At 41.4% G+C, this 72,089-nt stretch overlaps 3 protein-coding genes across 4 annotated transcripts in view; 1 reads left to right on the top strand and 2 right to left on the bottom strand.

Moving 5' to 3' along the window:
• Positions 1 to 7,288, bottom strand: part of NPC1 (NPC intracellular cholesterol transporter 1) — a 27,232-nt gene extending 19,944 nt beyond the window's left edge. Inside the window, exons 1-2 of the mRNA XM_027675184.1 lie at positions 7,108 to 7,288; positions 192 to 314 (exon numbers count right to left, since the gene is read on the bottom strand). Coding sequence (XP_027530985.1) covers positions 192 to 314; positions 7,108 to 7,188 — 204 coding nt within the window. The 5' untranslated portion in view covers positions 7,189 to 7,288. The remainder of the gene's footprint in view (positions 1 to 191; positions 315 to 7,107) is intronic.
• Positions 7,289 to 17,177: 9,889 nt separating this feature from the next.
• ANKRD29 (ankyrin repeat domain 29) lies at positions 17,178 to 46,646 on the bottom strand. Its single transcript, XM_027675177.1, has 10 exons — positions 46,579 to 46,646; positions 40,744 to 40,854; positions 38,782 to 38,880; positions 36,839 to 36,937; positions 30,762 to 30,860; positions 27,969 to 28,067; positions 22,123 to 22,221; positions 21,559 to 21,654; positions 19,933 to 20,031; positions 17,178 to 18,325 (listed from the first exon to the last, which is right to left on the bottom strand). Exons 1-10 carry the CDS (start codon positions 46,597 to 46,599, stop codon positions 18,242 to 18,244), a joined length of 906 nt encoding a protein of 301 aa, XP_027530978.1. The 5' UTR covers positions 46,600 to 46,646; the 3' UTR covers positions 17,178 to 18,241.
• A 20,617-nt stretch (positions 46,647 to 67,263) lies between these two features.
• The window catches only part of LAMA3 (laminin subunit alpha 3), a 108,587-nt gene continuing 103,761 nt past the window's right edge, over positions 67,264 to 72,089 (top strand). For both annotated transcript variants that reach the window (XM_027675155.1, XM_027675165.1), the window contains exon 1: positions 67,264 to 67,400. In XM_027675155.1, the coding sequence (XP_027530956.1) occupies positions 67,353 to 67,400 (48 nt within the window). In that variant the 5' untranslated portion in view covers positions 67,264 to 67,352. The remainder of the gene's footprint in view (positions 67,401 to 72,089) is intronic.

Raw genomic sequence — 72,089 nt, 5'->3', positions numbered from 1 at the left:
AGGTACCTTACCTTCACCCAATTGGAACTATGAGCTACCTGAGAAATCAGAGAAAATCTGTTCGCTTTGTCATCAAGTCAGGATGAGAAAGCTAAAGGGCACAGTGCAGGTCCAACAGAACCTAATACAGAATTGTCAAGGGTAGGAGAACTATTCTTTTATTAAGCAGCAGACCTCCAAAAGAAGCTCACCTGCATTAAGTCATAGCCATCTTCTGGTAGTGCTATTGGTGGTCCATCATAAGCACAGTTGTATCTCTTGTCTCCGGAAGCAACTCCACATTCTCCATACCAGATACACATTTGTGGACGTACCTAATTAACATGAGATAACTGATTAACTGCAAGGAATAGTTGCCAAATTCCTCCGCTATTACAGAGTTTATGTGCTACTATTCCAAAAGCCACTTACAATCCAGATTGGATAACTTCCCAACAGCACGTACTACATAAAATGCCCATTAACAAAAACATGCGTTTTTTGACATGGTGCATATCACCACTGATCTTCAGCTCACCTCCCCACCCTTCCCTGCCCAATATAGAAACAGGAAGTGCATTGTCTATAGTTAAGAACAAGTATAAGAGTTCCTTAAGAAAAATCTAATTCAATACCTGAAAAGCATCTTCAAGTATAAGATGATTTAGAAAATATTTCTTTTCCACACAAAACAACGAAATGATTACTGGGTAAACTGTCATGTGAGGGCACACAGGTCAGCACACATGGAGAGAAACGTATTGCTTATGTGCAATTTCAGTTCCTCCTGCCACCTTCTGATCCTTCTTGCAAACTCATGAGTGACAGAATGAGGAAGTAGCAGTATAAAGAGGATTCTGAAACAGAACTTCATAGCTCTACACTTGCCATATATGTATTGTCACAATCTCAAAGGATACTCTCCATCATCACTTTCAAGCCTAAGCATGCAATATTTAAAAGGGCTTACAGTGTTAAGTAAAAGGAAAAAGCATCAACTCTCATATTTTGATTTAAGAGACCATTGAAAAATTCAGAAATCTGTTATTATGTGCACACAATAAAGGAAATTGAAAAAGGACAGTGGCACCTTGAAAGCCTTGTATTTTTTGTCAGTGGTACTGACACTGAGACATCTGAAATATTAAGCCAAAATATTTATTCTGAAAATTAAAACACTTAATGCAATAACAAGTTATTTACAGCAAAAGCTTTAAGACAGCTTCAAGGTTTTCCTATGCATGTGGGCCACAAGCAGATTGCACAAACATTTACTACACTTCTGCCAGCTCTGATCAGAAGTTTGGCTAGTACAGTTTGAGAGATAACTGACCTATTTTTATCTCCTGAGCAACCTTGACCTAGCATTTGTAGAGACACCATATGCTTACACTGCAAGGACAGACTGCTGTGCATTGTGCTTGACCATGAATAATATTGTTTACTGACCAGAGAGGCCCCTGAAAGGCTGTATTCATAATACCCAAGAGCTACCCAGAATTACGATGCCTTCACAACAACCATTTTTGTGCTGAACAACACTGACAGTTCTCAAAAAAAAACATCAGTAACTGGTTGTTTATCAGGGACAATACCCACCACCAATTTACCCAACCCTCTTAGACTTTTTTCCCCTTTAACTTAACCAGGGCAACATGGTTTGCTTCAAAGTCACTCACTACAAGCCAGGTCTAAAAGTGAGTTTACATACCACTCTAGATCACTATTTCATTTGTCTACTCCAGCACTTATAGCTAAACCCACAACCAGCTGCTAAGATACAACATGGAAAACACCACCTTCAGATTGCACTTATAAACACTGAATGTTTAACACCAGTATGAATCAAAAACATTAGATTTCCATAACTTGGAGAACATTTATCAAAACTAGACCATAATTTATTTGAGGCATGAACAAATTTAACACTTTTTTGATGCAAAGTCACCATCTTCAATTCTACTTCCTCACATCCGTTTATCTCAGTTTTAATAGCAAACAGTCTACTAGTGGGGAAAGATTGTTTAGTGTTTCTATGTACCAGTGTCACAACTGAATTATCTCTTCAAGAGAAAGCACAGATTCATTACTATTCTTACAAAATGCCAAAGAATTTGGAGCTGCTTACTACCACCCATGAGAAAAGAATTAGGTATTTCTTCAGTATCAGACTGGCTTTGATGTTTAGTCTAGAATGGTTTGTAATCATCCTTTCTAAAACACACTTTCTATGCTTCATTAAGTCTTATCTAACACTTCTTATGTTTTAAATCCCACAAATTCATCAACCCACTCTTTACAGAAAGACTTTGTTTCTTCCAGAGTAGAAAGTGTGGGAAACCTGGCAATGCAGTTACAAAAACCTTATCAGCACACTTCTTGCAAAGAAAAACTTCAGTAAATTTCAGCTACCACATCAGTCTGACTGATAGTTCTATTGTTTTAAAAATGTTGTCTGTATTTCAAGGCAACAATTCCTTGGTTATAACTACAGAGATACAAAATAAAATACAATCTGTATTATGTCTATAAATTTACCTGCAAGGCTTTCTGCCATCATTTGCAGGACAGAACATAAAGCATCTTACTTGCACATGACATTTGATCACACACCAAAAAGCATTCAGCTAAACATGCAAGAAAAATAAAGCAAGATGAGGTTCGGCCTAGCATTAGTTTACATTTGAACTTGGATAAAGACTCATATCATATTACTGATGTTCCACAGCAATAACATCTACAGCGGAAAATCCAATGTTTGCCACTCAAGCTTTCAGCCTGTTCAAGAAAAGCTGAATGTATCAGTGACTTTAAACTACTTAGAAGAGCACCTAGACCTAGAACTGCAAGTCTGAATAGTCTATTTCAATATTAACACCAAGAATGTAATTTCAGAGACAGTCTAAGGTTTTACATTTATGCCATAACCTAGCAGGATTTAACTAATAAAAGTATAAATTTGTTCCCTGAACCAGTTAGTTTTGGTGATCCTTGATTTACAGTGGTTGAACCAGGTCAGTAAGCCTAAAAAACATCAAATCATCATAAAGTCAACAGCCTAAAGTCACCAACATAGCTCTTGAACACTAACAAGACAATAGCCTGCTCATCATTGAGTCAGCCACAAAATATGGGAGAGGGCTGGTCTCCTAGGGTTGAGACAGTATTCAGGGTTACAAGAAGTAACTAAATAACTACTCCATTACCACAGATAAGATATAGCTGGAAGTTCTCCCCCCCAAAACCCTTTAGTAAAAGCTAGATTAAGTTACACACAAGCACTTTGCTCTTTCCATTCTCTCAGAAGAACACTTCTATACTGGTAGGATGAGATAGGGATGAGTAAGTGCGGTTGTAAATAAGTCATAGTTAACAAAGCTGCTGCTTGCAGAGTCAGACTTTCAAGTCACTTAATACTCAGGCGAGCAATCATCTTTCTTAAATGGGTGAAAGCCTAGTCCCAAAATTAGCAGCTGTTGAAACCAACTGCCTTCTAAAAAAGGCAAAATATCCATAAGTCTAACACAGGGCTCAGTTCATAGGTTCGAGTTTTTTATGTGTGTGGGTTTGGGTTTTTTTGGGGGGGTTCTTTAGTTTGGTTTTTCTTTGTTTTTGTTTTTTTTTTTATTTTTAAGATCACATAACTAAGCACTCTGTATATTAAAATGAGACTTTCCTAAGTACTTCATAAAGCAACAGTAACATAACCTTAGATTAAGTTTGTTCCCTCCTGCCTCCAGCATATCTTAGAAACCATTTGGCAGTACACTAACACTAACCCTCAGTACCTCCCCAGAGTTCAGAAAACTGTATTCCTATTTTTGGTAGACTTGGTCTGTTTGAAAAGAAATTTCACCTCAGGTCAAAGCTTTGGGAGCCCTAATAAAGAATCTGCACATGAGCAAGTATGGGCATTCTACAAAGGTTCTGTTAGAGTTTTCTGGTTCCCAGGCATTATCATTTATTTGTAATAAAACTAGTGTTCCAACAGATCATAAACACATTTACTTCAGCCTGTGTTTCTTCAACTGCAAGTTGAAACAAACTGATAATCTTCAATGCTTCCAGCAACATTTGCCATCACCAACAATGAATACATAGCTGTTAAGCGGACAAAGAACAATGATGATGTTATATGCAGAAACAGCAGTTATTTGTAGTCTTGCAAATACCAAATGACAAGCGAACACTGTTTGGCTCTTCAAATTAAGATTACTAATGTATGGAAAAGGCAACAGCCTCAGATACAGCTGTTTCCCCTCCTTTCATCTAGGATGATGCATCTGGAATCCTGCAGGGCAAAGAGATCAATCCAGGAAGGAGCATATTCTTGCCCTCCACTCCCTTAATATCTGCTATTGCCCACTAGGTTGAGAGTTCTAGGGAACTACACCACCACCCTTAATAAATGGCAAGTCTGGTTTATGGAAACCGGTCACCAGGTCAAGTTCAAAGATCTGCCCTAGAAGTTGCACATGACCTGACAGCCCTCCCTATATAGGAAGGAGGTCCATGAACTAAAGGAAACTTTACAGGTTTAATTCTTACTCTTACTTTATCTCTTTCAGTAACTTATTCAGAGGCAGCCAATTCAGAGACACACTTTATCTGCCAAACACCTCTTGTTCCTTTGCGCCTAAGTAAGGCACTGTTCCCTTTCAGACAGAAAAATTATTAGCTACTCCTAAGTAGGCAAAGCAAGCCACAGTTATGGGATTACCCAAGCATATTTCAGATGTCACAGTAAAATCAAGGTCAAGTAGCAAAAGAAAGTTGCAATAGTTCAATATCTGTGGGAATGAGCTGGTGTTAACTGACAAGGAGTTATTGGGAAAACACACACTGCATGCATGATCAGAAATTGCAGGGCCCCTAACTAGCAGTTGTCTGCATCTAAGTACATCTACACCAAAATACCTCTGATGTCCTGCAGGGAAATAATAATACTGCACAACACTTGGATTATTTTGTCTACTGCCCAGTAAAGCACTAGTAAGTTCCACCAGTCACTCCCTTCAGTCATCTCTCCCCTTCTAAGAGAGCATCCTCACTTTCCATCCAGAAAGACTGAAAAAGTCATTCCTGATTTTCCAGGAAGTAATTTAGGTAAAGTTGCTACTGCCTTGCTCTGAAGCTACACTGTCATCCCTGCCAAGGAAACTACTCCACACAGACATTCAGAATTTCATGTCCAAGGTCAGGTAACACCACACTGCAGGTCACTTGGCAAGAGCAGCACCTGCCATTAACATTTTCCCATAGGATTTCAGAAACTCAAATACATCATACAGTTTGGAATCCCAGTTGCTGGTAGGAAACCTGTGTCCAACTTTGATTAGCCATAACTGAACAGCTTGTCTTTTAGTATAATTACACAAAGATCAATTGCAACAGCAGCCATTAAGTACATAAATGTCATCCAGTACCTTAGGATGTTTGTAAGATAACACAAACTAGTAATGGGATGGTTGGCACAAATCTTGTACCATGCACTGTTCAGAGTGAAAGATGCACCTTTACAGGCTGAACACTTCAAGTCCATTGTGAATGTGTATGTAATGGATGACGAAGGATTGCAAACGGAAGTGCCACTCTAGTCCACTGGTTTCTTTAAAAAAGAAGAAATGTGACATACAGCACTTCAATTTATATGCACCGCAATTGAAAGCGCAAACCCATTACACTACCAGTACACTTGAGGGAGAAAACAGGTTCGCCTTCACAAAGCTTTTCTCCTGCAAGCATCTAACACTATATGGGCTCAGTCTAACTGAAGGACCAGCTTGTTCTTGAAAAGTATTGAGGTCCTCTTTGTGGAGTGTTAGTCATAAATAAGAGTTAATGGAAAAAAAACCCAAAATACCCGATTCTGCCTTCTTACAGTACAAAACCGAAACCTGCATGGCTAAAGCCATTCTGCAATGTTTACTTCTAGGGACCACAAAGCCACATCCTCTACAAGGATTCCCCTAAATCTTAGCAGAACTTGTTTCAAGCTCCTCTAGCTCAGTATCCTTCTGATACATAAATGAAAGTATATTGTAATATCTTTACCAGCCTAGGACACACCTCATTGCCATAGGATGATATCTTCCTCCAAAAAACACTACATAAAAGGCACATTGGTTAGGAGTGAAGTACATTACTTACCCACCTGGAGATCATGAGTCATTACTAACAATCACCTTCTCCAGTGGTAATAGAAGAATGAATTCCTAGTTTTATGTTTAAGCTCTTCAAGAGGTTTTTTGAAGACGATATGAGAACAGGAGAACCTCAGCACACACACAAGGTGACAAACTCGTGGGTTTAAAAAGAGCTAGTCATAAAACTTGACCTAGAAAGTAAGTTTCCAACTTAGGTAGAGAGGGAAAAAAAACAACACAACCACTAAGGCTTAGAGGACACTCCTTGTTTCTCCAGAGGAATGTGGAGTATCCCGCTCCTATCTTGCGCCACAGCATAACAAAACATGACTGGGAAGAGAGGAGTGAAGGTTTTAAAGTATTTTTTCCTAAAGTATCAAGAAATCCAACTTATTTTAGCCCTTAATTTTGAGGAAACATGCAGTCTTAATACTGGCACATCAATAGATAGCAGCTCGCTCCGCACAGACTATCACTCTCAGGAAGCTGTCACCCAGCATAAGCAACACCCCGAGCAAAACAAACCAGACACCCAGGACATCTGCAAGCCTCTCCGGAGCATGTGACTGCGCGGCCACTCACATGCACCGGGCATTGCATAACCAGGGCACGCCACGGGAGCGCGGCACCCCGGGGGCAGCCGCCGGGTGCGATGGCGGGGCACGGGGACCGGGCAGGAGCTGAAGTTCGCCGGTGCTCCCCGGCGGGCCTGCCGCGCCACCGGCTGTCACCTCGCCTGCCACCCGGAGAGCACGGGGGGACGAGGAGGGGACACCTCGGTACCACGCTTCAGCTTGGCTGCGCCCCGAGCCCATCGGCCTAACCCAGGACACCGCCGCCCTCACCCAGCCCCACCGTCCGAGAGAGCCCTGGCTCCCCCCGCGCCAGGCACCACCCGCGGGGTCCCGCTCCCTCTCCTCCCCACGGTGCCAGGAGGCCCCGCATGCCCTACCCCACGGCGACCTCCCCGTGAGGGACTCACCCGCACGGGCAACAGCAGCAGCAGGAGGAGGAGGAGCAGGCCGAGGCCGCCCCGCCCGGGGCTGCCTTGCGAGGTCCCCATGGTTGGAGCGCAGGGGGCCGGTGGGGGCTCTCGGCAGCAGCACCGAGCGGCGGCGAAGGGGAGGCGGCAGGAGGAGGTGGACAGGCAGCCGCGCCAGCGCAGGTCCGGAAGGGCCGCTCTCGCCTGCCCGGGCGGTGCCACCAGCCCCTTCGAGGAGCGGCGGGGGGGCCACGCCCGAGAGCCGCCGCCAACCGCGGCCGCCGCCCCGCCCCCGGTACCGCCTCCCTCGGCACCGCCTCCCCCGGCACCGCCCGCCCCGGCACCGCCCGCCCCGGCACCGCCTTCCCCGGCACGGCCTCCGTCGGCACCGCCTCCCCTGGGACGTCCTTCTCCGGCGCGGTCTCCCTCGGCACCGTCCTCCCCAGCACCGCCCGCCCCGGCACCGCCTCCCCCGGCGGCGGCGGGCGGGGCCTCGCATCACGCCACAGCTGCATTGGGGGGGTGGGTAATCCTCTCTGAGGCTGTGGCGGGATGTTCATCCCGGTGTCGGAGCGAAACTGTGCCTCTCTGGGGTGGACAATCCCGCCCAGGCTGTACCGGCAGCCGGGCAGCGGCTTCGTGTGGGCGCGTAGTTTGTGAATCTGCAAAAGTCGCTTTAAAACCCCCCTGGTTTTAGCAAAAGCGCCTTAATTTGGCTTCAGAGTCACTGCTTCGTGATTTTCAAGCACTGGTCTCGCAGCCCCGTGTACTCTCGCTGTGCAGCTGCGATGCACCCCGGGCACGCCGTCCGGGGGCTGTTCCCCGCTCCCGCCGCGCTGACACCGGGGGCCCGGCCGTGTTGCAATCAGAGGTTCTGGGAGTGCTGGCTGCGCTCTGCCAAAGCAATCCGTTTGTTTGTGCTCTGTTTACTTCGGCTCTGCTTGTTTCGACTCCTGTTTTGGTTCAATTTGGGACCTGGCTGGGAGGAGGCACACTGAAAGCGGGGTGGGGCATTCTCTCTCTGATTTCCCCACCTCTTTACTGCTTTCTCAGACACTTTATTGCCTTCCCAGTTAATGCACATTGCGCTGCTGGAATAAAGCATGTAATTTAGCTGACATTGCCATCTGCTGACAAAAATGCAGACTAGTCTGCATTATCTGGGTGTCATAGCCTCGCGGGCCGACGTGTTGGCCGCGGGCCTCCTGAGGGTCACGTAATCCGACTTTCCGCTGAGAACAGAATCCTGTTAAAGCAAGCGGCTCAGGGAATTGTCTGGTTGTGTTATGAATAGCTTCAGGGATGGAGATTTCACAGCCTCTTTGGACAAACTGTTCCACTGATTGACCACACTTGCAGCAAAAGGTTTTTCCTGCATCTGAAGAGATTTTCCCATGTTTCAGCTTGAGGCTGTTACCTCTTGTGCTGTCATGGTGCCTGCCTGAGAGGAGTGTGGCTATCCCTTCTCCTGTTTGGTAACTGCGGAGAGCAGTAAGATGTCCCCAGAGCCAGCTTTCTGCTTAGGGCTGAGCAAACAAAGCTCATGTGCTCCAGCAGCCCTAGCTATTGTGAGGCAGTAAAGTGGATTTGCTCCAGTATGTCAGGGTCTTTTTTTTGTTTTGTTCTGGGAAGCCCAATCTAGGGCACAGTACTCCAGTCTCAAAGAAAGAGGAATAAGCCCAACCCTTGACCTACTGGCTGCCCCCTTGCTGATGATACAGCCTGCTGACTCACATTCAGCATCTCGCCCAGCCCAACCACCCCAGTCTTTTCTGCTAAATTATTTTCCTTCTAGCTGCTGTCCAGCTTGTACTTTTCTGTGTAATTATTTGATCCCAGGTGAAGGATTTGGCATGCAAATTGCTTTGAAACAAAGCTAGAGTAGTTAAAGTCACATTGTATTTTAATTTTTATGTAATTAAAAAAAATTATTCAGGACTAAGCAGTGTGATCCTAGAAGCAGGGGAAAAAGTTGCCACATTTTCTAGGCACTCTACATAGGCAGAGGATGCAGTCAGCACAGCTTGCATAGCTAAAAGTTAAAAAATTGCAAAAACCTTTCTTCAATGCTTGTGAAAAAGGTGAAGGATAGCAAAACTGACTGAACAGAAATGGCATTTTCTTTCTGAATGCATTGCATAGTGAATAAGAGATTTAAGAATCATAGGTGAGAGAGAACCAATCTATAATGAAAAACAAGCAAAAGGGGAGCTATTGCAATGACAATTTCCACAGTAAAATAATTAAGTCCATAACATCACACTTGTCTACCACCTACAGCATAAACAGAGAAAAGAGATAGTATTTTAATATTTCTCTAACTCTCATATGGATATCTCTATATGGCTGTCTAAATTTACTCATTCTGGTGCAATTTCTCAGAGTTCTGCCTTTTTGCACTCACAAGCTGAAGTTAAGTGCTGTAGGTTTGAAGACTGATTAACAAACACTGAAATCTTGCGTAATGGCAGATGCAGAAACTCAAACATGTATCTGTTTTTATGTAGCCTCTGTACCCTGGTAGCCAAGTGACCAGAGCAGGATATGTCCTCAGTCCTGTTGCAGCCATTGGTCTTGGTGGCAGCTCTGTGCCATATTTGGGGGATGAGGATGCAGAGCTGTCTCTAGCAGCTTGTGGGAATTTAAGTATAGTTGCATGAGTGTTATCGATGACAAAGCTGGCTGTGCCATCTTAAGGGTATCTCGTTCATCATGGGCAGGGAAAAAGCAGCCCTGAAGAGTTAACCCAGGTCAACGCTGCCAGCAGCTCATTGTCTTGTCTGTGATACACATAGCCCAAAAGAGACCATTCCCAGGGCTGGCTGCTCTTTTAGAAGGACATTTATCAAGTTATGTTTTACAAGGTTCCCTCTTAAACCGAGGATTATGCATAGGTGCTAGGGAATGTGCACTTGGAAAGTTAATGGGGAATACTTATTCTGGTTCTCAGCAGCATGTACAAAACTAAGTTTTCCTGCCTGGAAGAAGAGGCCAATACTAATTCATTGAACAAGTCCTTTAATTGTCCGTTAAGGTTAAATTGGTTCTTTCCCTCACTGGGCACCCTGAACAGTGTAAAGTTGCCTGTCAGGAAGCTCATATAAAATAACTGCCAGCTTTGCTCTGTTCTGTGTCTTTGACTGGAAGTCCTGAGCATTGCCTTCAGAGGTGGAGGCTTTACTGTGTATCCATCCCTTCACTCAATACAGAAACTTGTGTTACTGCTTCCACGAGAAACTGAAACACCTAATAGTAATGACATTGCAATTTCTAGGTGGCAATCTGTCTGAAGAATTACTTGTGTAAACCAATGGAAACACAATATGTGATCACTTTGCAGCAAAATCAATTAAAATGTCTATCTCTGTTTATTCCCCATAATTTTTTATGAGCCTTTATTATTTCTATTGCAATAGCACCCAGAGGCACTTGCAAGAATTTGGAGCTATAATAAGGAACACCTTGCATATGGGAAAGCATGATATTCTTCTTGGATGTCTTGCAATCTTGCAAGCTGCAACAGGTGAGTGAGAAGTTTCACCCAGTTTCTCACACCTCCATTTTTACATAGACCCAGATGAAACCACTGTAGCTTGTTTCAAGACTGTTCTTCCAGCTAAACCAGAATAATGCTAGTACTAAACAAACCTGGTGTTTCCCACTTGGTATTGTAAGTGAATCATACTCTTTTCATCAGCCCTCATTTTTCCGCCTTCCCCACCTGTGGAGGCCTGCTTGGCTTTTTATTATGCATGACTCAGTGTACCTATTCTTTGGTTAGATGCTCTTGGATTCACCATGTGGGATCAAATCAGAGCCTGATGCTGCCACTACCCAATTAAACATACAAGTAGTATGTCAGGTGATGCTTAATCAAGTCTTTTCCTCTTTCTGTGTGCCCTAGTGTATTTTGCTCTACCAACCCCATGCCAGTGTGTCCCTATCTAACCTTAAAAAGTCCTATAGTCACTCTTTAAGATCACATCCTTTCTGCATTTATCACAGGAGTAATTGAAACTTTTTTCATTTTTATTACGATCAGGTAAAGTTATTTATTGCCTTGTAGCAAAAGCAGGGGGCTTGATTCAATCAATTCAATGTTTGTTCCAGTTTTGCTACAAACTTGCTGGATGTTCTTGGCAGTGCAATTCCTCTTCTGTAAAGGGGTGCCAATTGCACGACAACATGTAGCTCAAAGGCTTCAAAACCAGGTGTCAGCCACTGAGCTGTTGAAGGAAAATACTGTAGAAACACAGCTTATGATTACAGCAGTCTGGAGACACTGCACTTGTTGCTGTGAGCAAATATGTGCAGTATGTACTTGTGCCAGACACTGTGTGTATGCTGATAAATTCAAAGTTTGACCTACTAACAGCTGTGTATGGTTTGTATTAACATCAATTTACTGAGCCCCTATAGTACCATGCTGCCACTTGGTGAGGAACTCAGGATTTGCTGTCGAAGCGGAGAATAAGGGCTGAACTGTCACAGAGGAGTCCATAAGGGCACTACCAAAATCTGACTTGGCAGGAGGAACAGGAGATGGCTTTATTAGCTACAATTCACCTGAGGAAAAGTCTGATTACGGTTAGACTTGAAGACATTTTGTCAGTTTTACAACACTTTGTCCCAGTGCGTAGGGTCTGATGCAGCAGCATGGCCAAGGCAGCACATGCAGAAACTGTTCTTGGAGTTTTCAGAAAGTGGAATAATTCTTCTACCTCTTCTTCACACAATATAGTCCAGGCAAGCAAATCACGAGGTTCTGGTATCACTGTTCCAAGGGGGTTATAGGAACCTATATCCATTTGCTGGATACAAAGTATGTGTATACACCCCACAAGAACACACTTGTGGACTATATATGAAATTGCAGACTGTTTCAAATCTGCATTGAAGGTTAGTGTCATGCTTCATCTGTGCAACCAAGCCAGTGAAACAGCTCCATAGAAAAAAGTTGCATCCCTTGTTCCTGATTTAGCTGTGTTCTCCACCAGCACACCCCAGATGGCTCTACTGATCCCTGCTCCCTGGCAAGGTGCAGCACTATGCAGCCTTTGTGCCAGTTCTGAACCAACTGACTTGACATTAAAAGTAGGACATTAAAACATTAGTCCAGCTAAAATGCCTTGTCAACATTGTGAGAGCTAAATGGATTATTTAGAGACAACTTAGGTATGTGTCTCAGATTTCATTTTGCTGTGCAGCTACAGCCAGAGTTGCTAGGCATATGGTCTTGTTATTGATCTCATGAGAGCTAGCATCTCTCTGTCACTGAGGAGATGAAGCAAAAAGTATATTGATTCATATATTTTAAGATCAAGGGGACTATTATGATCACATAATGTTACTTCCAGCATATCATATAATTTCACCCAGTAATTCCTGCATCAAACAAAAAATGTTTCAGGTGAAACATGTCTTACGTCTTTCAGAATGAAAAGGATTTGTTTGTTGTTTTTTTTTTAAACTCAAATTATGAAGGAATCATCTCAACAATTTGTTTCTTAAATAATTATCCTCACTCCTGAAAATCCACAGCTTGAAGTTTGAATTTGTCTGGTTTCAGCCTCTTGATATTGTTTTGATACGCTTTCATGTGCAAAATTAAGGAGCTTCCCACTCCCAGAAATCATCCTTTGCAGTGATTTAGGCCATAAACAAGTCACAGCACTTTTCTTTGATATTCTCAGAATAGATGAAGATGCTTTACTGAGTTGTGGCTGTAGGAATTTTTGATAATGACTTAAAATGTAGCTCAATTCAATAGAAGGTTGTAGGAATAAGGCAAAAAGCCTGGGATGTCAAAGACAAGATGAAAAATATGGTTTTCAGTGTAAACTCTTTTCCCCTTTTATAAAGCGCATAATCCATTGCACACCATAATAAGCATGTCAACAGGGTGTTGACTTTTTTTTTTAAACTGAAGTACATCAGATCAGTGTAAGGGCCAGTTTTACATTTAGGAATAATAACAGAACCACCAAGACACATTTGACTACAAGTACAGTGTTATTCCTTTGATTCCTATGTTGCTTTTTATAATCTTCCCTTCAGACAGATCTGACCTAATGGATATTAATGTCATGGGGAGTTTGTCAGTGACATCTGGATCTTTGAAGCAAACCTTCTTATGTCATGCTAAATTAAGTTTTCCTGTTTCTCAAGCCAAGGCACCTGTTTTGGTTTTTTGGGTTTGTTTTTTTTTCTTTCCCATGAATGCCATCTTATCTGTGAGGACCTGGAAAACAATAAAAGTCTAATCAATCAAGTGAAATATAGCAAAGTGGTCTTTGCATAAATAGGAAACTAATTCTGGTATTGTACAAGGAGAAAGAGTAGAATACAGAAGAAAGGAAAGAAACACTAAATATGCAGAACAAGATAATCCAAATAGTATATTTTTATTGAAATGATGGTATGCAAAGCAACATTCCTGTTGCAGAATATTAGTCTTATATGGCATTACATACATTTATATATGTTTTATCAAATTCATAAAAGGTCAGGTCAAAACAAACTGTGGAATTCAGAAAAGTATGAAAAATCATGACATTCCGGAGGGCCAAAAGCAGAGCTGCTGTAAGAAGGCACAACTCCATTTAGTCCCAGGTGTGCAGTACAATATTCTGTTGCTGGAAAAAGGAGCCTTGTGTATTATCTTTGGTTAGGCTCGCAGCAAACATTAACATTTTAACACCAATGACTCAAGGGTTCCAGGCAATAGCTGTATTTTATGTCCATTCAGTGTTCATATCAAATTAAGTACAAATGGACTGGGGTTTGTGCTACCTCATTTTCTGTACAACAGTTCTGAAATTTCTGAGACACTGGATTTGGTTAGCTTATGGATTTTCCAATAGTCACCAAGACTGGCTGAATAAAGAAGTGTGAATTATTCTTGCAATTAGCTCTGACTCTGAGGCAGATAATCATCGTTGTTAAAGTGCATTAAATATGACCTGCAGCTATTTGATCTTGTGCTCTAATCCTCTCAGCTCTTCTAAACTAAACAAAGGTGGGTGGATCAATAGTGAGATGGTTTTGTTCCAGAAGAAGAGCATGTGCAAGTCAAGAGGTACAACACTGCCATTTGTATCATTACTAAATAGATGTTCCTTCCACACTGCACTGCAGTGATCATCTAAATGAAGAACTCCATGTATTTGACACATCTGAGGCTACACCACTACCATGTCACTCATGTTATGCCACTTCTCCCTATACCCCATGAGCTTTTCCTTGTGCTCTTCCCCATCCTACAATGGCTTGACACTAGTGAAATAAAAGAAAGATGCTGTATGCTTTTCCTTGACTCACTGGTGTAGCCTGTTGTTTGGTTGCACATTCTTTCTACTCATTTGCAGCTGATGGGAAGCCACCAAGCTAATAGCACCTGCCTAAATCCCATACGAATAGGACAACAGGCTAGGCCCCTGGATCTGAATGTGCAGAGAAGCAAGCCTAATAGCAGTATGCTAGTGGAGCTGATTCTTTTGGGGTGTAAGATGGGTATGTATATGGCACTTTCTGGTGAAAAAAAAAAAACAAACCTAACTCAAAAACCAATTTGGCCTGTTAAACTGTCCCAGTTCTATTTCACAACATTATGTTGTACCAGGATTCATCCTGCCATCTATGAAATAAATTTGGTGCCCCTTAATTTCTAGTCTAAATTTACTCATCTATTGACATGAACTGATGAAGAGCTGCTTCATTTCACTGGCATGTGAATGAAATCATCTATTTCCTTGCTTCCCTCCACAATGCATTTAGGAACTTACAAAGGTAAGAGTGTCCACAGAGCACTTTGAAAGCCTTACACAAAAGGCACCACGACTATGCAAAGGATTACTGTCAATATTAGTGAATCACTTCAGCCACCACGGGAAAGCAGGTTTCTGTTTTAGAACAACAAAGAAACCACAGTGGTATTTACTGAGCACTTTAAAGATAACAACAGCTACATAAATACTAAGAATTATTAAGGTTTCTTTGTGAAAAGGTTAATTGCATGGTGATAAACAGTATTGCAACTTTCAAGCCCATCTACAGGCAGAAAAAGCACCTTTTGGTTACAGGAAACCCAGAACTAAAACCAGCTCTCTCTCCAAAGGCTCCAAGATGAAACAGATGCTCCCAACAGGAAGGTTTCCACTAAAAGTCCTGTTTTGGTTGAATAGTGTCTTTGATGAAACTAGATTGAACTTCAGCCTGAGCGGGGCAGAGAAAGACTTGACAGGCAGTTCTCCACTGTGCAGCTCCCCCTCACCCCCAACCTGTGTGGTCTATAAGCCAACACTAAGAAGAGCAATGAAAGAGCAACAAGCCTCTCCCTTCAACCTGTGCTAGCCCTACATTTCAAATTTTATTTAGAAATAAGAAAAGCCAGCTATAGCCCAATATCACTGTCTCAAAAAAAAAAACCAACCAAACAAGAGGACCAGGTAACTGCATTCTCTTGGAAGAATGTCAGCAGATGCTCTGTACAGGACACAGCACCCCAGGTGTTCTTCACACGTCTCTTAAGAGCCCTGGCTGTGGTGACCTTTCAAGGAGGCAGCTGGACACAGGACTTGGAAAGTCGTACTCTAAATGGTGGGGAGCAGACATGCATCTTCCCATGGACAGGCATAGCTGAGGAAGCTCTTTGCTGAGTAGCTACCCCCTTTGGGGTGAGATGACTCTCCAAAGAAAATAAACCTGGCCACCAGCAGATACTGGACACCTGCATATTGTTTTCTCAGCTTGCTTACTTCAGCAGTTGCAGGACCAGTGTTGGCTTGCCTTGTTCTCTTTTCCATGCTCTGCTATCAGGAAAAATTTGGAGACCCTCACCAACAGTGGATGCTTCCACATTTTTTAGAAAGACTACTTGATCACTACAGCCCATGTGATATTCAGAGTATTTACTGCATGGCTACTGAAGACCTTCTAATGATTATTCACCTCCTTTACCAATATGAAAGAGCTTTTCATCTTGAGTGTGTGGTTGTTCCCAATTGTTGATCTGAAGAAAATTCAGGGAGAAAGTTCAATATTGAGACCACGCTGCCCTAGAGTTCTTCTAGTTTTCTTCAAAACAATATGTTCATATTCAGCCCACTGGAGGCTCTAAATAAACCTGTCCTCTCCAGTGCTGCTTGTTAAAGAAGTCAGAGTGCAGTCCCATCTAATGCTGTGCAACTTAAGTTCCCAATAAAGCTCTTGAGATTTCTGCATGCTCAGTATTTTTTAGTCTTTGCAGAACTTAACCCTGGATACAGCCATCCTCTAAGCATCTTGCATAATTCTTTGATTCTGTACCAGTTCATATGCAAGTTTCTCTTAGGCACAACATTATTTTAATTTAAAAGCAGCATAAATTACCTAAACAAATAGACTTTTCTGGTATCCTATTACATTGTTGGAAAACTTAAGAGCTTTCCTCTTTAATGCTGAATAGAAATTGAATAGCAATTCCAGCATGCAAGCAAAGGTACAACCACTTCTGTTCTCTTCATCAGAGCATTGACTTCTTACCTAACTTACAGATAGAATAACTTTATGATTTGGTAATATATATGGCTAATTTTCACTACACAAATTACATTCATTTGTGCTAGCTCACTAAAAGATTTCCTTTTAACTCACTAAAGCAAAAGTGCAACAGTTCAGCTGAATCCTAGGCAGACATTTTTTAAGCAAGTAACATATCATTTCCTTACAGTCTTTGAAGGCAGGTGAAGTGCCTGTGTTTATGTACTGAATTAACTTTTTACCTCAACTCATTGTAAATTAATCTCTAATGTTTTTGTGGCCAACAGGACGTGGTATATACTGTTTATGTGGCAAAAATGACTGGATTTTAATGGGGTGTCTTACAGTAACATGGTTAAAACATAGCTCTTTACAAACCACCTGCAATTTGCACTGCCTTCCCCACACAGGCACTAGTAGCATGTCTAAGTGTCTTAACCACAACAAAGGCCAAAACTGCTGTTGAGAGTTCATTTTCCATGCCTGCATTAATTAGTGGGCCTGTTCAGTATGACTACGTGTTACCCTAACCAGCTGTTGAAATACCTGTCACAGACCTGTGGAACAAGTGTGTTGCATAGTAGCTGTGGGTACTAAACCATAGTGTCACATATCTGTGGGTGCAGAACATATGTATACCACCTGTATAGTGTCTGTACTGTTTGTTGTGCCCAACAGCTAAATTTCTGATGTACTTGTGCCAGTGGATTTATGTCCTTGTTGGTTTGCTCAATAACTGGTCCTCCCCTACCCAGAAAAATGCACATATGCAGACTGTAAGGTTGGGGATGGATCCCCACAGCACTGCATAGGCATTGCAAAATCAACTGCTCCACCGTGTTTCTGTTGCTGGACAGACTGACAGATCAAGATGCTACGGCTGAGAGGACATTTCCTTGCTTTTTGTTTGGTTGATAGCTTTCGGCATCATTCGTAATGCTCTTGATCATTTTTATGGAGTTTCATGTAGTAGCAAAAATGTTACCAAAACCCTGGGCTGGCAGGAGGACTTTTCCTGTTTTGATATTGCAGGCAGGATCTCACCTCTAGCCTCACGTGGCACTTGGAGGTAGAGAGGAATGATCTGAGCTAGCACTGTTAGCAAAGGGAGGGCAGCAGCACCGTGGGGCCGTGCCAGGACCATCTGAATCCAAAGAGCTGCAAGGTCTGGGCATCCTTCTGGCACAAGGGCCGAGTGCTCCCAACCCACACATGCACCCCCAGGCACCTGTTACAGGTATGTGGCCATGGGGATGCGTGTCTGAAACAGCAGGAATGCTCGCCTGTGTGGGGATGTGTATGCTGGAGGCGTGGAGGAGCAAACATTGGTGCTGGGAGTGGTGGGATCCTGGACTACGGGCAGGGCTGCAGTGCAAATGCAGCTCCTGGACTGACCCTGCTCTTGTCATAGTCCTGCGTCTAGTGATGCCAGGCGGAGGCCTTAGCCTGTGGTGACCCTATGGCAAGGGCATCGTGCATTCAGGGAGCATGTACCGGAGAGGCTAATCAGTTCTGAAACTGTTCCAACAAGCCCTTCTCAGGTAGCCTAGGTTTACTGTCATGCTGCTGTGGTCAGGGCACATCTCTGTCAAATTGCATTTGCTACAGGGCTGCATTAGCTTTTCCTTTGCTTTTCCTTTGCACGGAGGAGTCGGAGGATGCGTTCATTTTTTGTTAGTTCTGCTGGCAGTTCATTTGCCTGGAACAAAAAATACTTTGAGGTTAGCAGAAAAGAAGGAATATTTCCCAAATGTGGTTTAAAAGCATTAAACTCTAAAGAAGATGGAACTGGGTATTATAATGATGTGATGCTTTCCAGTGTTGTCTCCACCACTGTTGAAGGTACCTTAAGAAATTGTCTTTCATGTGCAAGTCTCACTTAAGTCTTCAAAATAATCCCAGCATGGAATTTGAGTGATCAGCTTATTTTGTGCTGACTATCCAGGCTAAATGGTATCCCTTGGCCTCCCTATGCTTCTGCCACAGAAATAACAGAGAGCATAGCTGCTGATTTTTTGGGGGAGATGAGGCAGGTCTTTATGTACTAAAGTCCATAAAAATCCAAGGGAAGACTTTAATGGCTATGAAATAGTGGTGCTATGCTGTAAGATTGGTAATAGAATATGAGTTTGGGTGGGTTTTCTTCTTAATTAATTGAATATAATTTTGGTAAGATAAAGCATTTATAATGAAGCTACTTCTGAAAATCAGTAATTATGTCCTGCAGATATACTCTGTCGTGCCAAATTGAATGTTATTTAAAAAAAAAATTAAAAAGTCAGTAGGAGAGGTTACAGCCACGGACTTTTTCATACTAAAAACCCTGCTGCTGCAAATCACTATCAGTAACAGAAAAATGTCATACATCGTTTGGATTACAGTATCAAACCAAAGTGCATACTAATGAAGACTACTGTGTGAATGCTGTTAACTCTGCTGCCATCAAGTGGAATAATACAGAAATTAACAGCCACAGATATATTAAAAGCGCAAAATATTTAGAAGGTATGTGCCTGATTACTTGTATTATAAGCTTTCATTCACTCAGTCATAAACCAGAAGTTAACACTAGACCATCCATTCACAGCTTAACAAACCCAGCTATATATCAAACACTCTCAGCAAACAGTTCAGAAACACACGTCAGAGGAAAGAAAACATTTTCATTGAAATTATCAAAGATGTAAAGTTAAAGTTAAAACACTTTACAGAATAAAATCAAGACAAGTATTGTACAGATACGTTGCCATTATAAAAAGAATGCAAAACTAATTAAATAAACTAACAGCTTTACAGTAAGATATGGGAAAGATGCATGTAATTTTGGAGGGGTTTTTTTTGTATTAGCAATGCCCTGAATTCTAACCAAGTTTTCTCATCAAAGGTACCTAGATACACATTTTTCTTTCTGCAGAAATATCCTCCTTATACATCATTATGGAGATACGAATATAACTTACAATTTATCAAAACAGTAACAGATTACTGTTTCCCTAAAATGCAACCTAGCTAGCGCATGACTAGTTATAGTTAACAATTTAATCTGTGGTGCTCTAGTGAGTGCTTTGGTTTATTCTCAGATTGATGTAAATTTTCAAGAACCAGCATCACTAGTGGCACTGCCTATCACCCTTATACTCATATACAGAAATGAATGGACTAAATGGTGGTGCTTCAGGACAGGGTCAAGAGGCAACCACAGAGCAACACGGAAACATGGGCTGCCCACACCTCCAAGGCACACACGGCTCCACTGTTCAGTGATCCCCACTTGCTCCTCACCTAGGATGGTGTGCCAGGACATACCTTGTTCCTCAGGCATGGGTCCGCTCCTGCCTCAAGGAGCAGTGCCACTGTCCTCACGTTGCCGCTCAGGACAGCTGCGTGGAGAGCAGAGGTCCCATTCTAGAAATACCAATGGAGGTGTTTGTACCAGACATGGGAAGAAAGTAAAAGGCATTAAAACACAAATGTTTGTAAAGAACAAACCTATGAATGAGAGAGCAGTAACATAGAAGAGATTGGGCCATCAAAGGCCTAGTGTCTGGTTTAGACAGGGTGCTGGCAGCTAAGGGGGCTATGAAGGAGGTGATTTTACATGCTTTAATAAAAACGAGAACACAGCTGCGCTGGGCAGGGCACATCTCCAGGATGAAGGACCACCGCCTCCCTAAGATCCTGCTTTATGGTGAACTTGCCACTGGCTGCCGCAAGAGAGGAGCCCTGAAGAAAAGATACAAGGAGTCCCTGAAACAACATCTCAGCCTTGGCCATATTGAACATCATAACTGGTCTACTCTGGCCTCCAATCGGGAGGCCTGGAGACACACCATCTATAACGCTGCTGATGCCTTTGAGAAAGCATGCAGGATCACCCTTGAGGAGAAAAGACAACGCAGAAAGAATCGAGCCTTGCAGAATATACCATCTAAGGAGTCTTTCTGCTGTGCCTTTTGCAATCGGACATGCCTCTCTCGTATTGGCCTTTTTAGCCACCAACGCACTTGCAACAAACGTGGGTAGAGCCCTTCCCAAATCTTCGTTCGTGAAGCCTAGCCATGACATGACATGACAATAAAAACGAGAGTCAAGTTCACTTTACCACAGCAATAATTCCTTTTAAAAATTACCCTTGTCAATAGATTAGAGGTGAAATGAACATAGCACTTGCTTCTACCTGGCAAAATCAGTCATTAGCAAGTGAAACAGAAGCGCAAGCAGTAATGGAAACCATCTGTGCATTTTATCTTCTTTTTCTGATGATTAATGGCCTCACTGTCAGACAGCTGAATGGTGGGGTTTTTTATGGCTGGCCTTTTCTTTGTGGTTGCAAACTGACAGTTCAAAAAAGTGTGGAAGCTATTTCATACTTGTAATTAACATCTACATTATCAAGTACATCAAAATTGCCAATCTGTTGAATGCACAGAGGCTATCAAAGTATGTGACTTATAGACATATAAAATTAGGTCAGCCATTAAAAAGTAGCTTCCAAATATCTGTTATTTTTCAAGCGACTTTAAAAATTCAGAGAAAAACAAAATCAAGTAGAGAATCTGCTTGCAACGTATTTCTTAGGACACTATTTTGCTGACTAAATGCAAAAGAGGGCTGAGTATAATGCTAAAAATTGCACTGTCAAGAGCAATTAATTTAGAGTAGAAATAAAATCAGGTGACAAAAAGCAGGAGAATTCCTTCTATGACATGATGTGCTTCCTCATTCCAGAAATTAAATTCCCACATTTGTTTGAAAAGATTCTTTTATGTGTGGCATTAAAAGTTAAATAAGATAATTTCATTTTTCTCTTGACTTTTTTTGGGCTCAAGCTCCTATAGTATTCCACTAGCACAATCATAAATTCCAGGTCTTTCACCAGACCCTTTGCCTTTTTGAGATTTTGTCTAAAAATCTGTGTGTTTAACTACTAACCTTAAGCAGGCCAAGCGTGGGAGAGAATTTCAGCAACTCTTCTATTACATTGTTGTATCCTTTAATGGCAGCCTTCAGTAAAGCAGTTGTACCATCCTTTAAAAGAGAGAGGAGGTCAGTTCTGCTGTTACAGATGCTTTACCTGTATTCCCCTTGGCTGGAGAGAAACACCAGCTCTCGCCCATGCCTCTGAGAGGAGGATCTCCTCTGCTCATCGTCTTTGAGGAGGCACCTCCCACAGCATGTGCTGCTGGTTTTAGGGCACCTGGAGGATTGTTCCTCTGGCATGTGAAAACTTCAGGGAAAAATGAACCAGTGGCACCATATACCCATCGCCTTTGTCTCTCATCTATGTGGACATTTCCATTCCCCTATTCCAGAAGGTACCTCCAGGAAGCTGTCCCAGACACAGCAGGAAAAACGAAACCCAAGGTGGGACTTTTCAACCTGGCAAACAGGGAGGACTCTGGGGACACCAGGCCTTCAGACAGTCCGACTTATAGTCCCTGAAAAAGCTAGGAGGCATTAAGCTGCAGACAGAGTGCAGGAAGAAGTGCTACTCACATCCCTCGCAGCATCTCGCTCAGCACCACGGAGCAGCATGACTCGCACCACTTCACTGTGACCCATCTGTGAGGCGATCCACAAGGGAGCTGTCCCATCCTGCAAGCAAAATAAGACTGCTAATGGTTTCACCTCGATGTCCTGGGCTCTCTGATATTTTACTGCCCAAGCCTACTGGAATGGATGTACTTCAATTACTCAATGAAATCCTGCATCGCAGGGAGACATATGCAGAGCTGTGTCCAAAAACACTTGGGAAGTTGGTGTGTCAAGTTAGAACTGCTTCAGTTTGTGGAGTAGAGCCATCCTTACCTGCTTTCTTTTGCATAGTTGGACAGAAATGCGCATTGTTGTGCAAACAGTTAAAGCCCAGTCAGGTACCAGTTGTGCTTAAAATACATGGGTAAGTTTGAAACACAAAGACTAAGGGTATCCTGTGTACTTTGAACTCTAGGTGGTTAAATGTGACAGAAGATACAGACAAACCTCAGCATGCACAGGCAGATTCTGCAGCTGGGTGTCTGTAAATAGGGAGTGAAAGTTGTTTAAAGAAGCTAGGGAGCAAGATGATCATCAACTTTCAATATAAGGTTACATTATACACCCTCAGGGAATCTGGTAAAAATGTCCTGCCTTACAGTGATGGTGAGTATTTTACAAATTTTATCTTCAAGAACTCCACTAGCAAACAAAGCAATTACCAAGGAATCCAGCATGAAGCAATCTGGTTTGGAAAAATTGTCCTATGCAGGCATTATTTGGGCATAAACCCCTAGAAAATGAAATGCACTTTCAGAATAAGCTAAACTTTGTGATGGATTTCCATCTCAAAGGCAAAAGTGAATTGAAGCACTACAAGTATTTTTCACTGTAATCAGAATTCAGTTTTGTGTCTTCTTCTCCTTTTGCTTCTAAATGGCCTGATTCTCGAGATTGCAGGAGGACTCCAACAGTTATGTGCCAAACTGATTCTTGTGGGCCTTTAACAAAAGGCTTTGGCTGTTTGGACTTCAACAAAAAAGTGAGGCCTCACATTGCAGGGTGTCTGCTTCTGCCTTCAGCACTTGCCAGTTCCCCTCACCACCCTTAGCAGCCTGAAGACTTGGCCCAAAAGTGGAAGACAAAATATACTGAGGCTTCCAAAAGAGTTTTAATGAGAAGCTTCAGAAGAAATCGACTTTTTACTTTAAATAAAATATTTCCACCTTGATCAAAGAAGTAATCTCTCTTCTCAGTGCCAATTGACTTGGCTCATGCAATCCAAAAAGCCATTGTTGTACCAGTTTTCTGCTTTTTATGGGCTAGACTTAATCCTTTCGAGGAAACAGAAAAGTTATTTCTTCCTTTGATATAATGTTCTGGGCTTTTCTTTTTCTGATTCCGAGAAAGAGCAAATGCACATCCTGAGATCTTTAGTATTCAGAAATAGCAAGGAACAGGATCTTTGCCCAAATTTCTCTATAAATTAACTCTTTGAAATTAGTGACTGATCTCATTCTAATATATATCCTGTTATTGCTATGAGTGTTCTTTGTGATTCAAAAATAACAAGGCTGTCTTGTGATGTTATTGTGATGGCAAAAACTGTCCCTCTTCAATTTATAGTGTTTTCCCTACCAGTAAGCTGACGCTTCATATTTTTCTAATTTCCCCCCACCAGAGGGCTCTAGAAAATAGCAATAAGGACACTGGAAAAGCCTTCAAAATTTGTAAAATATCTGAGAGCCGCCTACAATTTAATCTATGTGAAGAACCAGTGTTGTGTAAATCCACACGTGTATTTACACAAGAAATACAAACAGAAGCTTGGGGAACATAGTAGCTTTTTTTCACTCACAGTGAAGTCTGTGAGAACAACTCTTATTTTCAGGTATAAATGAAAAGGAGCAGAAGGAAATACAAGTGTTGTGTAACATCACTGCTACCATTAACTTTCCTTAAATAATATTGCTGTTAGACATCATCCTTGGTGTCTCAGTTATAGGCTAGAGGCAAAAATACATAATGAGAAAGACTGGCTGTCTTGAAGGACTTAGCCTGAAGAGAAGAAAGATGCTAAAATTGATGGTGAGCTCACATTGATTGTGGTCATCTTCTTTCTCTTGAGCAAACAGCATCTAACAGGCAGGTTTATGCAAATATGTAAAATATTTATACAGAGTAGATGAGCTTCTGTCCATTTTCATGTTGGTGAATGGCACAAAAGAGATATTAAATTTTACTAAGAGATCACATGAGAATTCATGTGTAAACAGATAATAAAGATTGGAGATGAGTCAGGACGAAAGTCCAAAAACTACTTTCCTTTCCTTGTCCCTCTGCCCACTCGGCAGACTCCAGACTATTACATTCCAAGAACAATGTTAAACACCCAATATGTTTGTAAATTGTTCTTTTTTCCCACATTTGATTACAAGCTAGTATATATGGACTACACCTTATTACATCCAGCAGCCAGCAGTTCCAAAGATACTCTGACTGAAATTTCTGATCCTCTTTCTCTTACCCATTAACTAATGACTTTGCTTTGAAGCTTTAAATGTCAACTTTTGCTTATGGCTTGAAGTTTTAGAAAAGGCCGGAGTAGGGTGGGAGGTGAAAGACCCCTTGAACTACCAGTAGGGGATTCCAGAGGCACAGACCCCCTACTCTCAGGCTACTCAGTGTTATCTTCTCCACTGCTGCGCCCATTAGTCCACTTGCACCACTACACCTAATTTGCTAATAGCAAATTGCTTTTTTGCCTGAAGTCCACTCTATATAGGTTTACTGGCTTACATGTAAGTGTAATTGCATATCAGTGGTAAGAAAAAAAATATTATTTTTCAAATTATTTTGAATCTGCTTAGCCAAACAGACTAAAGCCTGCTGGGACACAGGCTGCCAAAACAGCATGAAATTCATTGGCAAAGAATCTTATAACTTTGTTTTTGAGTTGGAGAAGCATAGAAACCACTCCTGCACCAGGCTTCAGACACTGCGCCCAGCTCTGTCTAGACAAAAAGATGACAATAGAATTTCTGCCCTGCTTCTCAATATTGGAAAGAACAGAAGGCAAACAAAACCCAAGAGAATTCACATTGCCAGGAAAGATTCACTATTTGGTCTTCTGAGAGCTGAGCTAAAGAGCCTGCACACAGACAGCCAGCACCATCTGAAATGCTCTCTGGTGTCATGAACAACGCTGTAGGATGCAGGAGGTGGGACACCAAACTGAAGGGGAACTGGTACCACTGCAGCAGCAGGAGACATACAAGGCAGATGCATGTGCTCAGGTACATGAATTAGGCTTCCAAATTCACAAGGTAGAGAGAAAAAGCTCAATACCATGAGGAAAGAGAAGCATAAACTCACACCTGGCACTCTGCAGTCCTGTATTTGAGGTAATGTTGCCTGGAAGTTTCCTACCACAGTGAGACCAATGTAACTTGTAACTGACAGTGAGAGGCATCTGGCATCAAAACTGCCCCATCTAGAGCTACATTCCTCATGACCAACACACCACCTTTGAACAAAGTATAAATTGGTTTGTTAGTAAGAAAGAGACTTAAATCCATCCAACCATTACTTGACTAATTAAACAGTAGAAAAGTTCCATTTGTTAAGGAAATGTTTCAGATTACAGTGGGCCCAAATACAAATGCCACGCACTTATCCAGGCATAGTCTTAGCAGGGATCGGAGGTACCCTGAAGCAAAGTAAGCCTGTCCTGCTGGAGATGAAACAGAGGAGCCAGGAGGAACAGTCACACAGAGACAAGTCTTTGCCTCAACTAAGATTCAAAAATGCCTCGTGAAACATTATGTTGTAGAAATTGGATTAGAGAGCTAAAAAAATAGTGTCAGAAAGAATTAGCTGGTGCACTACAATTACAGTTAGCAGAATGCAGTTTTTATGGCAACACAGTTCAGCTAAATCTGACGCTCAACAACTATTTTGAATGACTCAAAAGGCATTAATGCATACCTTGGTCTCTCCTTCTACACTGATCTTTTAGACTGTGTTAATTAGCAGGCCTTAACATTTCTTAATCTTTTCTTGGGAGACAACGTGAAGGCAACCTAGGAGCAGCTAATGCATTGATCCAGGGAGTAGCTGCCAGCACAGCTCTGGTGCTGGGAGGTGGGGGTAGGGACAGAAAGAAAACTACTTTAGTTTGGGCACTTAAAATACTAATTTTGTTTCCTTACACCACAGCCAGGACTGTACACAGACACCTACAGATGCAGCAAAAGTCATATATAGATCAGTCTCTGTTGCCAAGCTATGATTTGTCAGGCTTTCAGGGTAGATGAAAGGAAATACTGAAAATACCTGGCAAAGCCTGTTGCATGCTATGTTGTCCACTGTTATTAGAGTTTTCACGTTCATTTGCTCTTGCCTGCTGATTTTTCACTTGCTGCAGTCAGTGATCACAGCCACCTGGCAGACATACATGACCGACTGCGAGGACAAGACCTTATCCCATCAATTTCAAATGTGCAGTGAAGACCCAGGACAGCTACTTTGCCTGAGGGTTTCAGCAGACCACAGTGGAGGCTCTCTCAAAGCAGGTAGAGATTCCTGAGAAGCCCTGTCTCTAACCAAACATTTCTACATGCTGGGTTGTAAAGCTAGCTGTGCAACTGCCACATCTGGCTGTTTTGGCACTGATTTTAGAGTCAAGAAACAGCTAAACAATTACAAAACCCTTTTTTTGGAAATCAAGAGAACTTTTATAACCTATCCCATGGTTAGTTTAACACCTAGAAAGCCTCTTGCACTCTTAACACCAGCATCCAGCGATTCACGGTGGATCCAGCCCTTAAACCCCTAGCAGGGACCTCTGAACCAGCCACAAATCTAGCTCAGATATATCATTTAATGATCAAACAACAGCCCCATTGCTTGCAGAGGAGCTAATTTCATGCTTATGGCTGCCACTGGTCATATGTGTTTGCAGGATCAAGCCCACTAGAGTAACTAGCTGGAAATGGGGAGAAAGGCTTTCCACATGTATCAAGAACTTCCAGAGATGAAGGTAACATTCATGCTCAAGTTTCAGAGTGCACAGGGATGACAAAGTAAAACAAACAAACAAAAAAGTAAAACTAAAAATAAAAGCTTTTGTCAAAGATCAACTTTGACATCAAAGCCACAGTACTGAAGCCCTGGAGATTTCAATATATAGATAATATACTCCCCCTAGAATTCATGATTTTCAAAAGCTTTTCCAAGAATTTCCAAAAGAAATCACTGATGTGGTAGGCTGTGTAGACCTTCACAAGTAACATGGTACCACACAAAGGGATCAGTAGTTGCAAAAGGTAGTGCAAGGCCCTTATATTATTATATACAGCTTTATTTTGACTTAGTTTAGTCCCTGGCCCAAACGTGCACATAGTTCAAACCTGTTCAAATGAGCAGTCAGTGGTTTGATCTGTTTTAGAATCATAGAATCATTTAAGTTGGAAAAGACCTCTAGGATAGAGTCCAATCATTAACCCAGCAGTGCCAAGTCCACCACTAAACCATGTCCCGAAGTGCCACATCTACACATCTTTTAAATACCTCTAGGGGTGGTGACTCATGGGGTGTAAGCACAATGGGTGCCGACCTGGAACAGAGCTTTCAGTTTCACTTCTTCCAAAAATGGTCTAGTTTGCGTGCGAGCAGAAATGACTGAGATACTCACTTCAAAATCACATTATCAATCTGAACTAAAACACAGAATGTGGGCACAGCCATGAACTCCCTTCTTGTGAAACACCTCCATGGTAACCTAATGCCTGGACAAAATTCCAGTGTTAATTTTTCATAACTGTAAAAAATTAGAACCCAGCTCTGCCCTGAGGTGTTGAGCATACCTGCCGTGGCTGGTTAACCTTTGCTCCTGAAGAAAGCAGCAGTCGGATGACATCCAGATAGCCTCCTTGTGCCGCCAGGAAAATTGCAGAAGCGCCATCCTAAGAACAAACACATCCACCTTATATTGTGTTGAAATGATGCCATTTTTCTACACAAAACCAAATCAAACTGAATCAAGTTCTCATTCTTAAGTCAGTATGCTGTGTAACAGAAGATAAAAAGCCATGCTCAAGAAATAATTACCAAAATCCAAAGTCTAGTTCATAATAAACTATAGTAACATTTTCATTCAGTATACACAAGTATATCAAACTGAGCTTTAAATTCTGGGTCTGGAATACCAAGAGTCTAGTTCATTGAAGCACTGATCAACATAACTAGAAATTAATTCCTGTATAGCAATATAGGTTCATTTAACTTTTATACGCTCATGCAAAGTGTTCTGCTACATAGACACATGGTGAAAATATGTTCAAGTACTTCGCAAAACTGGAGACCTCAACACTGAAGTCTGCTCTTGAGGCTGAAGGAGTATGCCATACTCCTGTGCTTCCCCAGCAACTACCATGTCACTGCTCTGGCACATCTTGTAGAAGAGACTTCACCTGTAATATAGCAATCTAAAAGTATTTCATAGCCCTATCAGAAACCAGAATTTTCCTACAAAAAGCTCGTGAAAGAACAAATTTTGAACAAATACAGGATTTTATTTTTCTTCTATATGTCTTTCATGTGCAGATGTTCTCAGAATTTGACTTCACAGAAACTTCTCCCTTGGGAAGAAAATTAAACGTCGTATATCATTAAGTTTTTTTGATGAAACATATTCAAACAGCGTTATAATCCATTCAACCAACTAGAAATAGAAATCTGTATTGAGGGTGGAACAGGTGTTTACCCATCATATATCCACAGTACTCAGCACAGAACGTGCTCGGGCAAGTTTTTCCAGAAGCTGAGACTCAGTTTAAATAGAGACATGAATGAACCCCCTCACTGCATCTCAGATGTGCAAGTACACATCTCATGCCAACTCAGGCAGATGCTTATCACAAAAGATAGGGCATTTTAATGAAAGCCTGTTGTTGACCTCACTGGCATATCACCAAGTTGGGACTGAATGCTGTTGTCTGCAGAAAGAGTGCTTAGCTACTCCTCTTCCTGCAAAACTCAGCACAGACTTGGTGAAGCATGAGCTGAATATAACGCCCCAGGGACTGAATTTAGAGTGTCTGACATTGATTGCAAGACAAATGTCCTGGTAAACAAAAGAGGTGTCTGCTGGCACTATAAATGCACACTCCTGTGCTCTCTGAGGGGCTGTTTTCTCTGGTTGCTATGTGAGAAAAAGTGTGATGGCTTTGCAGGCTTCCCCCAGAGACAGATATAGTGAGAACATTTCAATTTAAAAAGTAAACAAGGTTCTGTAATATTAAAAAAGCTCTTTATTGTAGCATCAATCAAGATGGAGAATCCTGCATTCCCTGACACCTATTTGGTTTGAATTGATACTGCAATGAGAAAGCTGTCTTGAGGCTATAACATATTTCTGCAAGAAATACTTCTTAATTAAGTTATTCTCTTGTCTTCTGCCCTCTTGAACCCTCACCTGAGTCTATTTAAGACTAAAACATAGATCTCAATGGTTTTGGAAGGAGTATCCAAAGGTATGCTGGAAATCCCTCTCATTTGGTTGCCTGCCAGTGAGACTGCCATCCAGATACCACTTTGCAAATGCAGCTTGGCCATGTCCCACAAAACACTTATTTTCAAGAGATTGTGTTCTTATTTTCTTAAGCAGCTGTTTCTGACTGGCTTTGCCCAATATCTGTGAGCAATAAAAATACATTTCTAAATCCAATTGCAAATATAGCTCATTTCCAGGAGAGACAACAAGGAAGTTATTTTACTGCCTTCACCCCTGGGTAAGTGTCTGCAGGTGTGGCAGCATGGCTATTTTTAAACTGAGTGGCAACCCCTGGGATTACCGTACAGAGGTATGAATCACTGCTCTCAGATTAGAAAGACAATTGCTATTTGCACAGCAGAAAGGGAGGAACAGCCTTCTTTATAAATAAAGGGTGAGAGCAGCACCAAGATGGGGACCCCCCATATGACCATGCACAGCCTCCAGCCCCCAGTGCACAGCCCCCAGTGCGCTGGTGACTTCTGCAGTCAGCAGCCCCTCAGCTGGGAACTGAGAGTGCAACAGCATCCTGCAGATCCAAAGCCAGTGGAAACAGCTAAAAAAAATTGTATATCCTGGGGGAAAAACTTCCTCTTTGTCAGTCTTGAGTGCCCTGGGGTAGGAAAGAGTGGTGGGAAGCAGAGGGAAAATCTGCCACTTGTTTCTGTTGAATGCTGAAAAGTTCGACTTATCTGTGTCTCTGTTGGAGTAAATTAAATCCAGAGCTTCATTGGCTCAATCCAACTTTCTGAAAAGTCAACTAAATAACATCAGTTCAGCCACTTTAACCATTCTTTGCCCAAAACACTGGCAAACTGGAGATTCACAAATACCAAATAACATAGTTCAGACCCAGATTTAGTACATACAGACACCAAACCAAAAGGCAGCCAAAGCACCTTTTGTGATTTTGTGCTACTTGCTCAGCATCATGAAAAGCAGACAGTTAACAAAATTCACATCTTAGAAGAGCAGAGTACTATAAAACCACAACATTTGGCAAATGCCTCTCTGTGCTGGAGCCAGAGTGTCTGCTGTTGTCCAACCAACAGCACATTTGTTCCACCACCATCACTGTCAATATTATGTGTGTTGAATAACTCACGTAGAGCTGATCGTGAATGTTGGCGCCGTGCTTCAACAGAGTTTCCACTACTTTTGCGTGACCATACTGACAGGCAGCCAGAAGAGCCGTACCTCCATCCTGTGAAAAAGCAAAGAATGGGTACAGCCAGGTGAGAGGGCACGTGCCAAAGGCTTTAAGGCTTTTCAGAATTTGGCTCACGGCAGTTTTATAGTGACTAGCTACTGAATCTTTCATAATTTTAATACCAAGTCTTGCCACATAAATCTTTAAACTTGGCTCTGTCATTATTTTTCCTGAGTTTTTTAGGAGGGATAGGAACTAAGAAAATTCTAGGTCTTTTCTTCATCTTCTGCCTTGCCACTAGAAGTTTTGTTCCCTTCACAACTCCAAGCACCTCCATGTCTCTTGCTTTTACAGCCAAATCCCTCAAGCCTGCCAAGCTCTTCCACTGATGGAAGAACAGCACACCTTTCCCCTGCTCCAAAGCCTATGGATCATCTGCTCTTCTTTGGCCAGAACCTTGTGCCCTGTTGTGTCCTGCCTCTCATTTTGGATTTTTGGACTGAAGACAAGTAGAGGGCAAGGGGGAAGAATTTTAAAGTATGCTAGCTAATTGCAGAAGTGTGAATTGGACCAAACCCATGACCCTGTTACCTCTGCTTAAGAAACAATCCCTGCAGGTAGGATCAATCCCAGGCAGCTATAGTTGCCGCACATCACCACTGAAGGGAGACCTAGGCACATGCATCAAATCCTGCTTGTAGAGACACTCCCTTGGGAGTCATCTGAGAAGGGAAGCACCTCAGGGTTGCTGGCAATTGACTCTGAACCAACTGAAACAAATGAGATAGCAAACATAGGTCTTGCCATCTTAAGTGAGCTGTGACCCACTCAAAAATTACCAGTATTTCTGACACTGATATGGAGAGAAAGTTCTTCTGCTTGGGATAGAACCATGCCATCGTGCAAAGATGATGCACAGCCCAAAACATCCACACCACAGGTCTTCTCTCTCCTCCCCTGCATTCGCCCAGTCTCCAGCCTCTCCTCCACAAGATAAGCTATCTAAAGTTCAGATAAATGGTTTCTAGAGCTGTTATTAATGTGGCCACAAGAGTGTGTTTTCTCTCAGACTTGTTCTCTGAAATAGCTCTAAAGTTTTGTCTGAAATTTTCCACATAGACAGATATCCACAAAAGCAGTTACAGCTTGAATGGCCTAAATGGATCTTTTATAATGGGAAGTGCCAATCAAATTTATTAGTCGGTAGTTCTATTTCATGGCTATATTAGCCTCATGAAAACTCAAGCTCTGACATGACTGAAATAACCCACGGGCATTGTTTATAGCTATTCTCAAAACCTCATATTTACCCTTCCTCACTATGACATTGAAGAGCAAAGAACGCTTGAGTGTCAGAGAAATCACAGATGTGAGGCTGTTGTGTGACAGTCTAAGGATTGCGTACTAATTCTGGATTATTTGAGTAAATATAGTGTGTAATCAGGTCAGTGGAGTTAAGTTTCTCTATAGATACAATGAGACGTTAGACATTCCTGCCAAATTAAACTACTGTAATTTAATAGGAACTGCTGGAACAAAACACAAAAACAATCACTATTGTTCCTGGATTAAAAAACACCTTATACACACTTAAAAGACAATGGAAAAGCTAATAGCTTTGCGAAACCTGTTTCCTGTCTCCAACCAGCCAAAAGCCATGTTTGCTTGAGTGGTGACTTACCAGATCAGAGGGCTACAAACAAAACCCAGACATTTTTAAAGACTCGTCCCCGTGAAGGAAATTGAGGGAGAAAGGTTAGTGAATTAAGAAGAGAAACTATGATACCCAGATTGGAGGTTCTCTGTGGAGAGGCAGGGAAGGATGAGTTTTAGGAACCTTAAAAATGTTGAGGTTTCCTGTATGGAGGGTAAATAGGCATGCTCAGTGAGTTGCATATGGGAAAAATCTGTTTATTATTTTATGATCTGACTTTTGTTTTCTAAAATTTTTGTGTTTTCAATAAACTCTTCTTATTTCTAGAAGATTGACTGGTTATTACCATAATTTCTGTAGGGAACCAAATGACAGGTCCCAAATAAAAGACAGGCCTGCAAAGCTAACCACAGTTAGCATGGCAGAGCTAAAGACCAGCTTGGAATCCAAATGTGTGATCCCACCCTGGGAGATGTGACAGCTTGGGGTTTAAGGGCAACACTACCTCCCAAGAGATGTCTAAGTGACTCAAAATGGAGATCCTGATCAAGTGTTTGGTTCAATCCAGTGAACGGTTTTAGACAGAGACATTTTTTTTCAAAGAATAACACAATTCCAGAATATACCATTCGGATCTTTCAGATTAGAGGGACCAAGTTTTCCTAGATCAGCCTGATCAGAGTCCAGGGGTCAGAAAAAAAGTATTGGGTGGTTCCCAGTGGCCAGGATCAGCCATACCTTTTCCAGTGCTGCTCCCACCTTACTGTCTTAGTCAGAAAATGCCTTATTTCTAACCTGAAAAGGCATATTTTCTTCCATCTGTCCACTCTGAGTCAAATATTTACTGTGTCAGAAAGAACTGGGTAACAACTTCTTGGCTCAAAGATTTGGTCCCTGATCAGGAGGACAACTGAGCTCAAAGCTTCCATCTGGCTTTCTCTTACACTTTACTCCAGAAGGCTGTAGCTGGACACCCCAATGTTTTACAGACCATGGGAAAGCAGATAAATTATGGAGGGAAAAAAAGTAAATTACAGAGTTTTAACATCCCTTTCAGCCACGTGATTCCCTCTTTCCTTTTTGGCTTCAGCTGAGACAAGTAAAAAGCTGAAGCAGCATCTTTGGTACTGGCAAGCTTCTTGGAAACTCTGAGCAGAGTAGCAAGTGGGAGCTGGACACGTGAGCAAGCACTGAGGCGCTCCCGGGGCACTCGCCCTTCTGCAGTGGGCAGGAGGCTGTCGGTGCAGCCTCTGAGAGAAAGCACGTGGCCTTGGGTTCATGTCATGCTCATATCCTGTTTTCCTGACACAATGAAGCTTCTATTACTCCTGCATGGGAAACCCTTCCAGCTCAGATAGGAGCCAGTTCTCTCAGCTACCTCTGCAATTCTTCCCCAGAAATCATTTTTCTTACGCCCAGTCTGTCCTCCCCACTGACAGCACATAACAGCAGCTGCCAATCTCCAATATAAGTAACTGAAACAGCAGCACCCAGTAAGACCACTCTGTCTATTTGCCTACCTTTCCTTTGCCTGTCATTGTCACCTGAAAGTAGCTTAGAATTATATGTTGTTTTACCATCTCTGAAATATGCTACAGGGGAGGGGAACTGATCTTCTGCAATCACTACCTGCTGAAAAATAGCCTCTAACATACCGCTTGACCTGCAGTACTGCTCAGAAAACAGGGTTTGCCACCATACAAACCCTTTTAAGAACCCACATGTTTATAACATGTATCAGAATAAAAGAAAAAAACTTTCCATCTATGTTACATACTTTTATGGATGCCAGACTGGGACAATGCAGAATAATATTATTGACTAATATAAATATATAATATATAATAATTAACCTTCAGTAGTACTATCCATTCTCTTTATAACATCAGCTTTTATTGCTAATTATTTTATTACACTGTGTTGAATGCTTGCTCTGCCTGCCATAGTAAATGTCAACTCTAATGACACAAGGGGTAACAAGAATTGCATGCCTATATTAAGATAGTTCTCCAGCACTCTCGTATATGAGTAACAAATGTAGGAATTACAATTTACAGGTAAGTCCATGAAAAGATGTTGGGCTTTGCATTTCTTTGCTTTAAAATCTCTGTTTTCTAAGACACATTCAAATTTTTTTCTTATTTTAATTCCATGTCTTCATTTATAATAGAAATATATATATTCTTTGCAAATGGATCCATTTTGCAGTGCCCTTTAAAAACAGCCAGGATCAGCCATACCTTTTCCAGTGCTGCTCCCACCTTACTGTCTTAGTCAGAAAATGCCTTATTTCTAACCTGAAAAGACATATTTTCTTCCATATCGTTTCTGGGGTTTGGGAGGGATGGAGGAGCCTGTTACCTTGGTCACGTGTTAACAGAACAATGGAATAATTTCAGGCTATGAAAACCACATTATTGAATCAGAAAATTGGACTGATACAAAACCACACTAGCAGGCCAATAGAAGATGTGCACTGTCAATGCACTACATCTCACTGATGCCTCCTGCTCAAGCGCACACTGCTGCACAAAGTAGTTGGTTTCTCACCCAGTCTCAGTCTAAAAATTCAGTGGGTTACCAAAGTCTAGCCTGGAAGCTGTAAACATTTGGATTCCTGTTCTAGATCTTCATTTCAAAAGAGCTGCAGTACCCAAGCAACGAATGAGTGAAAGAATGAACATGGAAATTTCCAGGATAGGTCCCAGCATTAATGGTGCATGTCACAAAGCCCTCATACTACTGTCCAGAGAGAGAAGATCCTCACGGCAAAGAGGGCATGGACATGATAGTCTACCTCAATTTTTAAATAAGTGCCACTTTCATCTGACACAGGTTCATAGTAACTCAGGTATCCTTTGTTCAGCTTCTGAGAGCCTTTTCAGGCACTATAGCTTGTGTCATACTGTGAGTACTGAAGTGACCAATACACCTCTCGAAGAAGGATGAGAAGGAGGGAATACTTGGACAGGTATGTTGGGTGATGCTACTGGAAAAGAGCCTCACATGCACGTCACACACCAGTTTCTCATGTCCAGTGGGAGTTGGTGTTGTCTTATGACCAGCTGGTGTGGAAGTGGCAGAAAGCTGTAGTCTGGAGAGGAAGAGCATCCTGCAGCTTAAAAGATACTTTGGAAAGGCATATGGGCCAAGTTAGGTCTGGATTCAGAAGAAGAGACAGGCAGGAAAAGGGGAGCTGGGGGCAAAGTTTCAAGGTGAGCAACAGAAGAGCCCAAATTTGCATTTGTCCAAAGATGGAAGCCATTTGGAGCAGCTGAATGCAGAAATATTTCTTTTTAATTTAGATCTTTGCTCCCTTTTATCTGCCCTAGTGTATTACATCAATATATTTTGCATGCTTCATAAAAGATCATATATTGTCATGAAGGATCAGACAATTCCAAGCCTCCTGTTCACCTTCTGGATCAAGTCTTGGCCTCTTCACAAACTCCTAGTTTACAGGCTGTGGAAAGATTCAGTGAAAATGTAATTGTCACTCTAGACAGAACAAGGTATGAGCCTCTGACTTCCCAGCTGAATGCATGGGAAGATTCCCTTTCTGAATCTTGCTAAGCCTCACCTACATCCTGAAATAAAAGTCAGAGAAGCAATGCTTATTTTAATGTGCAGCTTTACGCTATAAATCTGTCCCACATGAGATTATTCAGCACTTTAAAATCCAGCTACTGTATTTAACATTGCAACCTTCTGCATTGCCAAGTTTCACAGCTGCACTTGCTGTTGTGTTGAACAGCTACAATTTCATTCATGTTTTTATTACTGATTGCTGCTGTGGTCAGAGAGCTTTTTGCCACAAGTATAGCTCCCTGGGGTACTGGAATACTACTCTAAGGGCATGTGTGGACTCTGTCCACAAAACCTCAGGATTTTTAGCCCCTGGAGCATAAAGAGTTGAGTTTCTCATGTTCCATCAATTTCCTTTGTATTTAGAGCCTACATTTCCAGGGACTGCAGAAAGCAGGTATGGATTGAGGGAATCATTCAAATCACAGTCTAGAGTATCTTGAAAAATTGGGTACTGTGGGATAAAGAACTATTCCTTCTTCAAACACAATGCTATGGGTCCCAAGATAAGTGACTGGCAAGTGTATTGGAGGATGGCTTAAGAGGAAAGACTGATATCACTATTAAGGGACAGATCTTTGATCAACTTATGCTATTAAGTCTAGGTAGTAAAAGCTAGTCGCAAGTTAATATTTTTACAATGTATTGCATTATGCATATTACTCAGAAAATGTTCAAGTGAGGAAATCCTTTTATCATCTTAGCACTGTTTTGTCATGTTTCGTGCGAATATGAAAAAACAGCCTTGATTGTCAGAATGTATCAGCATGCAAAAACAGACCCATCATCTTACTTTATTCTTAAATTCAGTGGAGGCTCCAAATGAGAAGAGAAACTTCACTACATCATTGTGGCCTTGTTGTGCAGCAAAGAACAGAGGAGTTGCACCTGACTGTAAGAGAAAAATGTATTAAAAGAACTCCAAACACATAACACACTTGACTGAATATACATGCAAATAATGACTGAGTATATATTTCAAATGAAAAAGTATTGAGCTCAATCAGTTGAATATCAGCTGAATGATGATTTTGAGGACTCCAGAAGACACTAGGTATCTTAACTCAGTCTTCTCCCCATTGCACTGGGAAATCTGTCCAGCATCATACACTTGAGTAAAATTCAAGAAGAACTGAAACCTCGTATTTTATTCAAGTTGTGTAACATACTGTCATTAACACATGAGCAAAGCAGGACCCCAAAAATCATTATGTAAGCTTTTAATGGTTGGACTGAAGGAAGAAAAAAGGGAAGGAAGGAAGAAAGAGAGAAAGAAAAGACACGCAGGTTTTTCTGACTTTGGGCTCTCTCATCCCACGTAGAACATGCAGAAAAGGGGAGCTACACATGAAATTCACTCCAGTACCAAAAGCCTTTACAATACCACATGGCCCCTTTAGACCAGTTCAGAACCTGGTTCAGTTCCTGGAGACACATTTATGGGGCACTCACTTCCCCAAGCTTCACTACAACTTCAGAGCACAAGAGCACTGGTTTGAGTATGTGGATTTAGTTGCAGAATAATGCCACTGGTCTTTAGGTCTTAAACTTCATCTGTTTTGCTCCTTTTCTGCAACGAGTGATTTTGGAGGCTTTCAATGTTTCTCTTTTTGTTGGCTTGTTGAATCAGTATATCCTGAGTGATACTCATGAGCAGCTCCATAAAACTGTTCTCAACTTTTTTTTTTGTAGCTGCTTTCCAAGCAATATTTACCTGGGGGAAGGCACATGTTTAAATACATGTTTTGTTAGAACAGGACCCCACTGAAAGACACTGACAATCATGGTTAGAGCAAGTTTAGGCCAGTAAGTGCAAAGACACTTATATCATCAACCATGGCATTCACTGACTCAGTAACTTACAGATGTCAGCACGAGATTAATGCTCTAGTTCCAGGTAACCAAGGAAAGTAAGAAACATTGGCTTGTATTGTTAGAGCAACCAGCATACTGCTGTCCTGCACTACATGCTGCCACCCCATGTAACTGCACGCTCTCCTTAAGCTGCTCTTAGGACCAGTACAACTGTGGTTATCCCAGAGCAATTCTGCTCTGCGTAGCCAACACACAGACCAGAGTAACTGCAAGTACTCCTTACAACCATTTGCATGGAGCATGAGTGAAAGGCCGTTTCCCAAAACCAGTCGCTGATGTCCCTTCCACAAGCAAGCATGTCATGGTGCAGGAGATGCCTTGAATGCAAAGCAGAGATGCAGGGAAGGGTATGGGTAATCAGGTTGTGTGATTGTTAGAGATGAGTTGTCTCAGACTAAGAGGCAGAAACTCCAAAGCATATTGAGTCAAAATAACCCCCATGCTACCAATGGCATCTACTCAATTTTAATGACCAGGCTGCAAATCAAAAGGTAAAGGACTTATCATTTATCCCATCCAGAGAGCTGTAAATTATTATGCCAATAAGTAAAACTGCAAATGCATAAATGGCATAACCTGGGGGGCTTACATCTCAGATGTAACTGACCCTCACAAACCATATGTGCTGAAAATGTTTGATAAGTTATTTTTAAATGTACCTCTGGCATCTCATTTTCTATTATAAACTCCAGATATCTGATTCCCTGATGCCGTCAGGAGAACAGACCCTGTTATACATGCACTGCACAGCAAGTGACAAAGAAGCAACTGGCAAAAAGCCACAGACAACTGTCTTTTATTATTTGTTATAAACAAACAGTCACTTAATCAATCCCTGTTTGAATGCAGAACTTCTCCTACCTCTCTCTGCAGATTGATATCTGCTCCTTGCAACACCAATTCCCGCACACAATCTATGTGGCCATAGTAAGATGCCACCATCAGAGCTGTTGTGCCAAGCTGGGGGTAAGGAAAAATAAGTCAGTACCTTCAACAGACACCTACAGCAATGAATCAGGCTGTCTGAAAGAGAAAGCACCTCTTCTGAAAAGCTGAAGGAAGCTTATGATCATCAAATAACTTGCTATCGTTTTAAACTTACTATCAAGAATACTTTGAAAATGAGCAATTAGCAGGTGTTTAAGCAAAAACATTACAGACTTGCCTGCAGCGTTAAGGCCTGACTGTTCAACAGATATGTATAAGAATACTTTGCCTTATTGCTCAACAGTAAGTGCCACAAGAATGAAAAGAATGGTTTTTTTATACACAGGCTTTTTTTAATCACAAGATTCCAAAGATCTTTGCATCATTTCCAGAAGAATAACCTTAGACACAGGAGCTGAGTGACTCAGCTGAGTCACTTATTCTGAGTCACTGTCAGGAGTAGGGGCTGGGTGATTTGAACACTAATTCCCTATTCAAACAATCAGAGCAAACTCACTCTGTGACTCCTCACATTATAAAAGAGAACCTTCTGTCCAGAAATATATTCCCTCAGTACACTATAAGGTCACTGTTCCAGTGAACCAAGTAAGATTGAGGTTATATGTGTGTGGCGTACGGACAATATGTGAAAAGCATATGTGAAAACCATATGCATGTAAGGATGAAACTCATACTTCTAAAACATTCCCACACAGCACTTCAATTTAAAGAAGAAATAGGTGACATTGCAAAAAAGAAGTATGTGGTCTTAATTGTACAAAAATAATTTAGTCTAGAAAATGTGTATATCTGATACAATTAATAATGCAGTGCAGTGTGAAAATTCTTGACCAAAGTTAGTCTTCTTTTGAGAAAAAACGAGCAGTAGTGGACCTTATTTTTTTACATTGATCTCTGTCCTGTTTACTTCAAGCCTCCATCTGAAAATCCTTCCCTCCCTGGCAGAAGGACAGTCATAGCACCAGCTCCAGAAGTACTGCAGGACAAATTCTTGCCTACAGGGCAAAAATGAAATGAAAATGAAAAGATAGGTTAAAGTCAATGTGCTTAAAAAAATCTCTTGCACTTTGAGGGTATTCAAAGTGAGAGAAGCTGTGGCAGGTTCATGTTTCAGGCTTGAAATGGCACTAATCCCGTACAACACTGGCACGACTCCATGTCAGTCAGTCCCCATGCCAAGTGAAAGAAACCTGGAACTTCCCAACCTCAGTTTTCTCCTGCTCTTTGACACAGCTTAGCACAATCAAGTATCTCACCATATGTTACAGGCAGAATAAAAAGAAATAGTCGCTATCTGTATTATCAACCCATTTCTAATCTCAAAACTAATTTCAACCCATGTCAATTACCATAAGGAAATGCCCATGAAATCTCTCTGTCACGTGTCTGGGCTCCTCTTTGCTTAGCAATCTTGTGCCTTCATGTTGGTGCCCAGTCCAGAGATACTGGAGAGGAGCAGGAAGAATTTAGCAGACCACTAGTTCTTCTAATCATGAGGAGTTCTGCTAGCTGACAAAATCATTGCTACCTGGGCTTAACTGAGCTAACTCTTCACTGTGATCTATTACTACAATGACATTTCTTTGCAAAGAGAAGCCCGAGGTGCTAGGATCTGTGTTTTAAATGTCAGCCCCACAAATAACTGTGTAAGACACATTTTTGAATGCTGGCAAATTCTTAACCCCTTGCCACTGATGTAAATCATGATCTTAAGTTTCAAACTTGCTTCCTGACAAGAGAAGGTTTTAAATCATCCCTAAGTGCCTTAAGACTCTCAAATGTCTCATGTTAGATTCCTACCACACCCTCTGCACAGTGGACTACGGAAAGTGATGCAAAATCAGTGGTGTGGGTGTAGGTGCATTGTGTGCATACGCTGTCTTTGCAGTCCACATCTACTCGTCCACTGTTCAGCAGCAGCTGGAGGAGAGCCAGGTTTCCTTTTCTTGCAGCCCAAAAGGCAGCATTGGCAAGTGGTGTTTCTTTCTGGTGAAAAAACAGAAAGAAAGAAAAAAGAAAAAAAGCAGAAATAAACCATTTTGGAAGATACATTGGACAAACATACACATTGCATACATTCTGCATTGAAGCCAGGCAAGTTTCAGCTTAGCATGCTGTCCTTTCAAGCCCAGAGCACAGAAAGGAAGCTAATCTAATTTCTTTGTGCAATTAAGAGATTAGCCTTCCTGTGCTACCTCATGTTGTTTCAAGTCTTCCCTATGTCCATGGCAGCCTATATCTCTTAAATTGCTCTGTAATGAGAGATGATGATGCTAGACCACAGGGAGACATCATAGAAAACAACATACTAACTGGTACCTGTATTGTCTGCTTCTGTGGTGGGGCTGGCCACAGTTAGGCTGAAGTATCCTGCTGACATGTCCTGCTGCAGGACATCCTGTTGGGTTTCAGGTCAGCTTTCTGTCATCTCCTTCTTTTCTGTATATATACTTCCAGTACAGGAAAAGTATTGCTCATGTGTTTCCTAGACTGCTTGGTCTGCCTCCTCCCTGGAATTAACACCCTGTAACTGTGGGCATGTGTGATATCTCCTGGGTGATGCTAGAAAATCTGGCTGTTTATAGACTTTTGGATTCATTTACTAGGTATGCAAGACAACATGAAAGGCAAAATTAAGAAACTCTGTAAACTAGATAACACAGGCCACTGCTGAACAAAATAATAGTAATATAATACTCTTCTGAGGCTTTCTTATTCTTAGAAACAATGCCACAGTGTGAATTCTCCTGGGTAGGAGCAAATTATCACTGTCCCAGCATAGGAAGAGGGCAGGAAAAAAAGCCATGGGCTTTGCTCTTAACCTCCTTATCTGATCCATGCAAAGAGCTGCCAATATGCTGCCCTGACAGGTAAGCACTGTGATGAGGGGAAACAACACTGTGATGGCAATGATACATATCCTAGAGAAGGCTCATGCTGCTGATTTTTTAATAAGGCCCCAAACCACCAACTGTTCAGTAAAGTATCACTTCACTGATAGTCACTTATACCAAAAACAGAGTCAAAAATACCCAAGGGCCTTGCTTTCCAGTAAATCCTGCCTTCATAAGAGAGTGCAGAGTGGATATAAAAGTCAATCATTCAGCTTCAGAAATGTAATAGACACTTCTCCTTGTCTAAATGTCAATGCACACATGTAATGTGGTAGAGAATCAGGATTTAATGGTTTTACGGTTGATACTTAAAATGCACATATACAGCAGAGCTTAAATTGCTCCCTTCACTGACATACAGATAATAAACTTTGCAGAAACCAGCAGACACAAGACAAATCATGACTCTCAATCTATCTCAGGTCCATTGCACTGAGCACTTTCCTTGGGATGCATTTTTAATATTCATAGGTTTGAAAATAGGCAGCTGTTTGAGATGAGAGAAGTTCCAACAATTCAATAAATTATAAGTCTCTTCCTATGAATTGATAACAATATTTCTTGTACCAGCACACATAGCTGCAGAAGTCTGAATATTTTGGCAAGCCCAATAAGCTAAATTCTGGTCTTCCCTTCACAGCTCATGGATTTCCCTGGAGAATCTGTAGATAATGTTGATCAAAGAAGAGCTTGCAGTTTATATCCTCCTTGCAGGCAGTGCTGTAGTGTCTTCCTATCTTTAGCCTTACAACCACTAAAATTTTATGTAAATGCAAACAATTGACCCAAACACACAGTGGCCCATATTGCCCTTTTTCTTCTGATTTATTAGACAGATATTTATAACTTATATATAGAGCTGGCAGTTAGGAATATTGTCTTATTGGCTGTATCACTATGATATTCAGTGGAAAGCTATTGCAAAAGAATTATATTTAGACCTTACAGAATGGAAAATCAAATTCTTTACCTTTTATTGTCTTACTCTATCCCTTAAAGTTTAGAAAGCTTTGGGGTATGGCAATATATCCATAAAGGGAAAGATTTATTTAATCCAGCCCAGTTTTCACTACAAGGGCACAGTAGCATTTTATTATTCATACCATACACCACCACCACCTTCATTGGTCAGGTAGGCAGCAACTGGAATCAATATTTAGGAACTCCTTACCTGCTTTCATCAGTTCACATGAGGAGAGAAAAGAACTAAGTGTCCAGTGTTACCTTGGGCTGGAAATAGAAGCCCAAAGTCTTTAGCCTTATGAGTCATAAATTCCTACCTCTTTCCCCCCCTGCCCCCTCCCCCCCACCCCCCGTAGTTCCTACAGTAGCTCTTCAGCAAAGTTGTCCTTGTGCTTTGGATCAGACCCAAAGAATGGAAGAATTCTCCAGTGTGTCAAGGACACAAAACCAGGTTTTTCCCTGTGGTGCTTTCAACTCAATTTGCAATGACTGCTACCAGTACTTCTACTACCCCTCGTGCTCCCTCATTGCTGGGGATTCCTTGTACAAAAGTAGAGTATACAGCACACACACCATTAACCATCCAGTGATTAGATTAAAAAAAGCAAATACAAATCTGAGCTATTTTATCTCCTAAAGTGAATGGTAAGTGCAAAATCATTCAGATGATAAAGAACAGCCCTGTTGAGCACCATGCGGCAATTTCTCTTCTGCTTTCAAACAAGGATTTATACCTCTGTCCTCTTCATTTTCAGGTGATATCAGCATTACTGACATCACTGATAGGTAAAATGTAAGACACTACTTTGGGATTAATAATCCAAATAACTGAATAATTTTTGAGCATTAAATGGATTTTAAACTGCAGGATGTGACTGCTGTTGTTCAGTTATGAACTCAATCTTGTTCTCATCAGATACATCTCCCTGAGACGTATGTTGAATGTCAAAAGATTAACTGGATAAAATTTTCACGTAATTCTTATTATAAAGATAGTCTGCTCCCAAAACATCCTTAAACTAAACAACTGATCCTCAGCACTGACAGTCTGGAACAGAATGTGATAAATGTTTGAAAAAGTGATTAGTTAATAGCTTTGGTGAAAACAGCTTGTTTCATTATGTCATTTGCTCCAGCATCAGCAATTTTCAGGATAAAATTTCCTTCACTTCATCAAGTTCTCTAAAGCTTTATTTCAAACTCTGGCTGTTCTATTAATTTTGATTGTTTGTGTGCTTTTACAAGAGCCCATAGATGAAAAGCTGGCATTATATTCATGCTGTATTGACATTAGAAAAAATACTTATTCAAAAATGGCCTAGAGGAAAATATATATTATAAATCTGACAAGACCATTTCTGTGCAGGGATACAGGAAAAAATAAATTGTGCTAATACATCTGTGTTATTTTAGAAATATTGAGGAGAAAAATATAATTTAAATGCTGTGACCACCAGCACCCTGGGCTACCTTTAACTTGCTGTTTGCAGAGAAAAGGCAGGTGACAGTGGGGTAACAGCTGAGGAGGAAGAGCACGGTTCTTAAACAAGGGTCTTGCAGATGAAAGAAAAGAGGCAGTAGGCAAAGAGAAAGAAAAGAGAGGAGAAAGAGAACACTAGCCCTGGCAGTGGTGTGTTCCTTTTACTGTCAAAATACAAGAAAATTCTGTTTTCTTTCTTAGTTTCCAATCCAGTCCGAATGGAAAGGAGGAATTGAGTGAAAAGTTTTAAGAAGAAGAACTGGAAATCAGGATCAAGCATGATATGATGGAAAAGGTTAGTGAGACTTAGGAGCAAAGAGTACTTTATTAGATGGCAATATATCTTACATGAAGGATCCCGATAAAAAAGAAAGGTCACTCAAGATATAAATGTTGGTTAGACAGGCAAAAGCTGGTAGAAGAAGAGAGAATAGTCATGTATATAGATAGTGAGAAAGAAAACAAATGGTACATCATGGGTAAGTAGAATAATAAGATGGAAAACGTGAATAGACAGTGGCAAACAGGGATAGTAGGGATCAAAGCAAAATACAGTTTTCTGAGAAAAAGAGAAAATGCAAATCAAAAAGACACAGAAAAGAGAAATAAAGCAGAGGGAGGTGCGGGCTGCAACTCTCCAGAGGGGCAGGAAAGCAGTGAGCCACCTTGAATAGGAGTACTTGGGGGGATACAAAGTGAGAAATAGGGCACAGAATAAGAGCTCACAGAGACATAATGGAAAATAAGACCTGAAGGATTGGAGAAAAAAACAAGAAGGAAAAAAAAAGGAGAAGAATACAAGAAGACAGGGCTGGCACCACCAGGAACATCCACATCCATTAGGGTGGATGCTTGTGAGAAATAAAGGTGGAAAAAAACTCACTGAGATAGAATGGAGAGACAGAAAAGACTGAGACTAAGAAAAAAATGGAGGTATGAGACCATTACAGGACCAAAACAGGAATAAACCACAGAGACTGCAGTCCAGAAAGCCAAGTATATCCTGGGCTACACCAAAAGAAGTTTGACCAGCAGGTTGAGGAATGTGGTACCCTCTACTCTGCTCTGGTGAGACCATACTTGGAGTACTATGTTCATCTCCAGGGCCCCCAAATTTTCACAAGGGCATGTAGTGACAGCACAAGGGGAAATGGCTTTAAACTGGAAGAGGGCAGGTTTAGATCAAAATAAATTATTTATTGTGAGGGTGGTGAGGCACTGGAATGGGTTGCCTAGAGAAGTTGTGGATGCCCCATCCCTAGAAGTGTCCAAAGCTGGCTTGGATGGGACTTTGAGTCTAGTGGGAGGTGTCCCTGCCCATGACAGAGGGGTTAGAATGAGATGATCTTTAAGGTCCCTTCCAACACAAACCATTGCATGACACTGTGATTTCACCACCAAGTGTAAGGCTGAGCTGCACTGTGAACAAAGGTATTGTCCTGCCTGCCAGGGCTATAACTGCAGGTGGAAACCACCTGCTACACCACCACCGAACTGACATGGTGCCCCTGAAGCACCAACACTCCATCGGGGAGATAACTTGACAGGAGTGAGAGGCAGGTACAGGGAATAATCCATCAAATAAAGTAATGTAATTGCACAAGCAATATGGCAAAGGACTGGCACTGAGTTGCTGATCAATAAGAGAAGGGCAAGCACAGCATCCAGAAAGTGCATAACTAAGGAAATGATGTACATCGATCATAAATATTATCTGTTAACACAATTAGTAAATTGCTGCTTGCTTCCTTCTTTGCCAAATAACCTTTTTAATCCTGTCCTCAGATTAAAAAACTTATTTCAGGCAATCTTTTGAAATGACAGCTCTTGCATGGGTTTGGATGGAAGAAGTACAAAAAGTGACAGGACTCAGAGCCAGCAAAGGGAATGAACTAGCTTGGCTTCAGTGGACACCACAGCCTGAAAGGAAGAGCACGGATAAAGGCTGCCTCCTAACTATTACACAACCAGCACCAGCGGAGACGGTTGGAAAAGTGAAGAGGAGGCTCCTGACTGCACCAAAACCCACAGCACGGGAGCCCGGCCACCCTAAAGCCAGCTTTACGCTCCACGGAGTCTCGCAGTTTATGTAACACAAGCCACGCACCCTTTTGGGGCTGTCAGCTGCGGAAAGCGTCCGCTCTATCAGCTGCCACCGCAGTACTCCCAGTGCACCCCATAGCCCGGGAAGGACGCTGCTGTTTTCTTTCCCTCCGCCCTAAACCACCCTCGTTTTTCCTAAAAAAAAAAAAATCAAATCAATCCCCGAACCCATGAATATGACGGAGCACTTCACGGGCTGCCGGCACCGCAAGCGCAAAACGGGAACCCAAAGGCGCATCCCCCCGCCTCTCTCCCCGGCGCCCGGCTCACCTTGAACGACATCCTGCACATCGCCGCGCTCCGCCTCCGCCTCGTTCCGCTCCGGCCCGCGCAGCTCGGTCCGCACCGCTCCGCGCTCGGGGCTGAGCGGGGCCGGGGCGGGGCCGGCGCCTCCCTCCGCATCACTTTGTGCTCAGGGGTTTCTGGCTATTATTATTCCCCTTTGAAGGTTTTTGGGGTTTTTTTTGAGCAGGAGGAGAATATTTGGGATTAATATTATTATTATCCTTAAGAATATAAAATTAGAAAATAGTGGAATATAATTAATTATTTTTAAGCATATAATTTCATATAGTTACATAGAATTTTATTCTATTGTTATTGGTGGTATTATTATTGTTATTGTTGCTGTTATTATTATTATTATTAGTAGTAGTAGTAGTAGTATCCCCCGGCTCCAGCAGTGGCATCCTGAGAAGCCAGCCCCCGCAGTGGGGGACCCATTGCTCTCAGCCTCTCGTTCAGACCTATAGATCAGGCCTCTGCAGCTCAGAAACAGCACAGATATGGTCCAAAACGCAGGCACCCTTACCCCAGCCCCAGCCTCATCACAGAGCTAATGCCACCTCCACAGCACCTCCTTTGTACTTTGCAGCCTTTTCCCTTCATATCCAGGAAAAACCTGTTAAGAGTAATGGTTGTGAGTACGCCCACGCTGCTGCCACACAAGCATGTGGGGGTGAGCACCCCTTCACCTTGCATGCATCCAGCTATCACCAACACTATCTCCCATGGGTGATGTGCTCTCATTAGGAAGCCAGTGAGTTCTTAAGAGATTAATTTTAAGCCTTTAAAAATGAACAACCGTAAAGCCAATGCATGTCCTGTTTTGCCTGGCTGCTGCAGATTTCATTCAAAGTCTGCGTGATATAAAATAGGCAAAGCAGGGCATGCTCTGGTGAGAGATTCCTGAATTTCTTTGCTATTGTTGGTTTAAACTGAGCCCTTAGGGATTTTACTCTTTTGATGTGCACACATAAATCCCATTCACGGGAAAATTATGCGCGTGCACTGAGAGCAAATACTTGCGCTGAGATCCAAATAGTTTATTCTACAAATCTGCAAGTGAAGGACTTTCTACAGATCTTTTTCCTGAGGCAATATTCATCTGTGCATACAGGAAAACAAATGGTAGGGAAGCAGATGAAAGCTGCTAATAGCACAAGCTCATCTCAGAACGCATGGCCTGGTGTGAACCTCACTTTAATTACTGAGAAGATCATACAAACATGGATGATCATTCTGACTTCTTCTTAAGCTTAAAAATACGGAATAAACTGAGTAGATTACATAGTTAAGAGTCATTCTTGCTCTGACCCAATTGCACAGAGTCGCTTGCCCACTGATAGAGGAAAATATTACTGATCTGTACACACTCCTTACCTCACCCTTGGAAAATCTCTGTATTTATTCAATCTACTGTGAAAAACATGCCAAATTTTTCACATTCGTGAGCCAAAATATTAATTTTTTTGATAAAGGAAAAAAAAATATTCTTTGGATGAACAACATAAAAGGAAACTAAAGCAGTACAGGTTTTTTGTGTCTGTATTTTGGATGTCAAGGGAAAAATTTTGAAGTGCCTTTCTTAATTTCCCCACAAAATCTGAAACTGCACCTATTTTCTGTTGCACACGGTCTCCTGTGATTTTTCGTTTTTTTTATTCAGGGGCAATAATTTGTCAGAACTGTTGAATACGGAAATGTATATATAAGGTATGTTCTTTCTTGGTGATCCTTTGAAAGTTTATCCCAGAAAGCATTTAGAAACTCTGTTTTTTGATCTCTGTCTATTGTTACACTCAAAATCTTGTTTATGGGCAAAGAGGAAACACACCTCATATATATAAACCCAAGAATTTATAATTAGTATAACTGAATCTTAAGAGTCTAACACAAGAACCATTACTAGAGCAGATACAGTTATGGCAGAAAAAGAAGGTAATATTAATAATACTACAGTTAAAACCTATACACACTTTCTAGTTTTTACTCCTTTTCCTGATATTATCCTCACCTTTCCCCTGCTCTGCTAGGTCCCAAGGTTGGTGGTTTCATTCTAATGGCGGTGTTTTGGGATATTATGGAGAGCTGTCACCATCGGGAATTGGTCGCTGCAGGGACCATGATGTTCATGTTAATGGCTTCTTCTTCCCACTAGGATCTGCATAACATCAGTTTATATGTTTGCTAACATGCTTTTACATCTGACTCTTTCTTCACCGGTCTGCAGCTCCACATTACAACCAAACTAACTCTAATTTCAATTAGAAGAACCGCTGTTAGAGCTAAGCCATGTAAAACAAAGTTGAGGGAGGTCAAGAAAAGTTTAAAGACAGCAAACCTGACAAGGCTCAGCCCTGATGCCTTGCAAACTCAGTGTCTGCTACTAGCTGTGGGAATACTGCATTTTAGGGCTATGTGGTGATGCTACCCACATCTCCCTTATTTTTGATTCTTGGCAGAATACTTAAGATTGCAAGATACTTGAATTGATTGGGAATTGTTACCTGTCAGGCAGAATTCATCTGCAGGGCAGCAGGCTGCATTCCTATCATCCAGTATTTCATCACAGTGATTATTTCAAATATCCTGAATCACGTTGTCTTGTACAAATCTGAAGGCAACCTAAGATGAATTGCAGGAACAAATTAAATTATTGCCTTTAAAAGCTGAGTCAACCATTCCGTGTAAGTCACAGACAAACTTCACATAAGCCAGAACAGTTCAGGCGCATCTATATATGAAGGATTAAAAAAAGTAGCACAAATTTTGGATTAGCCAAAACATTCATTTGGAGCTCTTGATCCAAACATCTACAAGTTTTTATGCAAAGACAACATTAATTTCTATTTGCTTTAAAAATAGCCATCGACAAACAAATACCCATCTAGAAATGTGAGTGAAGAGTAATGTGATTTTGCTTGCTGTGTATGGAAACAGATACATATATTTCACCAGATAAGATGATCAGTGTATGTTTTGTAACTTCAGCAAACTCTGACATGAGATTCTGCCCCCATCTCAAGAACCTGTTGCTAAATTTGACTGCCGTCTTCAAGACTCCAGAGCTCTTTACTGCAGGGTGTGTCACACAATTGCATCTGCGTAACTCAGGAGATACGGCATTGACAAATATGTTTCTGCGTTACCTTTTCTCATTTCCCATATGCCTGTGTGTCAATAGCGTCAATGCATTTGCTTTCAATATCACCTGTATAAAGATCATCGATGAGAGCCTGTGACATTTATCCTCTGATTGTAACTTACTTTTCTTCTGAAGTTTTGCAAATGGTGGCGATCTTAGCATAATGTTATTGATTTCAGCTATATCTACATTGTATTCTTTCCTCGGACATTTGCTTCCATTAGCATTTAGTTATTTAAATATTTTTTTAAATGCAAATAGGTTTGTATGTTTTTCCAGAAATAAGCTACTTTACCCAAAGATTAAAAACAAAAGGCAATTTAAAATGTAAAATGGAGCAATCTTCAGCAGTTTCAGCTTCAAATTCTGAAGCCTGGTTTTACCCAGACAACAACAGTAATATGCCTTGCTAGTGTGAACAGCAAATTCTATTTCTATTTTACTAAAGGTATAAATCCTCCATACTACTCTAATTCTCTCTGCATAATTTCAAAATCCTGGATCATTGCCTCTTAGATGACTGTTGTATGTTTCTGCCTATGACCTCCTGTGTGGGCTTAGGCAAGTCTTTTGTGCTGAAATCTTCAAAAATGGCTTCTCAGTTTGGCTTCCTTACATTCTCTTGCCTTATAACTCAAAATGCTGACACCAGGACAAAGATTACTTTTGAAACCATCAGCCTAAGGTTTTCACACATCAGTTTTTGTCAGCAAGATTCAATACCAGCACACAGTAAGAGAGCAGCTCTAAAATTTTTTCTCTTTTCCGACCTTTGGACTCTTTATGTTGCTAAAATCACTCTTGATCTTGGCTAAAGCCTGCAATGCACTGTGGAGTGAATTGAGCTGGCAAGCTCAGACACCACCAGCGGTTCTGCTGTGCAAGCATGGACATCTGCATAGACCAACAAATCCAACTGCTTGGATTGCTAAATCAGTTCATGCTGACTTCTCTGGGGACATTCACATTAGAGTTCTAGTCTGGATGAGGAGTACTCATCCAGTGACTCTCCCAATAGTCTCTCTTTAGCATTCTCTTTTCTTACTGTGGAGGAATCTTGCACTATGCAAACTGGATCCATTTTAAACTAACCTCAAAGAATTTCTCCAGGAGCAGACTCAGTGGACTGCTGCAAACTGCATTCATGTCCTGGGATTGAAAGAGAGCTAATCTGAATTAAAACAAACACACAAACCCAACATTAGATGGTACAATGTAGAATTCAGGTCTTCAGCACCAACTATGTGCTCTACAGATTCACTCCTGTTAGGCTGCACTACTTGCAAACATAGTTTGTGTTGTGCTACTACTACCACAGCTAGCTTAGGTATCTCTACACTGCAATGCAGTCATTGATGTAGAAAAAACACCTTATGATAAGATGTCTGGTACAGCCATGTTGGCCCCCCCTCCTGACTGAAAATTATCCAAAGCCTTGTGCCACCAGCTCTTCACCTTGCCCTGTGCATGTTCTCTCATCCAGTGAGAATCTGGAAAGTCTCAGTATTTGCCAGATGTCCCGCAGCTGCAAACTCTCTGGAGATCCTAAGCCTGTGAACTGCAGTTTACTACAAGTTTCATGTATGTGTGCTCCATCAACCCTCTAGAGGGACATGGTGAACCTGACTTTTTCAGGGTGCACTATGCATAAGCAAATTCATGGTACATAGGATACACAATAAATGTGATACTTTCCAAGCTTGTTGTATCTACTGAAAACAGCTTGTCTCATCAGCTTGTACCTGTCCAACAAGAGTGATACATCCTGGAGTGCCTGGGCATGCCCATCCCCTGTCTGGGAGTATTAATCATTCCTTGCATGCTATACTACGTGTGAGTATTCTTCTGACCAAAAGGAATCCTTGACTCCTCTTGGCTGCAACTTTTGATGCCCTTTGGCTCTTTCATAGCCACTCAAGGTTGAATAAATGAGCTTGCTTCTTTCAATGAGAATAGCACTGCTCATCTCAGGTGAAGCAGTTGAACAGCCACAGATGAAAACAACAGCATGTCTCAGATGGATCATTGCTTATGTACTTGCCAACCTTTGCATGCAAAATGCTAGGACATTACGAGTTGAATATTACTTTGAATGCAACATTATTGTAATTCCAATTGTCTTTCAATACATGTTTAGATAACTACTCATAAGAAGAGAAATAGTGACAGATCTGAGAGGCATTTCTAAACTAATTCAGCAAACTGGTATTTTAGTTCCAGCATTCACCTGTGTGTACAAGGAGTTTTAAATCAGGAAAGTGCCAGTACATATCCATCAATGTGTCACTATGAAAATGCACAGAAATACACACATGGCCTTGCTGCTGAGGTGGTATGTAATTCCCTAACTTCATCTATTTATGAACAAAAAAGATACTACTCAATTCAAGCCTAAATGTTATTCTTGCTAGCACTCCATGGACAACGATTTCAATAACATAACTTCATGAAGATCTGATACTTCGGACACTGAAATCAGTAAATCCTATCATACGGTGACAACTCTGAGGATTAATTCATCAGATTGCATCAGGTTAATTCATGCTGTCATGTCTTTCCAGTACATTTGCACCCGCTTTTATGAGACTAATTTCAGGATTTGGGAAGCACTTATGTGTGATTCTTTAAGGAATTTGACCTGGTTTTGTTGATTTCTTTGTTGTAGAACCTAATTTAATTTGAAGATGGAATATTGCAAAATTCAGGGAAAAGGAAGCTAATAGATTGACCGTCAATTTTGCAATTACTAAGAACATGATAGTCTTCAAGTTGTATATTGCACTTTTCATGTTAATATCTTAATTTTTTTGACTGCTAGTTAATTTAAATTTTACATGTTCAAGAAAACGCATTTAAATTATCAGCAATAACTTTGATAATGCAGTCTATAAAGTAAAAGTTTTGCCATCTGGTCTGTCATTTCCATGAATCTTTCCCTTGCTAAACTGTAGCATAGTCAGCTACATGGACTGTTCCTTATTTCCATAATATTAAAAAAAAGACGTGTCTATTTTACAAAAACTGGTGTATAAAGAAAATCCTATGAGCTAATAGTGGTAATGAGAGAAATAGTAAAAGGTCCTTTAAAACAAATCTTGCAGACTTTTCAGGAAAACTGTACTAAATATTTATGAATCCCGTAAACTTTTTAAAAATAGAATGGAGAATTTACAAAACTGGACCTGAAAATGGAAATGTTTATCTAATAATAGAAACAGTTTACCCAACATGTTCATAACTGTATGCATTCATCCTTTTAGGGAGCTCTTACCTTGAATCTGTCTTTTCAATCCATGGCCCTTTTGCTGAGGCCTCCTATGATATCCAATTTCATACCAAATTTGCTAGTATAAGCTGGTGTAAGGATATGTAGCTGCTAAAAATCACAAGAGTGTTATTAACTTCCTTCATGTGAACCTTTGAACTGATGCCTGGGATAGTGACCTGGGATTCAGAGAGAAGTTAGCACAGCACTTAAAAAAGTAGAAAGCAATTTCCACAAACTGTCATTTGAGTGTTTCAATGCCTTGCTCTTTTCTTTTCTCTTTTCCATTTGTTCAAGGCAAATTAACGCTTTTTGCCACAGATATCAAGTGGCAGGTCAAGGAAGTCAGTGAAAGGACTACAACCACCATTTAAGACCAATTTCTAGTCCAGCAGAAGCACCAGCATGTCATCTTCACTTAGGTGCAAATGCCTTTCAACCTTCAAACAGCTCCAACTTAAATATCTCTATGTTAGCATCTGTACAGATATAACATAATGAAGTTTTTTTTTCATCCTTCTCTTCCCAGTCTTAGAATATTGCTCTCTTCGAGTTACCTGGTTTTAAGACAGCGAGTACAGGTTGTGACTGTATGTTTTCTTCATCTGTCATTTCCTTTTGCTTTCCCTGTTATCCTCTGTATATGCTGATTTAATGACTCGGTCTGAAGCGAACTCTTTACCTGTTTTCCGTCTGCTCAGCCAGAGAGAAGTCTGTGAGCCTGTGCTCACAGTTTGCTTTGAGTTTGCAAGCTTTCTAATTCCATGCCTGGCACTTAACTGCTGGTGGATACTCGTGCAGACAATGAAACCATCCGAGTCCACGGAGAGTCTAAACTTGATGGGCAGTGAAGTTGTCTAAACATAAAGGTAGATTTAAATTAAATAATATCACAGCCATTTTTCTCAGGCATTGTTTGTATATTACTGTGTATAAGTTTACTGTGGAAGGTGTTGTGGATCTGAAAACATACATATCACATGAGTGTGAGAACAATGCATGGTATATCCCATAAGCTACTGTAGCCTAAGTAAACAGATTTGTTAAGGGGAAAACCTCATTAGCACTGCACAGGAACCACAAAACTGCTCTGTATTTAGCATGGAAGCACAAGATTCTCGTCATCTCATTCACATGAGGCGTTCTGAACAGCAGAACCGTATGTGTTTCGTTATTTCTTCTCTGTCCCAAAAGCCTTGTCCAGGGACAACAGAAGCCATTGCGGAACATAACTCTCAGGATCTATGTCCGGGATGGCTCCCTGGGAGCTTAGAGTCTATACCACTCAGTAAAACTGATCTGGTTGATTGGTTTTATCTTCAGCTGCAGAGAGTGGAGGTCCTCAAAGGAAGGGACTGAGGACCTTGGGCTGAGGGTAAGAACGACAGGGCACAAGGAAGTTCCATGGTAGTCAACTCTATACATGTGAGAGGAAAACTACTTACATTGCCAGGTACAAAATTTATTTGAGTTACTGGCTACCGCTCAGTCTGTTCAGTTTCTCTGTCTTATGCTCTGCTGCTCAGAAAATCAGTCCACTAATGGAAAAGAAAGGACTTGGCTAAAGGACACAGGCATAAAATACCCAAATGACTAATACCACAGCAGCACTAAGCAGCTATCATTATCACAATCTCCTAATGAAGCATCTGATAATTAACATGTCTGAAACCAGTTATTAAAAACAAACAAATATCAGTGATTTATAAGAGCTATAACTTTTATAATTATAAACTCTCTGCCAAAGAGAATTTTTGTAGTGTACTATGTCTGTCTTACAGAAATCTGTAATTGTGCTAAAAAAAAATAGTGAAAGTATTCTCCACTAATTCTGCACTTTCACAAGGGATTTGTTTTAAATTTACTATATTTTCCAAGTTATAAAAATAAAAATAAGTAAATCATAAAGTTTTAGTAAATCATGAATTTTTAATTATATTTGTCACCTTATCCTCAGCTGGAATAAATTGATATAGCACTGTAGTCTCCTCAGTTTATACTGCTAGAACTCTGGCTTCCTATCACAATTAAACACAAGGTTCTATTTAAAATTTAAGAACTTGATGGTCAGGCTAGAGCTGAGACTGAAGTAAACCTGAGGCAGTTTGTGACAGCAACACTACCTAAGAGCATAAAAACTTTTCTGGAAACAGATCCCAGAAGAAACATTGCCTAATTAATAGAGATCAGATCACAGAAAATTCTTGCAGAGAAAACTGTGAAATCCAGATGCCAGTCTAATTTAACCAATGGTTAAAAAAGCCTGCTAAGAAAAGCAGTTTACAAAGAAGTGGTTTCCATGAGGAGCTGCTTGGCATACTGTGGCAGGGAGTCTGTGCAAGGCTGTTTTCCTTTATGATGGCCAAAGGAGTAATAATAGCACCGATGTCAGAAAATTAAAAAAGGAGGATGTGAAAAATACAAGAGTAGACATTTTTCCCCAGATACTTGACTGACGAGTCATTGGATACTGACGAAAGGAAGCATGTGCTTCTTCACAAAAGGACCAGGCATTATATGACCAAGACTTGTTTTCTTCTTTTTGAACTTTAAGTCCACGAGCAACTCTATGAAAAATGCAGGAAGCCAAGAATAAAAAGGAAATTGATTAAGAAGTAAAACAATAAAGTGGATGGATTTTAATGTTGTCCATTAGAAAGTTTCTTCAAGTTAAAAAAAAAAGAGAAAGATACACATAGTCAACACGAGTTACAGTCAACCATAGTTTGCTTAGGGAATCTTAAGTTAACTATGCCTTTAGCTACACACCTCAGAGTATTTCTCTTGACTTATTCTTTGGAATTGAATGGCAAAGAAGTTGTGTCTCACTTCCAGGTTTGCCCTAGCCCAGGACACTCAGTGAATAAACATACAAAGATCTAAACTGGGAGGGACAGGCATGACTTTTACACACTGGCTACTGATGAAAGCTCCTGGTTTTGCCTTGAAAATGGAATTTGCCTTCTTATGAATGAGGAAAGTGTTGTAAAGTACCAAACATTCACCTTCCCTCCTCATTTAGCTTAGCACTTCTCTGCAGTGGAAGAGTTTGAAATAACAAAGCTAAGTCTCGCATCAGCCACATAGACATTTTTAAGTTTTTTTGTCCACAATCCCATCAAGCCATGAGCACTCACTAGTAAGTTGTTTGTAGCCAGGACATTTCCAGAAAGACCAAAAGATATAAAAAGAGCTATGATGAGAATGCTCTTCAGATGTTGCAATTTACCTTAAGAGCCCTTAGAAACTGAGAGTATTCACAGTGGCTTTCTATTATAAGAAAGTAAACTTAGGAAGCAGAATTTACAGGAAAAAGTCCATGAGATTTCTGGCTGGCTGAAGAAAAGATAGCCCTCATATTAGGCTGTAGAAGGATGCTAAGTAAATGGTAGCTATTAAGCCAACATGCAACAAGCACAGTTGCATGGTACAACAACATTATGCAGACAACTAATTGTGAAAAAGTTGTAAGTACCTCAGCTGAGATACCTGAATCATGTGAGATGATAGGATGGACAATACGAGAGGCTCCATTTGCATGGGTAATGACATCTACCAGGCACAGTACAAGGACATTCAGAAAAAGATGGTCTGTGAAGAAGGAAGGCATCATCCTAGCATGTACATCCAGAAATAAACAGGTGAAAGAAACAAGAAAAAAAAGAAATCAAAGCAAAGGACAAGGCAAAAGTGCAGTTTTGAATAACTGAGTTTGGGATTGCACTAAGTACTCTAGGCATCTAAACTGTTTCTGCTGACAGAACTGCATTTTAGACCTAGGTCCCAGCTTTTTTGTGTCTCTATTCCGGTTACATGGCGGATAATTTATCTTTTGCAAAGGGACATGGCACAGTCCTCAAATACTGTGGCACAAGAAATTTCTGGAAGATGAAAAGGCTACTTTTATCAGAATAGCAGAGACCCAAATGATCTTAACAGAATGCATCTTATTTAATGACATTCAGTAAGGACATGGGTTGTGCAAGCACATAACTGTACACTGCACCATTTTTCTGTTAAACCAGAGTGTCTGAAAGTAACCTTGGTTTAGTCTAGTTGTACTGCAAAAAAGCTTTATTACAACTAATGAAAGTTTACTTACAGATGCCATCTGAATATTAACCAGGCATAAACATTTATGACAGGATGTGATAAATGTCTTATTTCCTTGATAAAAGTAGGGAGTCTAATATGAGCTAGAAAGCCTCTGGTTGGGTATTAGTACTCTGGGCTATGTATGTGCTCAACTGATTATAATTTTGAAGGAAAGATTCTTTTGCAGGAAGATTCTTCCACAGACTAAATCTTTAGGACTGGCTTCAACATAAATGCCATAGATGAAACTTTTATGGGCGAACAAGACACACAATTTAATCTTTAATGACCACTGACCAGAGACTCTGGACTAAATAATCTGAGAGACTTTCTAGCTACCTGCTGGCATATTGATTCATTATTATCTCAAAAAAAGAGCAAATTTCCATATCACCTGATGTGGCAACATAGGTTGGTAATATAGGAGCTAAATAGTACCACTAATTACTCAATGAGTAATAAAAAGTGTTGCTCACTGAGATTATCTGCTGATGATCTCATTTTCACTGCAGGTTTATAACATAACATTTATGAAACAGCAGTATGAGATGAGATGTGCTATACTGCACATATCACTAAGAGAATGAAACTGAGAAGTTATATCAGCGAAGCTAATTTTGAACAAACATTCTTGACTTAAAATTTTAAATGAACATATTTTAGAATAGAAAGAATTATCTATAGTTATAGTAGCATAAATGCCTACTAATGTAATGTAATCTGTTTATGTTAAAATAATACAGACCCACAAACATTTTCAATTGCTTACATTTATTCAATAAATCAATCAACTAACAAAGTTTACTCCTTGCAGACGGGAAGAAACGAGGAAAGTAGATCTTATAAAGGCTGAACAAAAAAGGATGAGAGGCTCTACTATGGGGAAAAAAGGGCACGTAACTGGAGAAGAGCATTTTCTGCAGAGAAGCACTGTTATATGCTGATTGCTGAGCTGCCAGTTAATAAATTCTTACCTGTGTTTCTAGAACCTGTAATTACAACAAAAGATGACGTGAGGGGAAGACGAAGTATCATCGCATGAATTATTGATAGTGACCTTTTTACAGGATGAAGTTCTACATTAGATGGGGTGAGCCAAAACTCAGTGAAGTCAGCAAGTGCTTTTCTGTGGATTTCTGTTGGCTTTGGTTGTGGCTTAAAATAGACTAAAAAAAAAAAGAGATACAGAGTTTAGAAATTGGGAGAGCTCCATTCAATAAAAAAAGTTTCTCACTCTTCTGTTCTTATTTTACTGTTACTTCCCATGGTCCTGAAGTCCCACAAAAGCCAGGATAGACTCATGACTGCACATGGTCATACCACAGCCTGCACAGTGCTTACCAGACCTGGACAGCACTGCAAATTTTCAGCTTTCCATCTTCTAGGGACAGGCCATGCTGTCATTATCATCTCCATATATACATCCACACTGCTGCTTCTGTCTGCTTCCTCACATAAATAGTTCACTGCGGCTTCACATAGTCCCAGGGTCTCTGAATAAAATTTTTGGTCACTTTGTATAGGAATCAAGTTATTTAGCACCCATGTTCAGAATGCCGCTATAAACATTTTTTCCCAACTGCTTTGAGTCAAAGATAAAAGTTGTCATAGAATTTTTCATAATATATGCCCACATATTTAGGTATCTCTGGATCTCTAGAGATTTGTCAAGAGAATCTAAAAGGTGGCACTTTGATCTCCATTTCTAGAAAACATAGCAAATTAAAAAAAAAGCTTGTTTGGCTTAAGTGTTTAACAAAAGAACAGAAAAATCACCTAGAAGGCAAACAAAATGTTTTTGAATGTTCCTATACATTAAGGAAAATAGACAATTTTATGAGAGAAGGAACAGGAAGATTGGAACAGGAAAATTTTTTCCTCTCTTTTTCTCTCGGATAGGCTAATTTTGTGTATGTTTACAAAGTTTCATCCCTGTTTTTAACTTCTAGGAAACCAGATCCAAGAATATGTTACTATTTTACTAAGCTGTTTGGTTCTCCCTCAGGTAAGCCACATTTTCTATGTGATAATTCCCAATAACTTCTGTGATGTTCCCTGTTTGAGAATAGACATCTCTTGTGAGCAAGGACTGCCTTTTGTGCTGTGCAACCTACCAAACTGCTCATAAGAATCTTTAAAATGAGATTGCAAAGGATTTCCTGAACCTGAACTACTCAAAAAAACCTGTGCAGGCCTTTGTAAGAGCTTGCTTGCTCTGGACTTACATCAGATACTTCCAGATCTCCATTTCTAAAAACTGATTTACTCCAAGATATACTTCAGATTTAACCAATTTTCAAGAAATAGTTTAAAAGATCAGTGGCTATCCTATCTGATAACATGGCATTTTGTTTAATGGAACATTTGTTTGTATTCAAAGCTCTCATATTTTTTACGAAGTACAATCTATTGTACAAAATGACATGATGTACATATGCAATAATTTCCTTTCCACAGTGTCACAGTTGGAAAAGGGGAGTATTTTTAAGGTGCTCTAGAGATTGAAAGCATTTATGAAATCTGATATATATGAACTGACAGCATGCTACATTTATGAAAGCCAACTTTTACTATGGAGGACACAAAAACTGTCTCCCACAGATGTGTCTCTATGGGGTGCTAAAGCCATAGTGGTAAACAAACAAGGGTGGTGATATTTTCTTGTAGGCAAAATCAATAGATTGTGGCTGGTGCTTCCTGTAACAGTACACCAGGGATTTCCCTTGCTACTGCTGTGTGGCATGTAGCAAAGCTTTCCTAAAGTTATGAAATACCCTGCAACTAACATGAATCACTATTAAAATATTCTAAGTATGTATATCTAACCATATCTTTTGTCTAAATCCTGCAAATTTGGTTAAGAGAACTGAACACTGGGTGTGTATGTGTGGGGTTGGAAATGTGAACAGGTATGAAACCTAGGAGAGCAACACCATTAAGCAGTGTAAATCCTGATACAGATGACATGGTTCTTTGACTTCCTTGTCCCTCTTAAACGTCCCCTCCAGCTCCTGTGTTATCCAAAGCCTGTGCCAAATAGCTTCAAAAAGACAGGAGGCTCATTGTCTGCTCTAGATGAGCAGGAACACCCATTTCAGAAGGAGCTGCGAGCAATAGCTGTGCATTGCAGCAGGGTGGCCCAGCCTGCACGGTTTCCAGCAGCCTCAGAGCACTGAAAATGGCAAGAGGAGATGCAATTCCTGCAGCACAGTCACACAGGATGTCTTCCTGAAGGTCTGCTGAGAGAAGAAGGGTATACCTTGTGCAGGGGTATCCCTGCTCAAGGAGAAGGCTGGGAAACCTTAACTTGTCACTCACTGTATGTGACATGACAGGTCGGGGGTTATCACAGAATCACAGAATGGTTTAGCTTGGAAGGGACCTTAAAGATCATCTCGTTCCAACACCCCTACCCTGGGCAGGGACACCTCCCACTAGACCAGGTTGCTCAGAGCCCCATACAACCTGGCCTTGAACACTTCTAGGAACGGGGAATCTCCAACTTACTGTATTGTGGACAAATAACGAGGGCGGGATTCTCTGAGGTTTCTCCACGGTCTGTCGATAATACTAACCCTCACACTTACCCAGGAAGAGGAGGATCAAAGATCGCCAGCTGAGCCGGGGGGTGGCACCTCTCGGCACGCCCGCGCAGCTGGGCGCTTGGGCACACACCTGGGGCAACCCCGCTGGCCCGGAGACCCTTCCCCCGTCCCGTCCCGCCCCGTCCCACACACCCGCACGCCCGGGAGACTCGGCCCGCCCCGCATCGGGGCTGCGTCTCGGCCCGCCCCAGCCCGCGCAGCGCAGGCAGGCAGGGCGTGAGGGAGGTGCGGGCAGAGCGCGGGCAGCCCCCCGCCGGCTCCTGCTCCTTCTCCTGCTGCTGCTCCCTCTCTTTCTGCTCCCGCCCGCTCACCGCAGCTGCAGTGCCGCCCTGGGGGCGGCGAGGGCAGAGCCCGGGGCAGGATGGCCGCGGCGCCGGGCTCCCCGCTGCTCTGGGCGCTGCTCCCGCCGCTCCTCGCCCTGTGCCCCGCGCAGCCGGAGCCCGGCGCCTCCCGCGGGACGGGGCTCAGCCTCCACCCGCCCTACTTCAACCTGGCGGCGGCGGCCAACATCTGGGCCACGGCCACCTGCGGGGAGGGGCCGGGCGGCGGCGGGCGGCCGGAGCTCTTCTGCAAGCTGGTGGGGGGCCCGGCCGCCGCGCCCCTCGGACGCGCCATCCAGGTAACTGGGCGGCCCCAGGAGCCGGGGAGGGCGGCGGCGCCGGGACCCCCTTCCCTTCGCACCTGCTCCCTATCCCGCGCCGCCTCCTGGCGCTGCGGAGCGGCGGGGGGCTGTCTGTCTTTTGGGGGGGGAGGGGGGGGTGCTGGCGCTACCCTGGGATGCGTGGTCTCGTTTTCTCCTGGCTGGGCGTGTGCCACGAGCATGGAAGGGGAGCGTGGACCGGCGGGAGCCCAGGCAGGGAAGGGCTGGGCAGCATGGAGGCGGGCAGCGGCGGTTCTGCCCGCACATCTGCCCTCAGGTGCTCCGGTACCTTCTGGAGACACACACCCACACACCGCCCCCGCCACGGGGAGCGGCCGCTTCCCCTCCGGCCCCGATGCCCGCGGTGCACACGGTGCTGCGGCTTCTCCTGGGGATGCGTGAGCTACTCGTCCCGTCGGGCACCTGCCTTAGAGGGTACTGAGGTGGTGTTTTGTGGCTTCAGTGCGTGGCCTATGGTCCGCGGTGAGCAGCGTGATGCTTCTGGGGGTAAAGCACTGAGCTCGGGGGGGGAATGGATGGGGCGGGGCTGCTGTGGCAGCCGCTCGCTGGAGAGCAGGCATCCCTCCGACGGGAAAAGAGGTCCGGGTTTAGCCAAGTATTTTGTGGCTCGGTGGTATTTTGCAAGCACTAAATGTGAGCCTTATCGTCTGTGCCTTGCTTTGCTTGTGGGAGGAAGCCAGAGACTCCTTGGAACTCTGACAGGGAGTATAAGCACAGAGGGCAGCGAGGATCATGTTGTTCTCTCCTAGCATAGCACAAGATTATTGCACTCATTTTATGCGAGTCACAAGAAAGATAACAATAAAGTGCAAAACTCCCGGCAAAGGATTAATGGAAATATATTTTTCCTTTGGTAGAAACTTGTATTGACATGTCTTTTAGAGAGTAAGGAAAGAGTAACAAGCTGATGTACTGTGATTGATGCTCAGTGTAAGTTTGATCAGAGCTGTTTTACAAGGGGGAACTTTCCTGAAGCGTCAGACCTTCCGAAGTTATTTTATTTGTGTTATCTCTTGGTGAGAGAAGAGAGCCAGAATGAAGCTGCAATTTGAAAGGATTTTGAAAGCTCTAAGGTCCACTGTCTGACTCCAGGCAATACAGAAAGAATGCAATTAAATTTTTAGTGTCTTGGAAGAAGGGCTAGTGTTTCAAAGTCTTATGAGGTGCTTGTATCTTTAATAGTGAAATAACCCTTCATATTTGGGTTCAGAAGGGGTTGCAGTGGATAAAAGAGTTGTTTTTCTCATTTCTTTATGAGAATAGATGCTCGAGAAAGGGGGAGAGGACTAAGAAGGTGCAGCATATGTACTTCTTGTCGGATGCCAGAAGGGAGAATGCACCATCATTCAGCCTGCCCTCGCAGTTCATTAGGCAGCCACAGTCAGCAGTGTGCTTTGCTCTGGGCTTCCCTCTGCCATGACTGTCTGCTGTACCATGAAATCTCAGTTTACCTTGTATCTGTGTACTGCCCTCAGTCATTAAAAAAAAGCTCAAAGTGGTTTGGAGATACTTACACACTGAGTAATATACAATTTTACTAATAGGAAAACTGGGACACAGGTATTACATGCTTAAACTGAGGTTACAAAAAAGAGTTGTGATGATCAGGAAGCTGCTTGCTTCTCTGTTTCTAACACACCTCTGAAGTTTAGGCATCCGTCCTTCCATACTGAATGCAACACCCATGTTTATTAAAGTTGCCTGAAGCAACAATACCAGGAGGTGAACAGCAAGCCCAAAAATCTCTCAGCAACTTGCTGTAGCCCACTGCTGCAGTGAAATCTCATGCTGACATGTCTTGAAATATCAGAAATCACAGGATAATAAAAATCAGCCAAAGCAAACACCAGACAAACATACCAAGCAAGCAGAATGAAGCCTGTTGTGTGATGCATGTTGCCATTGATGGTTTTTGTAATTATTCCCTTTATAGACTAACACCCAACTGGTAATGAGGGTTTGCTGTATAAAGGAAGAGGGAGGCTAGAAAGGAGGGAGCTCCTCCTGTTAAATATTTGACTTTCAGGTCCTAGGTTAGAGAGCTGTTATGGTTTATGTCCAATTCAAGTTCCCAGAAGGAGCACTGATAGCTCAGCCCTGGCACAAGGAAGAGTGTTGTGCCTCTTACAGCGTTTGTGTAAGCATGGATACAGCAGCATTTCTGTCCAGTTTTAACAAAGCTCCATTGAGATACATAACATGAATACTTCTGAGATTTACCAGTAGTTGTTATGGTTCAACAAGGGTTGGGAGGTCTTTCAAAAGGCCAGGGAAATCCAACAATGCAAAATGTGATAACAGCACAATGTGCATATTTTCAAGCTACTTCACCTCACAAGTTCAAAGACACTGTAAATAAGAGAATCTCTTCTTTCATGGAAAATTGGAGAGAAGTGCATTAAGCTTTTACAGAACCTAAACATAGAAGGATTTAAAATCAGCAGAAGTATTTATGTGTTGTTTCTTAAAAGAGTCTGAGGGAAGGTCATGTGACATTTACGTAAAGTGATAGATGCAATAGCCCCTGTACTGGGCTGATACAAGTTCAAGTGACACCACACACTGGAGTCACTCTCTTTTTGTCTCCTCCACAAGGCTGGATTGTGGCTGTTGCTCTATGAACAGAGAAATTGGAAAGGAGGCGTGCAGGGTGATCCTCATTCTGTCAAAGGGAGCAGACAGCTTTGTTCCTACTGCTATCTGAAGATGAGGCAAAGAGAGGAAAAGCAGACACAACTTTATTTCCACTGCTCTGCCATTGGTCATTCTTGTTCAGCTTGTCATTTGGTGGTGTGTTTTAATGAAGCCTGAATTATCCAGGAAATCCAAAAAGAGCGTTTAGAAGTTGTTTAAAGGTGATCAGTGGGATGGACAGTCCCTTCCTGGGCAGCTCAACCAAGGCTCTTAAGACAGTGCTGGACATGCTCTCTGAAAAGCAGTGTATTTCCCTTATGTAGCACATTGGCATGTGGGACAATAACTTAATAAGAACAGTGTTGAGTGAAGAAATGCACAAGAGTATAAAATATTTCAGCAGCTGATAGATAAATGGCATGCCTGGTTTTGCCTGCTAGTCTGTCCACAGTGGTGTGCGGGTGTGCATTAAAGTCTAACTGCATACCTATCCTGCCCTGCCAGTGTGCACAGAACTGCTAGGTATGAAATAATGAACAAGTTCTTCATTGTTGTCACTTTCCATAACTTACAGGCAAGACATTTTCATCCCTGGATGTCTCAGGTCCACACTGGCGTATTTCAGCAAACCCTTTCATGCAGTTCCAGGTTTCTCCTTCGCTCAGGAGAAGCAGGGGAAAGGAGGGTAACAAGGTCACAGCAAATGCACACCTGCCTGCCTGATGAACTGCAGCCAAAATCAGACCAAGTCTTGAGCCCCAGTCTCCTGGAATGGAGACGTGCCCTGTAGCAGTTCCTGAGATACTGTCAGTGAGAAGGAAGGCTGCTCTGTCCAATAATTTTTTTCCTTTCATTTTTTGTTTTGCTGCCTAGTTGGCAGGGTTGCTGGAATGTAATTTTAAATAACTGAAACTCCAGCTGTTGCAATGAAATTCTTTGAATTATGTGCCCCAAAAGAAAAAGATGGTATCTTGAGTTCAGATCAAGTGCTCTGGTATACTGAAATCACCTAAGTGCATGTAAATTAAATGCTTGCTTTTAATACTCCCCGTTGTTTACTGCTCATTCAGCCTTTCTTTGAGGTTGTTTCCAGATCAGAGCTGAAACTGCTGTAGCAGCAACTCTTTCCTGTGTATTTCCAGCCTGATCATCGTGAATGTGAATTTAAACTGTGTTTCAAGCACATTATAAAGCTATTTAGGGAAGCTTGTAGTGTTGTAACATATATGTCAGAACTCGAGCATGCATTTGTCAGGAAAGATGCTGTGATGTGGTAGTAGCTGCAGTTGTCGGTGCATATATTGATTTCTCAGGGTATTGATTTTGCAGAGAGCAATATGATTCTGTTTGTCATCACTGCAGAAACTGGTAACGTTGCCTGTGGCTAGCACGGGCTGATGTGGCATCTGCTGCAGCAAACTACCTGCATACAGCAGTGTCCTGGCATATTGTAGTTCATATGAAAATCAGCCAAAACCATCTTCTCTAGCAGAGCTGGAGGAGGATCGTGTTATAACATGACCCCAGATAAAGTTAACTGACTTGTGTATGCGAGTTGTAAGTCTCTAAACAACTCTTTGAATTCTCGAGAGTTAACCCTCAGTCAGGTTGGCACTGGTAGTGCTGAATCAGAACAGCTAATGGTAGACATGGCCTCTGGAAACAGTGTCATATTCTGGGCTTTCTAGAAAAGGAGGATAAGGATGGAAGTGTTGTTAGATGTAGACACTGAAATTACTGCTATTGATGCAAAAATATTCGGTGAATATCTATGTTTTGTGTTTGAAAGACACAAGATGGTGTATTTGTATCACATGAGAATGATGAAGTATTTTCCAATCCATAGTAACTATGGTAGATGTTAAATAAATTCCACTAGAGATAAACATCTTAAATTCACCAAGCTTGCAAGACCGTTCCCAGCAAGAATGTGAGAGCCCTTATGTTATTCTTCTATTAAAAGTGAACAAGTATGATTGCTCCAGTTACTTCGCACTGGTTAGTCTGACAGCAGTGACAAACAAAACAATGGCAGTTATATGGGATTCTCTTAATTCTTAAAGGGTAGGAACATGCTTCATGCCAGGCAATGTGGATTGCGAAAACAACAAAAGATTTGTCATGTATTTGATGAAAATATGCTAAGTTGAGAAGGTAACATTTGCCCTATTCTTTTTATTTTAATTGGGAGTCCAACAGTGTCAGCACCTCACAGGCTGATGGAATAAGTAACTGTCTGACTTAAGTAACCACGATGGGTGTACTGCCTCAATGAAAATGTAATTTTTTCTTTTGGGGTTCCACAAAGATCTGTGCCTGGCACAGTTTAACGTTTTCACTGATTATCTCCACCCAGTGATTGGAATAAGAAATGCATAGGACAATAAAAGATTCCTTAATAACTAATTACACTGTTTCAGCCTAATCTTAGTGGACTGTAAAATGTGTTTTCTTGGAGATAAAAATAGCTTGTGGGGCAAGCCAAGATGTGAAATCAAAAGACAATTAAATTTCCTGAACTTTATTCATCATAATTGTACAAAGGGCTTTAGAGACTCTCAAAGGGCATCTCTGGAGTGTGGCTTTAGATGTGGACTGGAAATTGGGCAGTAACTTCTGGAAATGAGGATACAATGGGATTCTTTAAAGGGAAACTTAAAGGGAACAGTCTATAGGTTCTATTGCATTTTCCATGAGTGCATGTTGTTCAGAAACCTCTGATTCATAATGCATTATAATGGCATGAAAAAAAATGAAAACATTGTTATAAAATTGTAACACTAAACTTATAGGCAAGTAACGGAGGGGGGTTTTATGCTTTTATTAATACCAGGCTATGTGCATATGTGGATATTTCATGGGAGAATTGAGGATAATTTGTTTGTCGGTCCTAATCCAGTTCTAAGGAGCTTTGTTTCATTAATTTCCTGCAAACACCACTATAGATATCATATAGGTAATTTCACCATAATGTCAATAAATTAGTTAATAAAGGAAGATTTACTGTAGCCCCTTTATTGAGATTCTGAAATTTTTGTTTGTAACACAAATGTTAGTGTGTTTCAGAGTATGGGTGTGTAATTTAATTGCCAGGAGAATAATTTACGCATTAAAAATTATACTAGACAAAGAAACAAAATTTAACCCCATTTTTAGTCAACACTCTAGATCAGAATCTGAGTTAACAACCGCATGTGTTGCCAGTGCATAAGACTTCGTCTGAGATGATCTTTTTAATTTATTGTGTTTCAGGGCCAGTTTTGTGATTACTGCAATGCTGCTGATCCCAGCAAAGCTCACCCGGTAACCAATGCAATTGATGGCACGGAGCGCTGGTGGCAGAGTCCTCCTCTTTCTATGGGCTTGAAGTACAACGAAGTCAATGTCACTTTAGATCTGGGACAGGTAAGTGCATGAGCAGTTGGGTGAAGTTTGATCATTTCTTGCATTTATAAATACGCTTTGCAATTGGGAGAGACTTTTGAACTGATGATTTTAACTTCCAACAGCACAGCTTTTTTGTCTGATTTATGTATGTCTGTATTTTTTTAGCTGAGTTAACTATATTAAAGTGATTATTTTCCTTTAGGAATTTGGAAGGTAGGAGTTCCTGCCACTGGCATCACATAAATGTTGTGCTTTCTTGCACAGACATTTTAACTTGTTAACCTGAGGTTACACTGGGGGACCTCTTAGTTGAGGGCTCTGTCTTCCATTTAATATTTTCCTTTTCCATGAGCACAGAGAGAGAGACTCCATGATCTCTGTGCATGTACGTGTTTTGAGAATAATGTTTGGAGTCTGCTTTTACCTCAAGGGTCCTTCTGGTTTCTCTGTCATCCAGCAAGATCTTCATGATAGACAGTCAAATACTGATAACATGGTCTAAAAGGGAAGGGACAGCAAAACCAATGTAATATTAATTAGTAATGAGACAGTAACATGAGCACCTGTATTTCCTGTGCAAGTGATGGGCAAGTAGCTGAGTAAAGCCTCTGTATATGTATTTTAAGTCACAGGGATGGATTCTCAGCTGCCATAATCGGGCACTGATCCAGTGAAATTAGTTGCGCTGTGCAAGTTCACAACAGCTGAAAATATATGACTATAAATGCATGTGTGGGTCTACCTAATATATATATATGTGTGCGTATATATTTTGGACAGTAGTAACTGTTTATTGACTGATTATATTGGACAGGACTTTTTGAGTGGGCGTTCAATTTAGTTGACAGCAAAGGGAGGGATAACTAAGCAAATGTTTCTCTCTCAGACTCAGCTACCATTTTATTGGGGATTCAGGTGCAACTTATTTTATGTCTTCTGTTACATGGTGTTTTACTGCTTGTGTCCCTCACATATCTGTAATGGTTCTCATTTTGAAGATATCTTCCTTAAGTGTTTTTGTATCTGGTATAGCCACAGTGCAGAAAGGCCAGACAGTTAAAGGTAGAGGATATCAGTAATTTAAACCAAATTGCTGTGAATTCTGAATTTGCATTTCTTTTGATTACACTAATAACATGCCTATTTTCTTAGCTGCTTTTCTGCACTGTGCCATGAAAGAAAGGAGAGCTATGTAGGAACTAACGAATTTTGAGGCCACAGCATCCACATTAGCTTGGCAGACAGTGGCTGGACGCCTCTGAGTTGCGTTGCTCTTTCTGTTACACCTTACAGTTGAGGGGTGTTGTATCCTCACTGCCTTGTGCTCCTGTGAAGCAAGTCGCTCAGTCGTTCTTTTCCAGCAAACTCCAGGGAAATGTGTGTTCCAGGCTGAACAAGCAGACTTGGGACACTGAATGCAGAGCAGGGTGCTATGAATAGGCACAGGAAGGCAATCACTTCCCAGTAAGGCACACCTTGCTTTTTGAGCTGCTTGTATCTGTCAGGGTCTCTGCAAGACACAGGATTAGGTTGCAGGCTGTAATTTGTCTTGTGGTGTAACCCAGTATATTTGTGACCGATGCTCGTGCTGCATCACCGTCACCCTCTTGTTAAACACGTTGCTCCATCCAAAACTTTTATTCCCACTGTACACTTGTTATCTTCTTTGGAGAACCTACTAACAGACATCATACTTCTTATGTGCAGAGTTAACTTCTGAGAAACCTTCTTTCAGGGGAAGGATATGAACTGAGTGGCCTCTTCTCATAAGACTCCTTGGAGACCAATCGCTATGTGCTAGGATTCCTGTAGTTATTAAAGGATTTCTCAGCAGGAGGTTATGTGTTTCTCATTACTTTGATACGTCTTGGAAAGGTGACTCTGAACTCCCTTACTTGGAAACAAGAGAAACCCAAGACAAAGGTGAAAATTACCTCAGGTCTTGTGATCAGGAAGGAATGATTTTAGCTGCTGGATGGATGAGGGTTTAGTAGGATTCATATGGTGGTTTTTTTGCCCATTTCAGGGGCATTATCTTATATCTGCATTCATCCAGTTAAAGCTTAATCTCAGGATTTGTTTGAACTTGAGATTCACTTTTGACATTTTGCTTAATATTCTCACACCCCAAATTCATGTAATAGCACACAATACTATTAACGAAGAAGAACATTAAACACTGTGACAGAGTAAGTCTATTCAAGCGAACAGGTAAACACTGAGACCCCAATTCACCTTACCTTACTTTAGGGTCCTAAATACGAAGAGCTAGTTAGTCATGCAGACTTTCTTAGTTAACAGAGACGATTTTTCAGAGTGCAGTTCCCCCTCAGGTGAACTGAGATGAAGGTTTTGGTTTTTAAGGAAAAATAAATCTTAAAGTTAGATATGTGTCTAAATACTTTGCAGAACCACAGGCTGTAATATTGAAAAGAAAGCAGGGATGTACTTTTACTCACTGAATGTTTGTCCTCTTCATGGTTTTGTTGTTTTGTTTTTTTTTATACAAGTCACCTTTTTCCGCAAACAAAATATGAAAATGTTTTTGCATGTGCAGAATGTGACAATGAGTAAGGTACATATGCGTGCAGGGAAGCAATGACTGAGTGTAAACTGGTCATCAAGTATCCACAATTAGAGGAAGCAGAATTTAGTGCAGAGTCAAAAGCTTTTAATTTACTGTGTTCCTGCTTTATATCTTTATGATTGAGAGCAGAGTCCCAGTGGAGCCTTTTGCCATGATCTCATGACAATATTTAATCGAATAGTTGCACCACTATGGAAGTTTTAGCATTTGCTACAATGGAGTTGGAACAGAACACCCACCTGGTGCTGCTTCTGTTTCACAAGGGCCAGGGGTGATTTTGAAAGTCAGAATCCCTTCAGGATGCTAAAACTTTCTGCTAGAAGAATGCTCATTTTGCTGCACTTTGTAATATGAGAAAAAGCAAAAACCTTAAAGCAAAAGCCCTGCTTTACTTCCCTTTCTGACTTTCTGTACTATAGTTACACTTCTAATCAATCACAGTCCTTCTGAATAACAATTATAATGTTGATCCCTGAGGCTGTCTCTCCATTCTGTTAACATACCTGCTTACACTGTGGCTATTCCTGACTTGTTTAAAGTATTTGGATCAAATGAAGTCTCAGTTATTCCTTTAATTGGTCATGTTTTTCCGATGTAGTTTTCACCATATTTTAAACTTCTGAATTCAGAATGTCTGGCTGAAGTTCATTGCCCTTCCCCTGACTCTTTGGATTGCCTAATTTTAGCAGGTGTGCCCTCATCTTTGGCTTGCTTAATGCTCAGCAGATACAGTAACACTCCCTCAGGTATTTTTTTGAACTTTGTCTTCAGAAGAAGATGAAGGTTCAAGATGTGTATGTTTCATCAGTGTATGATGAAAAAGAAATGTCTAACTATTACACTTCAAAAATTATAGTCCACAAATTTTATTGTTGCTTTAGTTATATGTAATTTTTTTACTGTGCTTTTGTGGCAATAATGTAGTGCTGAAAGACTCAGGCTTGGTGAAGTCTTGTGCACTAATATGTTCAATAATTTTTATGTAACAATGTTATTAGTCACTGTTGTAAATTAAAGGCACACAGTGGAATGTAATGTCCAAATTAGTACTTTTATTAGGGAAGGAGACAAACTCAACCATAAATTTAAGATAAGTGCTGTGGCCTGTGGAGGAGTTAATGATTTTGTTTTCTGCCAGTTAAAGCCATAAAAACATTTTGTAAAAAGCCTCATCTGTTACATCTTCTGAGTTGCTTTTATATGGTAGGGGTTTAATTTTTATCTTTGATAACAATTCTTTTATGTCCATAGGTGAATATAAGTAGCTCTGGCTAACTGTTGTCATTAAAACCAGTTGTTCTTAACTTATAAAGGATTGACATAATAATTTTAAATGTTTCTGATGTTGCAGTTGATTTAGTTATCAGTCTGTAAAATATAGTGTCCTGTAGGCCCTTCTCCTGTAGGGAGAAACTGTCAAGGTGGTGGGAAATTTATCATAAACTATGTTGAACTGGGCTTCCAAAAATAGTCATTGCACTCATTGTACTTGGCTGTTAAAGACTTTGTATTATTGCTGACCCTGAAATTAGGCCCAGGTCTGGTGTGAAATTGTATAACTTCTATAATAACACTGAGAAGTCCTACGGATTAGGGCATGAGAACCACTGCATGAAGCTTCTGCAGTCCTACAGAACTGCCCCAGCAGTAAGTCAAAGCCTTTCCTCTGGAGCCCCTGCTTGGCTCTGAATCCACAGCAACACTGAGCCCTGCTCTGTGCTTTCCACTGAGGAGAAAAGGGGCTTTTTAGTCTGGGAAAGGTACTATATCATCCCTACGGTACCCAAAAATGAGTGTTACTTCAAATTAGAGAAGTCTGGTTCTGAGTATTTCAGTTTGTACAGGAAGCTCATTTAGGATCATGCCACAAAACAATATGCTTTGAAATTAGTTGTGATTTTTGGCTCATACCACAGTAAGGTGTATCTAGTTGTATACTCTAGATTAACACAACTTCAGCTGATCAAGTAGCAGCTGTCTGATGGAATTTTCTAAAAGTTGTATCAGGTAATACACAGGCTCCATTTATTCCTCAATCACACTACAAGCAGCTCATTAAGAGCTGAGCTGCCAGCCTTAATCAGGGAAATACCCTTTATACGTTATTTCTTGCTCATGTG

Source organism: Neopelma chrysocephalum, unplaced genomic scaffold, assembly GCF_003984885.1.
Source record: "Neopelma chrysocephalum unplaced genomic scaffold, ASM398488v2 Primary Assembly neopelma1_22, whole genome shotgun sequence".
In the NCBI taxonomy this organism is placed as follows: domain Eukaryota; kingdom Metazoa; phylum Chordata; class Aves; order Passeriformes; family Pipridae; genus Neopelma; species Neopelma chrysocephalum.
The sequence above is the reverse complement of the archived record's forward strand: the minus strand, read 5'-3'. Positions and strand labels throughout refer to the sequence as shown.

What these genes read in the sequence shown, in the direction of transcription:
- ANKRD29 (XM_027675177.1), bottom strand. Translation starts at nt 46,599, where the DNA reads ATGTGCAGGATGTCGTTCAAG. An exon ending in ATGTGGACTGCAAAGACAGC is followed by an intron (nt 38,881 to 40,743) that starts GTATGCACACAA and finishes CCTTACCCCCAG; the next exon opens with CTTGGCACAACAGCTCTGAT. An exon ending in AGGTTAACCAGCCACGGCAG is followed by an intron (nt 22,222 to 27,968) that starts GTATGCTCAACA and finishes TTTTGCTTGCAG; the next exon opens with GATGGGACAGCTCCCTTGTG.